The sequence below is a fragment of the Haliaeetus leucocephalus genome, unplaced genomic scaffold (genome assembly GCF_000737465.1).
Source record: "Haliaeetus leucocephalus isolate CR32 unplaced genomic scaffold, Haliaeetus_leucocephalus-4.0 Scaffold13, whole genome shotgun sequence".
NCBI classification, from domain to species: Eukaryota; Metazoa; Chordata; class Aves; order Accipitriformes; family Accipitridae; genus Haliaeetus; species Haliaeetus leucocephalus.
Genome location: NW_010972449.1, coordinates 2,873,432 through 2,945,520, shown reverse-complemented (window position 1 = coordinate 2,945,520; position 72,089 = coordinate 2,873,432). Strand labels below are relative to the sequence as shown.

The window sequence follows — 72,089 nt, the reverse complement described above, 5'->3', positions numbered from 1 at the left end:
CTTGCCAGTGCTATTCATTGACCAAAAGCCAAATCCTTGCCTGTTTACTGTTGCTTTCTGTTTGGGATCAATCAAAATAGATGCATTCATACATGTTTAGTTTGAAGACAATACTGCTAAAACAGAAATGTGCTCTTAAGTGGAAAATCCCATAGGGATTTTTCTAATCAATTACCCTTTATTCTACCATGACAACATCAAAATATTTATATGCACACATGCAATGTTCTTGGTGAATGTACATCTCCAAATGATAGAGGGTAAATTGAGAGGCCACATCTGGTCTGTAATAAAAATATAATAAAAGACATTTTGTATTTCATTCAATTTTCTACCAAACACCCTCTTTTTAACAAGCAATTGTAGATCTGGGTTAGATATTTATAGATGGGTCTGTGATTCTCTCAGCATGAAGAACTGAACAGAACATTTAGAGAAGAATAAAAAGGCTGTATTTTTATTTTTAACCATTTCTCTCACATGGAAGAATTTAAAATAGCATCAAGTACAGATGACTGGGTTCTGATATTTGTAACTATCTGACATATTGTTGCTTTGTACCAGTGATTGTGACATGGCGGGGAAAAATACCCATGAATGTACCTTCCAGCAGGTGGTATCAGCCTGACCTCATTTGGCTTTATCATTTAGGATGAAAATTCACTTTCTACCAGGATTTCACCCTTCTATCTCCTGCTCACATCCTTCAAGTAACTGAGGGTTTCACTTAATATCAACTGTTTGCTCTTCCTATGAGGTCAAATCATGGAAGACATTTGAGAATGTGAATCCAGATAATGAGTTACAGCTAATACCACAATCAACCAAAGAGGACTCCTCTAGTTCTTCAACAGACAAAAAATTTAAAAAGAAAAAAACAACCAAACCCTAAAATGGTTAAGTGCCTTACATACCTTCCTTCACAGTTTTATTATGTACCTACTGTATTTGCAGCTCACAGTCATTGGCTCAACTGCTGAATCAGCAGTTGCCACTGAAGCCAAGTTTGGAAAACAAGCATTAAATCCAGCAGCTGGTAGACAGCTGCTTGGAGGTTTGCCTGGAGCCCTGGAAGATACGCTGGCTTTCCTGTGCGGTTAACTTTACGTAGCAGTCCTCACCTATCCTAAGCTTTGTGATGGATACATGGACCCCAACTCCTTCAGAGCCTCTATGAGAAGAAAGCTGCAGACAGGGATACCATGAAATAAGATAAAGGAATGGAGTTCTTTGTAAAGGACCCATCCTTCAAGGCTGCATTATTATGTTTAAAAAAAAAAGGGGGGGAGGGGGGATTAAAGTAGTCTTTCCTCATTCTTCGTTATTAAGGGCAAAGAAGTGGGAAAACCAAAACAGAATCCCCTCAAACTTTAACCCAAAAAGAAAGCGGGGATCATTTAGTAAAGTATACAACAAAAGATCTGTGAAGTGTGAGCAACTGACAAAATCACTTGAGATCAAACTATGATTCTTCGGGAATTACACCCAAGGAGATGCAATTAAACATAGCCAGGAATTTTTTTAAACCAAAGCTTTTAAAACAAAAAGTACCAGCTTCAGATCTCTTAGTAAAGTGGTCTGAGCAACAGGCTATTAGTTACTCTTGGGATACCCTCTTCCCTCCTGCAGTCTTCCTGTTTGAAGGTTTTCCACTTCATAAGAATGATTAAATATTCATCGAAGCAGTGAGTTGAAAGTAGGTCTCTCCCACTTGAGGATACAGGTAGGCATTTAGGTCTTGTTTAATTTTTGCAATAACAAACAAACAAAAAGAAGAAATGTATTGATTTCAAATATTTTTTGTTTTGCCACTGATGTTCTTGACAGCTGAAGACGTGTCAAACTGGGGCCTCAAAAGAATTATACCTATTTTAATAGGTACTTAGAAAAAAAATGTTATAATTGTATTTCACATCTCCTTGTATCCTTTACACATGATAATTCTACTTCATGTAGGAACCATGACCTATAGCTACAATTTCGGCAGGCACTATTATTTGTCCCTTTTATTACCTTGTCATGTCTGATTAACTAGAATAAGAAATTGGTAGTTTTAAAAAAAAAAAAAAGACTGAAAATTTTGTTTGAGGACACAAAGGTAATTCTGGGAAGCTATGGAAGAAGAGATGGGGACATTCAGGTAGCTTTACTATAGGGACTTTAGATGCCAGAGCAGTTCTGTAAAAGTTTGGAATACTGCAGTCAGGTCTAAGTAATTAGTTTAGATAATTGTACACCCATTTTGTACCTACATAAAGATATTACATACATACATCTACCAACCGGTGATCATTTAAGAAGTACAAAGTAGATATACAAAGTGGTAGCTTTAGGCAGTTATAACTGATCACTACCTCTTTTGTGAAGCATTTTTAGACAGAGGGGTAAAAAATTGTACAAAAGACTGTTTGGTCTATGACTACATTAGTGATAAACTAATCAAAAATTGCATAAATGTGACTGCTCGGTTTTGTGATTTAGCACTTCCCTTTTTTAAAAGTTTTTGCTCTGTCAGTGTCATGCACAAGATCAATTCAAATAACAAATGGAAGTGACTTAGGAAGCAATTCAGCCTCCAGACATAAGTCTCAAAGACCATTTTCAGCTTTCAAGAATATCCCGTCTGGACCCAGCTGCACTCTAGAAATGTCCAAGTGTCCTGTAGGTCTTAAGTCATACCTGACAGTCCCACGCAATACCTCAGATACTAAAATGACATTAGAAACCTACATTTAGCCATCTGAATCACTGTTACTAACTGGGTGATGGAATCAATGAAACAGGCAAAGCACATTATGCTAACTTTACCTGCCAAATTAACTGATTAAATTAATAAACATTTTATCAAATCTTTCAATAAATGTAGTTTTCAGACTTACTTATAACAGTTATTTTTAAAAGCATATCAAAATAGCAGTAATTTCTATCAGCTGATGAAATAGTTTGTGGTATCTAATTGTTGCAATCTGATTCTCTGTTTGTGTTTAACCGTGTTTTGAATACTCTGTATATAATGTTCTTAAAGATAAGCACATTAGTAGCTTTCAACAGCACATTGTTGAAGTGTCTATGCTTAACCTGGCATGTTTACAGAAGCTAGACCTAATATTTTAGTCCAGGTTAAGTAACAGGTTCATTTCACTGTTGTTGTGGCTTGGGTCCTACTGCACTAGTTGTTTTCCAAATAAACAATAAAAAAGGTCTCTGCAAAACAGCTTCATTCATTCACTTAGAGACCCTCATTCAGGAACGCATCTCTAATCAGAAAATATGTATACTGTTAAGACATGTGCCTAGTTGTGATAGACTCCTTTCAGCCAACATCTGTGATTTACAGCTCACTGGAGGAATAAGGCTCTCAACCCAAGAGCAACATTTACTGGGGAGGCACTTCAAAAAACGAACCATCCTCAAAGCAGCCCACACCTTGGCAGTCTTGTATTCAATTAAGGTTTAGGAATTTTTCACTGCTGGAAATAAAATATATAGACTAAAACATACTGGGAAGCACTATTGTAGAACCTCATTCAGAACAGAATGCAATTTTCATTCGAGTAGTGTGAGTAGTTTTCCTTAAGAACATGGCTTCCCACGGAAAATGTGAGATCTGCAAAGTAGCAGCTCTGAGTGGAAAGTGGAGAGGCAGACTGACTCTCCATACAGCTCCACTCATGTCGTGCAGCCATCTGGGCCTGTGGTTCTAATCAAGATATGTTTCTTCTACTCTCATTTCAAACAAAATTGACAAGCCAGACCATCTGAAGCAGAAGAGGATTTCACCTGCCTGTAGTACTGTATTCTTCTTTTCCTAGAGGTTTTATCAGTTCTAACCATTCAATTGTGCTCGTCTTGGCACAGTGTAAGCAGTGTGAACTGTAGGATAAAACTGACTTACTGTAGCTTTGCCAGCATGCTAGATCAGCAAATATAAGCAGTGGATTTGTCAACACTACAATTTCACCAGTTTCTTCTTCCTTGGAATTTCTATCAGGTCATTTTTTAAAGTAGCAAAAAAATAAACCTCGCACCCTTCTAACAACGAAGAAAATGTGAAAAAGAAGTGCTTATACAATGAGACTGAATTAATGTTCCCTTTAACCTCCTCCCGTTGTCTTCTACCCCTATTTGCAGTCTTTCAGTCTGTGCAATGATTCATATATTCAAAGCAAGTTTATGTTCATTTTCAAGATTAAATTCCTCAGTATCTGACACAATTAATTCTAGATATTTTGTTCCTCTGAGCCTGTCATTTGTATTTATTGTTTGACTGTAGTATAATCAAATTATACAGGAAACTTTCATATACCTCTGTTTCTGATTGATTGTGATTCAGTTATACTATAGAAGTTCAGAGAATATTTTCACCGTCTTAATTATATATTTCTCCTACGGAACAAAACTGAAAAAATGACTGCTCTTTTACGTCTGAGCATGTGTGATGTTAATTCACTAGGTGCAAAAGGTGAATGTTAAAGATAACCAAAACATATAATGGTCATTTTGCTATGTAATGCCATTTTGTAATGCAGAATTCCAGTTGCACAGATATAGCTTCCAGATACAGAAATTTAAGATATTTAATAAAACTATTTCTTGAACTTCATTCATGCTGCTTTAATTTTTTGGCCTTCTGCCCCAAAAGAGGAAAAGATTTTTTTTTAAATCCAGTCTCTCAGCAGAAGTTCTGAGAACTGAAAACTTGCAATTGCGCATTTGTCTCACATTAAGGGCTTGTAAGGCAGTTGGACTTAAAAGTTTAAAACTATTTTTATTAGTGTAAAACATTGCCTCAGTCCCCTGAAGGGTATCTCTCCAAATGGTCAGGCATTTTTAGACACCGCAATAAAATGATTAATACCAAGACTTATCCGTGGCTCTGCGGAAGCTGTCTGCTCTCGTACAGCTTCCCACAGAGGAAGCTTCCCTAGTCCCACCGAGTCTCCAGCTGTGCCCACCTCCCTGTTCACGTCTCCCATGAAATCAGGGGAGAGGCCAGGGGTCTGCAGCGGGCAGGAGAGTTAGCAGCCTGCAGCCGTCCCCTCTGAGCATGGTACTCTTGCTGGTGAGCTATGGCGGCCAGCTGAGCAACAGCACCCAGGGAACCTGGTAGTAAACCGGCTCTTAATGATTTCTCAACTGTTCAGCTGACCTGAAGAATTACTTTAAGCTACTTTTTGCCTCTTTCCTTCCCATGCACTCCCTTTGCCCTGTCCAGCTAGACAATAATCTGTGTAGGAAGTGAGCTGTCTCTCATGCATCTTTACAACGAGCCTCTGTGACAGAGCAGACCATCTTTCTCCATAGGAATCTCTAAAATTTACTGCAGTGTAAGTAATAGTCATAGAACATTTGTCAAACTGATAATGTCGCATCCACCTTACCGCATCAATTTCTCTGTGACTGAAACTTGCTATAGTAATTGTTAACACTTTCTACACTCTTGATGTACCTGCTTGGTATAAAGTATAAAATCCAACATTTAAGTTAGTGTTTGTGAATGTGCCAGTCCAGGTTCTCTGCTGAACATATTCTCTGTGTTACACACACTAAATTCACTGTTTTCTTGTGAATGCTGTATTTCACAACAGCTACTTGTGGAAGCAGAATGTCAGCAGAGTCTCTTATGGTTAAGGGCTGCACTGGTCCCTTTTAGTCTCATAGCTACATGTCTCCATTACTGACCAGCAGAAAAAAAAGGACAAATTTTGACCTGGAAAATCTGAAGTGGGGTAGCAACTCAGTGGCTGAGGCTCAGCTTTTTGGGAGTAGTTACCTCAAGGCTTTAATTTTGTCTACAGTAATTGATCCGAAGACTTTGGCGCAAGTAATATGTATGTCAGATTGTTTTCCTGCCTTCGTGCATTTTGGCAAAGTCTTCCCTGTAGAGGAAATTAATAAATTTCAGGATGACATTTCCTTCTCCATCCAAGAGAACACGAAGGAAAAAAAAAAAACTTTCTGGGTTATTTTCAGTCATTAATTTTTACAGTTTTTAAAAAACTTTCTCTGAATAAAGGAAAGGTACTTCGTTGGAAAAATAAAAGCCAAGAAATTTCCTAATTTGTGTGATTAATATGCATACAAGATCAGCTGAATGCATGTTATATGTATGCACATGCATTCACACATTTAGGTATATGGGATGATCACAAGTATATCTCTTTGTTAAGTTACAAATTTAGAAAACTTAAAGAAGATTAATTATATGAGAGATGCAAGCAGCTAGAGTTCTGAAGGGCAAAATGAAAAGACTGCAAAAGATATCAATGTTTATACTTCAATGTGCAAGCAGACTATCAACAATTAGAGCTAAGAAAAAAATTATAAGCCAGCATTACTTTGTTACTTCTATTTCACCTTTATTTTGAATGTTTGCTTTCTTGTATACAATAATGTATGAATATAGTTTTATTAAAAGCAGGAAAAGTTGCTTTCATTTTGGAGACTACCTTCTGATGCCGTATGAATGACCAGCAATCCACAGTCCACAGATTATGCACTACCACAACGGAAAGCATATTTCATTATTTCCACGATAGTGTTTTTGGTGATTTTACATTAGAGGATCTGACACTGACATCGGTCAGAAGTAGGGTACTTGTCTTGGGCAATTATTGATCTTACTCTGTAGATAATTCTTGTACAAAAACAGAATCCAAGATTTATTTTCCAGGTTGGAAACTGTCTCTATGTGAAACACAATTCTACTCTAATTCATCCCCAGGGTTTCTAGAGATGCTGTGATAAAAGACATTCTGTAGACCAGAATTTTTAAGTTCTTTAGATACTACTCCTCTTTCCAAAGGGCATAAATGATTTAGATGGTTAAACCCATTGCTTTCAAGCAGAAGGTCACAGGCAGTCTTACTTACTACCAAAATGACAATATTTTTTTTTTAAAGTTAATCTGTTTCTTGGATTTTAACAGAGAAGCTAATGCAGATATATTAGTTGTAGTTTCTATGTTAATTATTTTCAGCAGTGCTTTGATATTATGATTTCACACACACTAAAGCAAAGTTTCTAAAAACAAAAACAAGCTATGCAGGAGTCTCTTTCATTCTTTACTGAGAATTAGGAACCTCTTGTTTATCAGAGCAATCTTTCCTGTTCCTTGTTAATGCTGGAAACATTTTGGATTTTTAAAGGACCCCAGAGGCAACCACATTATGTGCTTCTCCAGTGTACCGCTGACTTTTTACTATTTTTATAACCTTAATTTCTATTATGTCTTTCATTCAGATAACATCCCAAAATCCTTAGTATTGGAAAAATTCTCAGTGGCTTTGAAAGCAGATCCCATAACGCTTTTATAAAGTTTACAGCTATTGTATTTTTAGTGAGACTATGACAGACAATACTATTGAGGTTGTGATTTTATACCTGGCAAATCCCTAGGGCTGTCATAAGCCAATGCACAGTTTTGAAATGGTTTGAAATATAATTGTTTGCTATTTCTGGTCCAATACCAATATCTGCAGTGTTTTCCTCAGTTCTCTTAATATCCTAGTAGCTCTTTGGTTCTTTTAAACAGGGACTTTCCACCTCTGTCTTCTAAGATAAGAAATAACTCTTTGTCTCTAGGCATAGGCATCCTTTGGGACACCACTGTTTACTCCTGCTAAATTATCATTGAAAGACAGAATTATTGTGGCAAAGAGGAAAATGTTTTGACTTTCAAAGATGCCAACAGAATTTTCCTCTTCAGTTAGAAGACTTGATAAAGCTGATGAGGTCTAGGCAGGCGAGTTCTATTTCATTTAATGCAGTCTACCTCCTGCTCCAAGCTTACCAGAAAGAAATTTCAGCCCAGTTTTATAGTAGCATTATATTTAACCTACTCCCTGACACAGCTTTAATGCTGGAAGCAATGAGACTCAAAATGCTGAATCTTAACATTAAATTAGCTAGTACAGGGTTCTCAGACTATGCTCTTGTGACTGATGACTCAGAAATCTTCTCAGGGAGTCTAAAGAATTTTTTTTTTTTTTTTCAATTTAAACAGTAGTGAGCAAGGAGTTATTAAGGAAGGTGTGCTGGGGAAGGATCTTCTGCGGTCTTCTTGTCACTCAGAAAGGAAACATTATACAAACACTGCATTTTTAAACATATATAATAAATGCTAGCACTTACTAGTTTAATAAACACTTTGTTACCTCTAAAATGCTGCTAAACTATTGCAGTGCTAGCAAGAGAGCTTCTAGATCTAGAAATTTCATCAGGATCATTTGGCTACTCACAGGTAGTGAGCTCCCACCCTGGGATTTCACAGCCGCTGTGTACTGGATGTGTTGATAGCACACCATGATGATAGGCAGCATTTTTCCTTCCGATTGTGTCTGGCTCTGCTTTTCTTTTCCTTGTGTGCCCCTTCCTAAGTAGAAATGCTGGTACTGAGCATTTCAAAGAGTTGCGTGAACATCACAAAGAGACATCTGAGGTGTTAACAAAACATTCATATAATAGAGAATCTGTGTTTACACGTTATTTTACTACATTATACTACACTGTATGTCACTTTGTGGCTATGCACGAGGCACATGCTTTGTACTAAAACAAACATTTAAATGGCTTTGAGTTGAAAACTGACATTTGTAAGGAAAAGGATTTGTAATGTGATTTAATTGATTTATGTAATTGAAAACCATAACAAAACACCACTGTTACATACTACAAATGACTCCTTTGTCTTCTACAAAATTTAATTTGTTTACATGCCCTGCAGCCATACTGAGAGAACAGAATAAATGGCAACTCCTCTTTGGGCCTATTTGAAAAAAAGAGTCAGGAAAGGGAGGATGAGAGTGGCCAGAGGGTTATGAGAAGGAAGAGACGAGCGCTCAGATAAAAAGCAGCCCAAGGGAAGATTACAAGTTCTCAGAAAAACAGATCAATAACGATGTTAACTATGCAGCTGCAAATGCAACTATTTGCATTTTGAAAACATTTTTCCCTACTACTTCATTATGCCCAGGGTGTCTAGAACACTCTCTGCAACAGATAAATCACCTTTGAAATGGCAGTATTTTAATGAAAAGTCAAGATCCTGAGGATGCCGCCACATTTTTCAGTATAGGACTACTAGAAACACCAGCTTACCTTCCCCTCCTATTGCTTGCTCAGTAAGATGCAAAGATCTGAGACTGCTCTAATTTACAAGTAACTCTCCAACAACTTTCCACTGCTTTTGTCTCCTCCCTTTTCCCTTTTACCTCCCTAGACCTTTCACCCTTTGGGTCCCTTGGGAAAACCATGACGAATTTCCACCTGGAAATTTCAGCCTCAGTGTTAGGTAGTCTCTTTTTGTTGTTGTTGATGGCCTTTCCTCTCCACCCTCTTTCTCTTCACCACATTGAGACTTTTGACAAGGTCAAACAATTCATCTTTGTTTCTATATTTATATCTGGGAAGCTCCCTTTAGTAGCATGATAGCATTTCAGATAGGACAGCTTGACAAAAACAGTAGATAAGAAAGCTCTTGGTACAGAGACCTGGCTTGGTAAAATAAAACATATTTTAAAAAAAATGAAAACAGCCTGAGTGTTCACACAAAATAAGCACCCACTAGCTACATGGAGATTTCTCACCACAGAATAAATACTTCTTAATGGCTCCACAAAAGAAAAGCTATCCTAAACAACACTCTGTACATTACCTTGCCAGCTTATTGAAACAGAAAGACATAAAAGTGGCTTTGTTGTATATTTTGCACTCAGGACTGCTGTACAATAGTAAAGGCTAGCACCAAAAGAAGACATGAAGTGCAAATGCAATGAATGAGGGATGACTGAGTCAAAGAAAGCCAATAAATGTTAACTGGAAGCAATAAACTCAAGGGCCAATGAAAGTAGTCCTGCCTACTTGAATGTATTGGTCAAATATATTAGAAGATAAGTGAAAGACACAGACACAAAGAATTTGAAACCTGAATGCTGGTAGTACTTACTGGCAATATGATGACAAAGGATCAAGAGAATTGAAATAAGTTAGGAAGAAAGTTCTGAAAAAGAAGGAATTGCAGGAAACTAAAAATGGAAATGAAGATGATGGTTTAAAAAAGGGCTATTAAGTATTTGAAAGCAAGTGCAAAAAATAGTGATAGAAACCTGTCTGGGAAAGAAAAAAGTATATCTACCAGCATAAGAAAGGTAGACAGAATGCTATAGCAATAGTTGTTACAGAAAGATGGAAAGTCAAATTAAAGCAAGCAATGGCTTCTCTGGCTCAAGCCAGAATGCTGAATACTCTGTGCAAGAACAAGCGTTGGCTTATGAAATGATATGAGGAAATGCTTATGGTGTGACACTATCCCAAGGAAGATTAGTATCAATGTGAATTAAAACTACACAAAGGCTCTGGAGGAGTGTGGAGTTTAAACTTCAGTTCTTTGCTACTCTTTATGTTTACATTCAGTGTGTTACCTTATCTAGAAAGAATGAAATTACTTTAAGGTCAAGTAGTCCAGATGTGGTTTTCATTCAAAAATATCACAGATCATCTGGTAAAACAACTGTACAATAAATAGGTGCTTGCTACAGGGAATGTCAGCTTGTAAGTCTATCACCTCAAATTCATTAGTCTTCCTTTGAAACTGTACCTCCCAAATTTTGATTTTATACTGATTTCCACAGCATCCCAGAATTTAGAAGTGTACATGGTGACTGTGTGAGCAGTCTGGGTATCCCAATTTCATGCACACAGACCATATAGTTTCTTTTCATTAAAAACTTTGGGAGAAGTTTTAAAAGTTAACTTTGAAAAATCTTGTCTTTCATAGGCTATTTCAAAAGACCATTGGGAAGTGTGGCTAAAGCAGTCTGGATATGATTTATAGTCATTTCAGACTGCTTTAAGCTACTTCCATGGGAGCAGTTCGCTAGTGGATTCCCTAGTGCCTGGGACTCCATAAGGCATGGAGTATTCCCAGCCATATCCTTACTGTTGTCTAACCCACCCATAACTCTTCTAGACCTATAACCTATGATCTAAACACCTGTAATCCTTGTCAAGGGAGTTAATGCTGAGTGATGGAGTCAGCTGTGCAAGCTCTGCCTCATTCTCAGGAACCTCTCCAAGAGAGTCTTTTGCCAGACCAATAGTGCAGGTTTGCTTTATCACATCCTTCTGTGGGGACAGTATGGATGGGCTGGAGCTGATCCTTGAGAATTTTCTTCTTTTTGTTCCTCCAGGGGACATAAATATAGGGTTGGTCGGGGGTTTTTTAACTATGAAAATGCCAAAACCCCCATCTAATGATACAGAGCCACAGCTTCAAAGGTAACTTTTTTTTTTTTCCTCTGCACTTTCCTTTCCTGCTTTGCCTTTCTGGCACAAGGAGAAATCCTTGTTTTTAAAACATAGTTAGCCTTCAAAAGTGATTTGTTTGAATCTGTTTTTCCTTATTATTTATTTGAATTCTCACAGCAACTGACCTCCAAATGTAGCACAGGTAGTAAAAGCTGTAATATCACCCTTAGGTGTTTCCTTGCATTCGCATTAGTAAAGCGGATCCTAATAAGTTAGTAACATAAGAAGTAATTCAATGTCAGCAAAACCTCAGGAATATGTATAACAGAATAACCTCTAGATTAGAATCATGTGTTTCACCTGATTGTCAAGTTGAGGTATTTCTTCCGTGCACTACCAAGGGCCATGAAAATTGCTTTCCCGCTTGCCCTTTTATCCCTGACTGTGGAGAATCATTTGAAAATACCTTGGTGACTCTTATCCACAAAACTTCCTTATCTAACCATATATGAATCACTTTGAAAGGAGCCACGTTTCTCTTAGCAACCAAAGAATCAGTCTTAGCAACAAGACAACTCGAGAATTTTGCTTTCACATAGTTACTCGTGGACAGTACGTTCTGCTTTCTGCTTTCCCATGACATTGCTGTTTCACTGTTGACTTAGTAAAGTGTAGGAAATGGTACAAATCAGACACTTGCTCATAGCAAAGACATCACTTGCAGGGCAAATGATGATCTTTCTACCTTTGATGCTATTTCCTTCAGGAGATAGTGCAAGAGTACTGACTGCTGGAAAGCTCAAAATTTAAATTTTCCCCATGACAGAATTACTACAAAGAAATGTGTGAGGAAGCTGACAGTTTCCAAAACCTTGACTTCCCCCACAGAAACCATAGTGGAGAATCAAAGCATTAGTTCTAAAGGCTCACATCTCAGCCTCTCTTAGCATCTGTTCACGCTGAGAAGAGTTAGAAAGGCTGGATGTAAGGTGACTTATACACACACTATATATATATTTCCTGTGTTTTCTTAGCAAGAATAATTTGGGGAGAAATATTATAGTGGGGGAAACTAGGAACATCAGAGCAATTGCCATTTTGCTTATTACCTGGACTGATGTCTTTACAGGACTGTTGGGGAAGCTTCCTAAGGAAGCAATGCTAAGATGGCATTTACGAACAGAGCAGTGTTGTAGTAGTTTCCATCTCTCAGTCCCACATCTGTGTAAGGAAATGAGTAACCATATGTATTTTGATCCTCTTAAGAAAGTCAAAGTGCAGGTAGAAATAGTAAATGCACTCACACCTCACCCATGTTCCTTCTCTGTCTCCTTCTGTAGGGGCTGTTGGCATATTGCATGCCGGTTTGATTCCCTTACTTGTATTCAAATTGAAGACTGAGTTAGATGAAATCCAGGAGCTAATCCTTGATACACTCTCCAACTGTCTACGTGTGGAAGCTTCTGAAGCTTTAGCAACTGGTGCCATTACTATCCTGAAGGAAAAGCTCAAACACTCATCAGCAGCCATCAGAAGCAAAGCAGCTTGGGTCCTGTTAGAGATTGGGTAAAGGAAAAGAAATCTTTCTTAATACTTCAGCCTAAGAAAATATTCCTTTCATGAGTGAATCAATGTCATTAGTTTACAGTTGTGTTCCACTACACATTGAAACTGTCACATTTCACATGTAAAGCAGTATTAGCCTGAATGCACACATAGGTAGAAGACTTCTAAAAATCATAACTGCTATAAATCACCCAAGAAAGCAGGTGCTGATCAGGAAATGTCATTCCTTCTCCTTCTATTTGTCTTCAGTATTGGCAGTGAAATCAGGATTTCTTTTTCTGGTACAGCACTGCTGAGAAAAAAATTCTTGCATGAGAAATCATGTGAAAACAGGATTCTGACCACCACAGAGGTAGGGAGAAGCTCCCTTATTGTTTTGAACAACCGCTTTCTCAAAAAATTAAAGGTCCTTTCCATGTGATTGAGGACAGAAATAGTTTTCTGACACAGGCTGCTACATACGTCAGTGATGGATCAAAAAAAGCAATCTTTATATTAAATTTGTGTATCAAACACTGGATGAAAGGAACAACCTAAGTCTACTGTCCTGCAATCACAAAATAGAAAATGCTCAGTAGATGTCTAGTTTAAAAAGGTCTGCAGATCATGTAGTTTACATACCAATTGGCACAAAACACTTCCTAATGTCCTATAAAAAAAGCAAGGTCTCACAGGAAACGAAAGAGAGTATAGGTAACATGAGTCATAGAAAGAATGCAGCAATGCAGCTAGAGTATGGACATTAGCTATGCTCTAGGTCCCTGCAGTAGCTGGGCCATGTTAAATATTCCCCGCGATAGGCTGGAAAGAAAGAGAGAAAATTGACCTGGGAGAAGAATTAATTGCAGACCCCTAATTTAGCAGGTTTTAAAACCTGTACAGGCTTCAACAGCCAGGTTTCTAACTGAATTGCCATTAGGACCACCAGCACACTTAATCCTACATCCTGTTACTTGCTGCTGCCCATCAATCTCCAGTGTATCATAGAAAGTAAAAAAAAAAAAATCCAAACATCACCTAAAAATAGCCTAAAAAATTGTTAAGCCCACACACATAGGGTAATATGATATCATCAGTATTGTATCAGCAAGTAGATTTAATAGACACCAGGCACAAACAGATAGCCCCTTTCTTTTCTTTGTGGCTGGGTAGTGGTACTTGCCATCTGTCTAACAGTCAGAACATTGTGACTCCAAAGAGAACAGAGAGGAGGACTGTGTCTGCGCTGTTGTCATGAAACAAAGGAGGGCTGCAGGGGTCCAGGCATGGGGAGAAGCTGTGGGTAGCTGCACGGTTAGCAGACACAGTTCAGGAAAGCAACTTAACCATCTTTTCTGCACAGCACTCACCCAGAAGGAAAAAGCATGGTATGTGAAGAAGTTATTCCTGTGCTGGTGAGCCTGTTGGAAGATACAGATCCTGAAGTCCAAGCTAGTGCAACAGGAGCACTGATGTTTGCTACTATTAAACCTCAGGGTGAGAGAGAGAGACAGTTCTGTTGGGATGCTTTCCAGAAATCCAATTCTAAGGCCACTTAATAACAAAGCTTTTGACCTCCCCCGCCCCCCAAGTCCTCAGTTTCTGATAAGTCTTCAAGAAACTACAAGATTAGGACATTTCTTTAGATCTGTCTTGAGCAACTACTGTTGGTCCCCCATAGTGTCTAGTGGGGACAGTATATTTCACATTTCATTCACCTGAAGTAGGTCAGGAAGTTATTTATCTGCCCCATCTGCATCATTTCCCTCCAGAGAGGGAACATTTTCTGTGCAAGTCCAGACCACACAGAGATCCACATACCTGAAGCCACTCTGAATCACCAGTCCTCAACAGAGGAGCACTACTTTCTGGAAAACCTTTTTGGGGTTAGAGGCAGTTTCTTTCTCACAGCTGGGAGAGAAATGAATATTAATAAGGTCTGTAGTTCTCCCAAGTAACTTACATGACACTGAAAATAATAACTGCTAAATTTTCAGTGTGATGAATGAGTAATTAGACATAAAAGACTCTTAATAACAGCAGTTGTGTTCCAGTCCTCCTCTGCAGCCATCCCTCTGGCTTCCAAAGACAACACAGGAGTGGATCGCAGTGTTTGAAGTGTCTTTGAAAATAAAAGAATGAAGGATGTTAAGGGCATCTAACTGTGCCCCCCCCAAATAGTTTATCCTATCATTCGGTGCCTCATATATTCTTAGATAAGTTGTTGCAAATGAAATAATAATGTGCGAGGCAGATAAAGTTAACTAAGAAAGATCTTTTTTCTTAAAAATAAACAGCTGGCAGCTAGCTTTGGTCTTCAAAAGAAAAGCATGTCCTACCTCTTCGCACTGCACTCTCTGGGGTGTTCAGAGCTGTAGCTGGGCAGGGAGTAGAAAGCAGCAATTCAAAAGCATGTTGATTATATGTAATAACACATTTTAAAGCCAGTTTATTTCTCTACAGGGAGATTCTCAGCCCTAGGTGCTGAAGCCATTCCACCTTTACTGAAGCTGGTTGCTGAGGAAACCAGCAAAGCCCGTCTGAGCGCAATCAAAACCCTCACCATGCTGGCTGAGCTACCAGAGGGCCGCAAGACACTCCTAGATCATACAGATACATTTCAGCAGTGTCTGAATGATCCCTGTGAGGCAGTGAAAAGAGCTGCCAAAATTGCCATCAGTGTCATCAAATGGAAACCTTTCTGAAGACGTGATGTTTCATAGAGATCTATTGCCCTCTGTTGTTGTCTGGCTGTAAAAGTTGCATGATTATGAGACACCTTCAAAAACAAAACTCTTCCTTGGTTACTCTGGATCAGTTCCTCCTGAAAAGTCATTTGTCAACAGTTTCACATTGATATTGCAGGTCATGAGCAGAATAATGGGGAAAAAGAAAAGTTAGGAAGTCTAGAATTCTCCACTAGGAGTTATTTCCTGAGTTATCAAGATTTTCCTGTGATACAAGAAACCGATCCTTTTTGTTTTCCTCGTAATGTTCTCTCCTTTTTTTTTTTATTTTAAACTCTGAAGAGTTTTGCCATTGTGGCTCACTTCTGGGGGAGATGGAGGGGGTGAGAGGAAAGCTGATCCTCATGTTACGATCTAGTCCAACAGGAGTTGGACAAGACAATCTCCAGAGGTCCCTTCTGACCTCGTGTATTCTATGGTAAACAGCTGTCTAAACAGAGAGATCAGGAGATAAACAGAACAGAGAACTGAAAATGTCAATTCCCTATTTTGGAAAAATGTGGTTTGCTTTTTTCCTTTAAAAAAATCAACTTTTTTTTTTTTTTTAAACCCCTTTTACTTCACAGAATTGAGAATAACATAGAAAGTTCAAGCTGTTTGTAGAAGCAAGCCTATCCGACAAGACTTAAATTGCCTGAAGGAAATAAGGTAGTTCCTGTGGTTAGAGCTGACGGGCAGTTGAAGTGGTGGGAAGTTCAGTAGTATTTCACTCACTGTGTAGTCAGGGCAGGTCACTACAGAGATGTTGCAAATTTCTCAGTCTGCAGCGGCAAGTGTGTAATTAAGGGGCATTAACAGAAGGCCCGGGCAAAGAAATAAAGCAAGCTAGCAGGACAAATCCTGGCCATTCTTATCGACCAAGAACGGTGTGATAGTGCAGCTGACACAGCTTCACAGGAAGTCCCATTTGTTTTCACTCAGGTTTTGCTCTCACATGGTATTTTTATACCTAGCAGTTACCAAGTTGTAGCTACAAAGAAGCTGCATCATCTGTATAAAGGGGTTATTTGTCAGGGCTCCTTTTTCTATTGCAGAAACCCACTGTCACACTGCAAACTGCATTACCCTTATACAAAACATAAACTTACTCTGTAGAAGTGATTAAAGTTAAAATGTTTCTCTTCCATAACCTAACCAAAGGGTGAATTTCCTCTCCTATAAAAATGTGATTTAACAGTATTGAGTCAGTTGGATTCATTCCCTCTGGGCAGGATCTTGGAGAAACTCTGCCTTTTAAACACACTTTACATACATAAGGCACTCATACGTAATACATATTGACGCCAGAGTGCATCCAATTCAATAAAAGAGAGCCAGGCAGCTTAATAACATGCCAAATGTTCAGTAAAGGACCAGGGAACAACAGAGAACAGTAGGCTCATCTAGACTGTCGTGCTTTAACCCCAGCCAGCAACTAAGCACCACGCAGCCGCTCGCTCACTCCCCCCCATCCAGTGGGATGGGGGAGAAAATCGGGGAAAAAAGAAGTAAAACTCGTGGGTTGAGATAAGAACGGTTTAATAGAACAGAAAAGAAGAAACTAATAATGATAATGATAACACTAATAAAATGACAACAGTAGTAAAAAAAGGATTGAAATGTACAAAATGATGCGCAGGGCAATTGCTCACCACCCGCCGACCGACACCCAGCCAGTCCCCGAGTAGTGATTCCCCGCCCCCCACTTCCCAGTTCCTAAACTAGATGGGACGTCCCATGGTGTGGAATACACTGTTGGCCAGTTTGGGTCAGGTGCCCTGGCTGTGTCCTGTGCCAACTTCTCGTGCTCCTCCAGCTTTCTCGCTGGCTGGGCATGAGAAGCTGAAAAATCCTTGACTCTAGTCTAAACACTACTGAGCAACAACTGAAAACATCAGTGTTATCAACATTCTTCGCATACTGAACTCAAAACATAGCACTGTACCAGCTACTAGGAAGACAACTAACTCTATCCCAGCTGAAACCAGGACATACACTTAGAAAACTGCTGCAGGAAAATGCAGTAACAATGATAATTTGAGCTCAGTTCCAAACTTCTCTCACAGCCTTCCCCGATAATTCAGGTATCACACTTCAACGAGTTCGCAAAATAATTAGCTTGTTCAGATGTAGAAATAAGACCATCCGGACTGAACTGCTCTGACTAGAAGAAATTTGGCTGACTGGGACCTTAAGCACTGCATTCTGAGCATCTGCCTGATCGTGTCTGTTAAGACAACATAAACTGTTTTCAAATAAGGCTCTATATGGTATCCATGTTCTTGTCCTACATACACGCACAACACAAAAATGGAACAAAGCCTTAACTGAATTCTGAAATATGGATGCTAGTAGTACCCCTTCCACATGTCAGCTTTTGTCTCAGCAATTCTTTGGCACTATAGTATCTGACAACATAAAATACAATATTACAATCGCAACAGTAATTCCATTGGGCTATATTGACCACGTACTGCCTATATAAACACCGGAATTCAAAGCCTGCATACAGAACAGCCATGAACGATTATTAATTTTTTATTTTTTTAACTTATAAAGCTATATTTACTGACAAAAAGGTTGCAGATACTATAATTCAAAATCACATGCTCCAGTGTGGTGCAGCTTGCTGTAATTTATTGGAAGGACTGCAGATGATAAATGTTTGCAGGAGCACAGCTCAATATATGACAATGTTGGCAGAGTTAAACAGCCTATGTGAAGCAAAGGATGCTGCAGAGAACACAAGCTAATGCAGAAATAATCCTATTTATCGCAGAACACTGTTTTGTAATCTGTGGTGTTTCTAGAGCTGTATTATCTTGGTGTCCAAACATTTGTCCAGTGCAGGAGTGTGTACAGCACAGGCACAGTGCAGCAAACCCCGTCACAGCGTGGGAGGCAAGGGAAAAATGCACAGATCTACCTGATATAGCAGAGAAATATCACACTAACACCTTTGTAATCCTGACTATACGGAACCTGAATTAAGAGGTAAGTTTTTATTCTACAAAATCATTTTTCAGGGTATATTAAAATGTAACAAACAATTGCTCCCATAGGAATATGCTGATTCCTAAATCTCCTTCCTAAAATGAGTTTCTCAGCCACAATTCGACATCTGAAATGTCCCTTTACATTCTCCATAAAGACCTTCGACATCTCAAATGTAATTGAAATTAGTCAAATAGGTAAAACTCCTAACTAAATGTCCCAATGTGGGGTTTTTTCCCTGGGAAAATGTAGACATGCTTTCTTTTTATGTTATTTGGCAGGAAATAACATACCCTGTTTTATTAGAAGATATAACAAAAAAAGAAGAAATATAATTTTATAGGGCTTATACTATAGGCCACCCGTATATTTAGTAACAAGGCATAAAATCAGCATGCAGATACCAAGACCATCCACCAATATTAACAGTACTAAGATGTCCAATAATTTGGGGGGATATGTTTCAGTGTATTTCTGAATCTCCTTGTTCGAGCAGTGACTAGAAGATGGGAGATGAGATTACAGCTCTGAAACAGTAGTTGGGAAATCAAACCAATCAAGAGAATAAGTCCTTGAAAAAGTTTACACAAATAGAGAAAGTGATGGTGAAAGAAGGAAATACCCAAGTTGACCCAAAACATATTTGGAAGAGAGACAAAAAACAACCCAGTGGCGTGAAGAGAAATTATAGGGCAGAAAGAATTGAGTAGAAAATACACAGCATAAGCCTGGATTTTTAGGTTTGGAATTCTCAGTACTCTTATTCATTGTTAAACTAACTTTGATTCTATAATTTAGCAAATAATCATTTAATGAATTTTCATATCTAAAAAAAAATCCTTATGATAAAGGATTTTCTTTTTCTTCTGACGTACACTAAGTCTTGAAACAAATGAGAACAAGATGTACTGAAGTTACAGTAACACTGATTTATAAATCAGGTTGGAGTTAACCCAAGTTATCCTTTGGCCCTAGCAGTATTTTGACTTCTGTCAGTTATTACTTAACTGCCGAGTACAGTGTTGCCCTTAAGACAGTGCACAAAATGAAAAATGCATCCTAAAATTCTTCTCATACTGACATTCTGATAAAACAAAAAGGTCACCTGTCCTAGCAAGTCCAAGGGCGGGAACAGTTTGGGTCATGTTCCCCATGAGTTTCACCAACAAGATGATGACACTGATGTTACATGGGCAACCTGTAGTACTGATAGTTTTCTATGGGCAGTCTCTCCTTTCCCAAATTAGGACATGTTTTCTGATCCAGTTCACAGATTTAGTCCTAAAGACGTGCTTGCTGGCTTTGCAGTTGTCTTGGTGTTGAACATTCATTCAACACACAGCTAAGTACTAAGGACCAGAGAAGGTACTGAAATATAATGCATGTGGGGAGGGCCATGGCTGTCTATAGCTTTGGAATGAGAGACAACAGTCCCCAATTTGTGAGGCTGGGCAATTAATTAGCACTCTAGGTGTCAGTAAAACAATTAGCTGGATCAAAAAAACCACAGCTGATGAATGCTTCCCCTTGGACTGACTTAGCTTTCAGTTGAGTATACTCCATAATAAAGCTGCCACAGACTTGGTCACAAAAATGCTCAAGATCCTTTTGAATTGCTTTGTACACATATAAATACTTAAATTAACATGTCAGGATCTGGCACTCATACACTGTAATTAAACTCATTGTTTCAAAAGAAATGCTGTGTATACAGCAAATCTTTGTTTTTAGCTCTATATGCTCCACAGCACTCTGTGCTACAATGACATTAGCACCTAGGCAGATTTTTAACATCAATGAAAAATGATTTGTCTTTTTAGCTTGAAGCCAACAATGATTAAGGCCATGATATAATTAACGTGGTCCTGGGTCAATACTGGAATTAATTCAGTTACACTCTACACAGACCAAGTTTTCAAATCAGCAGCCTAACAATTCTCAGTGATACTGGGAGAATACACGACAGCTGCATTCATGGCAAACAAGCCCGTCTTGTATAAGCCTTGTCTCCCACCCAGGCAAGGCTCATTTTGAATGCATGAAGGTTTATATTGGTTTTTTCTAACAGTTTCCAGAAAGTTAAGAATATTATGGCTCTTTGTTCTTGCAACTACAGACTCATTTCCCTGCCCCCATTTGCTTTCAGAAATCCAGGAGTTGGAAACCATTCTGTACTGCTCTGGAAAATGGCAGCTTTTAATTCTGCTTCTTCATGTTCCAAAGCAGGGAGTATTTTTGCTTTCCACCGCTACATTTTCCATTAAAAAAAAAAAAAAGTCAAAATAATATTAAAAATGCATAGAAGCAAGAGATTTGTCTAAGGACAAAACAAAGAGTCTGGGAAAGTCAGATCTAGCTAATTACATTAAAGGAGAAGGGCAGAATGTCTTTTCTGTAGCTACACACAGAACTGAGATGTTGAAAAATTCAAGCCCAGGACCTATTTTTAGCAAGACAAAATTTGCAATTTGAATGAATTAAAACCATTGTAATAATTTGCTTTAAGATCCTTTGACTATAAGCTAAGTTTTTTAAGTTATAGGCTCTGATACTGTAAATAAAAATGCCGCACAGAGTAAGAATGAGCTCACACTTACCTCAGCTTGAGGTTCTTCCAGGTACCTTAAGAAGAGCAGGGGAGCTGCTAGTACGGCGCCCGCAGGGCTGCTCTAGCCTTAAGCACTACCAGGTGAGGAGGGGGTGGGCACAGGAGCTCCAGGGAAAATCTTTTTCACAGCTTCCTGTGGTAGATGGCAAGATGGAGTGTTCTTCAGGGGGGACAAAAAGGCAACCTATTTTATTAACTATAAGGGTGATAACCTCAGGCACTAGTTATACTGTCTTTCATCAGAACAACTAGTAGATATTGGAGTGAGTGCAGTTTTACTCCATCCTTTAAGTTCTCTAGCACAGGCCTGCAATACACACTCCATGAAAAAATGCCAGGAATCACCAAGTAAGAACTGGAGGGGCTTTTTGCATTTCTCCTCTTTTTCAGTGATGTATCGCCCTCTGTTGTTAAATCTGTGATACTGTATTTTAAGTTAAATGGAAGGTGCTGCCACAGAGTAATACTGCAGGTGCAGGACACAGAGACTTGCAGCTACGGCAAAAAGTCATTAAATAATTTTTTAAAAAAACAGTGGCCTTCCTCAGAACAGCTTTGCTATGACCCCATAGCCTGTGAACAACCTTTCTCTGCAGTGTGCCGGTCTGTCCCCAGGAATATCAGCTTTAATTCCCCTCCAGCTCAATGCTTCAAACCAATGAATTCAAGTGTTCTTCAAAGACAATGACCAAGGCTCTATAGCTTTTCTCCCAAATGCCAGTAACTGCTGGTAATGCATATATTTATCATTACTCTTTGCTTCTCATTTTTCTGCCAGCTTTTGCTTCATATAAACATTCCTAATTTTGCCAGTTAAGAAAGTGATCTGAGCAGGAGTTGAGCTAATTAGCAATCACAGCTGCTGATGGTGCTCTGAACATGATGATCACTTGCACCTGAAGAACTCAGCTTTGTGCTATGTCCCAATTCACCATGGACAGACATTTTGGTTGAAACTAAACCATGGTTACTGCAGATGTATTCCAAATTAAGCCACAGACCTTCCCTCCCCCAGCATTTCAGTGCATGAGCTTTTTCAATAACAAAATAGGAATAAAACCAAATTCTGAGTTCTAAGAACAGAGTGTTCTCATGATCATTAATAATTAACATTTGTGAGATACTTGGATACATCTGAGTGATACAGAAAAATGAAAACATAAATGAAGTGTGGTTACGCTTTTTCAGGACTTCGCCTGAAAATTATGTAGTAATTCTTAAATGGAAAATCTGATTTGTTTACTGTGTGTTCTTTATGTATCAGTGTTGCAACTGGCTTACAGTGCTACTATGTGAATATTTTATTTTATTTTGTGCAGTTCATTTAAAATAATTCTGTATATCTAACTAAAGTCCACTAAAATAAGCTGTAACCATACATCTTACCTGACAGGATAAGCTGGGATGTCTCAGGATCACCTGAAACAGAGTTGTATTATGCCGTACATGCCATGCATGTATATTGTGCTATTAGCCAGAGGTATATCTGGAGTCTCTCCATTAACTAGAAGTATTGCAAATTTAGTCAAACATGGGGAACAATCACGTGCTCACTGTTCCCATCTCTAAAGCATGAGAATGCCCAGGAAAGTGTAAGCTACTTTTTGGGTTTTGTCCGAGAGTATTCCACAACAACAGCTGTAACATGGACAGAGTTCCCCTGAGAAGTGAAGAAAAGTCACTTTCTTTCTCAAAATCATGAAACTGCCTTTGAATGCAATAGCTACCAACCTGAGGTGGCATTGAACAATCAATCCAAATATAAAAAGTTTTATCAGCTGCCCACAATATCAGGCAATTTTTCTATGAAATTCTACAAAATTACAGGAGTACTCTAAGTAGCAGTCAAACTTCATGTAAACATTTGAACTCTGCCCTCTACAACATCCAGTTTTCAGACCAGAACAAAAAATTGGTGGCTGAGGATGTACAGTGAATGTCCCTGGGAAACTGAGAGTTAGTTTTTCAAAATTCTTTAATCCTGGGGAGGAAAATGAACTAATGGTGCCTGATTAACCAGGAGGTCATCTAAAGGCTGCTCAGCCTGCCAGGAAATCACTTGCGTTATTTGTCTGTATCCAAATGGCTGTATAAATTTCACCACATTTTTCATTTTGTAACAAAGCATGACAAAGAGGGATCTGGGCAATCCTCATTAAAGTCTTTCTTGTTTGTTTGTCATCCAATACTATTACCCAGAGCCAAAATCTAGACACCAAATGAAGTTTCTCTGTCTTCCATCATATTATGTAAAAATCCCATCATTTTGTGGACACCAAATACTTCAAAATATACAAATACTTTAATACATACAAGTCTTCATAGTCCATTAAATATAATTAATTCCATGGTCTTTAAAATACTCTATCACTGCATTACCTGTAAGAAAAAGGTTTGCACTGTTATCTATATAGTATTGATTTGATCTGGCCTATGCAAAACCTTTCAGTATACTGCAGGGATTATACTGAAGAGCAGCAATTCTACTAGAATCCAGTGCGTTTTGGTTTAGATCCAAATGAAGAAAAGATACTGTCAGAAGATTATGAAGTGAGAGTGATTAAAGCTGCAGGAGTTAGCAGCAGTGTGGTGTGGCACATACAGACGGCCTACACTGGCTTCCTATTCAGATGCACTTATTGCAAGTCCGGTGCATCCTGCTGTAGAATCGCACTGAAATGCTTTGAGGCAACACAGCATCCCACGATACGTGCGCAACAGGAACAAGGAATTGTGGCGCAGCTTGACTACAGCAACCAATGTCTTCTTTTTACACTTGATTCCCCAGGAAGCTGTATTAGATGATAAGAAGATCTATTGCTTTTTGCTTTGAAGTGTTAAATCTATCTTTTCCTGTCTCTCCAGCTGGTATGAAACTTACCAAGTGGAGACAATCAGACTGGTTTAGCTAATATCCCACAGCTGTGAATATTTTCCTTCATGAACTGTTAACTCGTCCTGTCATACCACAGGAATTCTATTTCTCAATGAAATCTTCAGAAGAAAGAATTATAGCTTTGCAGAAAAGCAGTACAGAGCCCTCAAATGTACTTGAAAGAAGAATGCAAACCCAGCATTTTGATGGTTTGGACTTTTAACCACGTTCATGGACTGTTTTGTAGTACAGTCCATAGAAAGAGGCAATACATTAACACCAACCCCACAATAAAGAGGTCCTAGTAATTGTGGGTAGAGATTAATTTTGACATACCAAGATGGGAATTGATCAGTAAGAAATAAATATATATACACACACACACATTTTAAATATATATAATATATATAGTGCATATATATAATGTATTGCATGTGTATATATATGTATTTTGTATAAAAAAGCTTCACATTCAGGTAAAGATACATATTAAAATATAAAGAGAGGAGGACCTTTTGAAGTTAACCTTAAACAGACAATCTATCATAAGCAGAATTCTTATTAAGATCATTGAGACATGTTTTCCTTAATTTCAAAATGCGATCAATTCAGACAGTTTGTGTTCCACTGATTACTGAGAAACACAACACAATGAAAAGTGAGAAAAGCGGGGAAAAAGTTATAATCGAAAGTTAGTTATAGTGTCAAATACATCAATCCTTTACTTAAGATATCCCATGCTTGGAGGGAACAAAAAATGATTTTTTAATTTGAATTCATAATACAGTCCCTCAGTTGTGGGGTTTTTTGTAATCAAATTATCACAGCCAAAGGAAAAAAGAAATTTGAATGATCAAAAGAAGAAGGGTTGAAAATCAACCCTAAAAGGTACTTCACAAACCGTGATATGAAATATGGCTCATGCAGGCTTGTTCTTCACCTAAAATATGAAATGTATCATGAGCAGAGAGAATACTGGATGGAAGTTCTGAACCTCTATGAGCCCTAGATTGATTCAATGTCTAAACAGAAATTCTCTCTCTTGAAATCCCAGTGGCCTTCATCTTTAGATTTTTGAAATTATGATCACAAAAATCAGTGAGTAAATTACCCCGAATTTTACAAATGTAGACAGTGAAAATACTAATTCTATCTAACTCTGTAAATCTACAACTCATTGGTTTTGCTTGACAATACAGTACAATTTCAGAACTGTAATCAGAGGTTTATGCAAAGAAGGCATGACAAAATACAGCCACAGTCAATAGGATGATGCCATTGATATTCACAACGTTTCTCCAAAGCGGCACTTCGCTTGTGTCAGTCAGTTTCTTCTTCAATGCTTCCTCTTCCTCCTTGCTCAGTTTGGGTCCTTTTTGTTGATCTAAGCCACAGAACCAGTTGTACGCTTTCTTAAAGCATCCCGGTTCTTCTTCACTTTCCTTATTAACTGGAAGGAATAACACACTGGTCATGAAATGTAAGCATGGATCACTGCATGGACTGGAAGATCTCTGTGACTGAGGACATTCCTATATTTAATGCAGAAGCTCTGATTTATTGTCATAGTTACATGGAAACATTTTAGTACAAGGCAGTACAAGAATCAAGTTAATACTGTGTTTTCACAGCTCACCTGGAAAAAGAGTGATTTTCTACATGTTGCAAGTGAGCCTTTTGCAGAAGACACTTGTGCCTTTTGCAGCCTAGAGACTTGGTCCGGTATTGGAGAAGCAAACCATGCTGCAAAGCTTAAACTCCATTTTTTTCAATAGCTTTTACACTTTTAATTAAAAGACAAATAAATGAATTTGAGGATACTTTTGAAAGCAGCAGAACCAGAAAGCCAGCAAAGAGAGCAGATGGTTTTGGCCAGAGGGATATCTGGCAATTCGCTTTGATAGTGCCTTACACCAGATCCTTGCTCCTTCAATCCTGGCTACTACTCCCTATTTCCAAGTGAATTCTCATTGTTTCATTCCAAGGGCTAGAGTTGCACACAGTTCTGCCAATGCACACCACCTCTGACCTAAAGCATCTCCGTTGTTTTAGTCCTAGAACTGCCACCTAGCTACCTAGAGAACAAGATTTTCTCCCATCAAATCCACTTCACTTCTGATTTACACTAAGCTTGATAGTTTGGTAAAAAGCAGCTTACTAGCCATTTAAATATGTGGGGTTTGAGGTTTTGTTGTTGGGGGGGAGTGGGACTGTCTTTGAATATCAAGCATGTCAATGTTTCTCCAGGAATGAAATAGGGATACTCAAATACTTTGATAGAATCTATAGATACTCAAGTTACCTGATTCTTCATCTCTTTCATCAGCTTTGTCCTGCTCCTCATCTGCATCAAGATCAATACGTTCTTCTTTACTGTTCCGCAAAGACCAGCACAAGCGGTAAAGCTGCCATGAAACAAAATAAGTTTATAAATCTACAGCCTTACTACATAGAGACAAATCAGTCTGGCCAGCACACGAACAAGCTGTAAGACCATCACATCCCAAATGTCTGTTAAGTCAATGTCTAAGATTATTAGGAGTCACTGAAGATTTGTGACAGATAAATGAAAATTATTTCCTTTGCTTTCTTACAAGGACTATATGATGCGGGTAGGTGAAATGTCAGGAGGTAATATAGCGAGTAGCAGTGTTTAAAATTAGTGGTTTCATTGAGTTCCATTTCTGGAGGAGCAGGACTGCAATAATACTCACATGTACATCAGGAATGGGCTTAGTCATGAAGGAGACTGCCAGGATGACGATGGTGGAAACCCCAAAAAGAATCATTGCAAAATAAAGGTAGTGAATCCCACAGATGATGAATGGGCAGTTGGAAGGGGTCACACAGTTGCCAGTTCCATAGGCAAACTCTGCAATCATTCTGCTAAGTCCAGTTAGCAGTCCAACCATCAGGCCCCAGAAGGCACCCTGCAGACAAAATGACAGAAGGTATCAAAATGAGTAATTTCAGGCATGGAAATAAGCTCTAAGCCCTGAATAGTTGCTGGAGGAAACACAGAGGTAATTAGTTATGTGTTACGTTGCCTTTGGCACATGGGTTTTAACTCAGATACTTTCAGTGACCGTATTTACAGCTCACTGTACTAATATAACTGAAAGCAGCAATGACCAGCAGCTCAGAGAAAGAATATGGGAAACACCTCATCCAGCTCATTTCTCAAAGTTCATCCGTCTCCACACAATGCTCTCCTTACACAGGACAGGCTCTAGCCACAGACTACACATCCCAAGGGTTGTTCTCGTACCTTTTTATCTTTGAGGGCTAAATCTCTGACAGTTTTAGCATGATGGAACCAGCTAGCAACTGTGTGTCGTTCCTCCTGAAACATACGTCTGGTTTATCTCCTGATGACCTTGTTAGTAATTAGTTAAAAGTTAATTCTCGATATTTTTGGTGGATGTTTTGCTGGTAGGTATACATTACTCTAGCCCAAAGTATAAAAGACACACAGGTATGTCTGGGCACAAATTGAAATATGGGAAATTCTGTTTAAACATATTTTTTTTGTTGTTATACTGTAAGGGTGATTGAACATTGGGACAGGGTGCCTCGAGACATTGTGGTGTGTCCACCCCTAGAGATACTCAAAACCCAGCTGGACAGGACATGAGCATCCTGCTCTTGTTAGCCCTACATTTGAGTAGCAGGGGTTGGACTACTCCAGAGGTGCCCTCCAATCTCAACTATTCTCTGAGTTTGTGAAGTAAAAAAAATAATAATGGTAACACAAATCTACAAATCCTGATTAAAAAATATTCTAGGTTTAATGCTGCATTTAAGAACAAAACAGTTTTAATTATTAGTGGTCAAAGTTACAAAAAGGTTTTGGAGTAGGACAAGATAGTTCATTCCATTTCTGGCAGAAAGAAGAATGATTCTGAGCAAGAAATGTTGATAAATCTTACAAATAATTACAATATTGGAGTTTATCTTATGCAAGCCTCCAATTCTCAGAAGTTTTGATGCTTGTATCCCCTATTTACCCAAATTTAAAGTGTGCAGTGTACACAAACCCCCGAGGATTACACTGAATTCTTGCTCAAGTAAAATTCCAGCTAAAGTCAATGACAGATTTCCACAAAGGGCACAAAGATTTAATCCATTTGTGAGGTTTAGCCATATTGGGATAGGAAATGGAACATTCCTTGTATGTAAAACAGGCTTTTCTTGGATATACACACAAATAACTGCTGAACTGGTCTCGAGAGAAAATAGTAAGAAAAAAGTTCGAGCCATATTAAAAAACTTTCTCTCTCTAGGCTTTCTCCTTGAACTAATCCTCCTTGGAGCAAATCTGAGTGATAGGCAAGTATTGTTATTTCTAGTATTATAGAAAAGAAACTGAATTCCCGAGTATTGAGTTTTCAGAATGTCTGAGACCCCAGTTACCATGACTGGCCTATGGTCCCACCGAAGCATGTGACAGACCTCATGCCTTCTGAGTTACTTACAAAGGCTTAAGTACAATATTTCTCAGTTCACTGCTCTATGAATCAAAGTTAGTGATTCCCAGACTAGGTCCTAAAAACAACGGGAAACAATGCATGAAACTACAGCACATTTGTTTAAAAGGCTGTTGACAAAATATATGGCAGTCAAGAAGAAGGTGAACGGTGATATGTTTGGTAAAGCAGTTCGGTGACCAATATCCTAAAAGATTACTTTCAAATATGTCTCCATAAATTCTCCATTTGACACACTTCTTGGCAAAGTGATAGATAACCAAAGTTTTAGAGCTATCTAGGAATTCCTAGGTGACTGTTTATTTATCAGATTAGCAAAGAACTTTTTCAAACTCATCTCTGAAACCTCAGGTCCTGGGGTACAGAAACACAGAATCCCTGGGCTATAACAGGATTAAACTGAATAGGAAGAAGTTGCTAACAGAAGACACCAGAACAAAAAAGCAGTTCTCCCAATGCCTAAAGGACCATGCAGCATACCTGTTTCCTAATTTGTACGTACCTGCTCATTGACCCGCTTGCAGAAGATGGCAAGCAGGAAGACAGCAGCAATGGGAGGTCCCAGGTAGCTGGTAATTGACTGAATATAATCGAAGAGCTGCCCACTTTGAGCTGACTGCACCACAGGAACCCAGGCAATGCTGATGCCAATTAAAAGTAACATAAATGCCCTGTAAACACAGCCAGATATTCAATTAGCCACCTGCTTAGAAGCATCTATCAGAAAGAAAAAAACAGCAATTAATCAATAATTTGAATGTCCATTTTGTATTTCAACCAGCAAAATCAATTATAATGGCCAATTACCATTGAATAAACAAAAGAAATCAAGTTGGATATTGTGTCTGTCAAATATCTGTCAGCATACAGCTAAACATGCAATCAAAACATAGAAAATCACTTTTTTCCTTTGTTTGTTACGTCTAGAGACAAATCAATAGCAGATCAACTAGAAGAACTAGTTCATTCATGCTGTAGTATGGTGTAGCACAAAGTCTATGAAGATATTTTAAAATGGTTCCCTTTGAATAGCAGTAGGAAGTGTTGAGAATTAGTTTAGCTACTTCATGCACCACTGTCAATTAAATTGGAAGCAAGGGTGGGTTTGTTTGCCAAAAGGGAAGTGTAGGGTGGGACAGCCTGTCTGGCCACAGGAGGCCACTGCTGCACTGCCCGCACGCTGCGAAAGCAGGTTTTCACCAAGGCACTTAGTGCATTTTTTGGAGGCTGACGACTGTAAAGCTTCTGGGACTGGCTGTGTTTGTACAGCTCGGCTGCACTTACCTTCCAGCTAACATAAGCTCTTTCTCAGATGGTCGTGATCGAATTTTGGTGTAAATATCCATAGTGAACAAAGTACTAGCGCTGTTAAAAATGGAAGTCAAGGAGCTCATAAGGGAGGCCAACATGACTGACAACATCAGACCCCGCAGACCTGAAATACAAAGATATGTGAACCAGGATGAGCGTTCAGTGAAGAGTCTCGGTACGTGGCACCATCCATACTGCTTGCCTGACCCTTTCAAGTCAGCCAGCTATGAGTGTGTCTGGCATATTTATGTGCTGATGCTTGCAATGCAAGTGACATCTGCTGAGCTTTGGAAAAGCTATTTACAGCAGTGATAGGGCAACTCTTGAGCTTTTAGAACATAGGTACTTCTTTTGTGAATGCTGTCTGATTAAATGCTGAAATAAAAAGGAAAGACTTTCCCCAACAGTTACAAAATTAATTGCTCTTGTTTGCAGGCAGGTGCTCACTTGCTTGCGGTACATTTGTAAACCAGTTGTTTGGAAAAAAAGAAAGTTTCTTTTACTGTTTGAAAATCAGAGTAAGCCACTTTTCCAGATGGTATGATCTAGTCAACACAGTATGAGGAAGTACTGTAGTATTTTAATAATACTATTTACAACAGTTATAATATGATGGGCAAGTACTAAAGATACCAGGGAAGTACCATGGTCTGTATAATATCATAATCTATCTATCTAGCCTTATGAACAAGCTCTGTGGTTTTCTGCAGAAATTTATCTTCTATGTGTATGTAGTCTTCTCCAGAGTGGTGCCTTATTCTCTCATTGAACAGGTGTCCTGTGGGACAATGTGTACATAGAATATTTTCTCCTCCCACCTCAGCGGGTTTAGCAGAAGGGCTGCAGATGTATGCCTCCAACTCAGAAATCCTAGCAGAGACAGTCTTTTATAAATCATTGGCAAAGTAGGTTATTTTTTACCTTCACAGAAAGGGAGATCAATTACCATTTCATCACCCAGTATTTGCCAGCTGAGAGCTGACACTGTCAGCGTGTAGCTATTCTGCACCTACAGCTACAGCTACCCCTCTGATTAATACTACATAGTTCTGGCAAGAATTTTTGAACTAAATCTGGGACTTGGGCTCCCTCTATCACCTCTATCACCTCTTTTTACAGTCTGGCAGCCTCACCTTTCTTAAAACAAACAAACAAACAAATACAGACAGTGTCTTACCATTTGGCATAAGCTCCACTACCATTTTTGGGTAAGCAATATTTGTACAGCCAACTGCAGTACCACAGTACTGCTGGCAGACTTCAGGCACAACACAAGCCACCACATCTGAGGAGAGGATAACAAGACAGGGTTAGACAAGGTCATATAAACAACAGATTGCTCCCAAATTAGTAGAGCTTTGAAAATTTATCTCTGTGTTGAACCACTGGACTGGCAAGCTTGATATCATCCTTGGTCTGCTGGCAGGGAGGAAGGTGATTCTAAGCCTCTATCCTTCCTTTCCTCTCTAAAAGAATACTGTAAAGTGCTGGAGGCCCCCCCCCCAAAAAAAAATCAGCTTTAATTGTCAGACCAGAACTGAACAGCACAAGGAGAACATGTAGAAAAACAAGGAGACGAACACAAAGACCCTTCCCTCCAACCTGAACATCTCTCTTCCACCTGCTGTTAAACACACTGATGGTTAGAGAGGAGGGAGATTGGCATTTCCCCCACACTGCACTTGGGACTGTCCATGGCCCAGAATATTACTGTGACTGATGACCCTCTTCCTCTGATTGCCAGCAGAGTATCCGTCCTGGGCAGCATTTTCCACTCATTCAGCCAGAGTGGGGCTGTAACAAACAGACAACTAGGGAGGGACACTGTGGAATTTCTCTCTCCTAAAATGAACAGCAATAGCATTAGCAGAAACCTGGGATCAGGGAAAAGAGGAAGACCCGTGGCTTCTTACAGTGAAGTTAGGTTTTGTGCATACATGTGCCCGGACAATTTGGATGACAAGATGACAATCTAACAGGTATTTTGGAAGGGACAGAGAATAGGAAATTGAGAGAGACGGGCAGTGAAAGATAGATGGCAAGAAGAAATTTGCATTTCTGTATACATATGCATACCTGTATACAAAATTCGGCTGATCATTCCAGGCATCACTATAATAAACATGGGCAACAGTTTTAGGTATCCACACATGATACAACCAGCCTTCACATGGGACATGTTCTTGCCAGAGAGACATCTTTGGACAATAACCTGTCAATGAGACATGGCAAGCATGCATGACTCAACCAAGAATAGCATTTCCAGGAACGCACCATGTCAGGTTCCAGATACAAGATACTTCTTAACCACTGTGATAGTGAAAGAACCTATTTACCATTTCTGTCACTAGGAAAAATAAAAACTACATGAAAATCAAAGGATATATTTGAAATAAGTAAAGTAAAATATCATTTATCCACTGTATGTTTAAGAGGTAAGCCTCTTTCTCACAAGATGTTCTTAAAGCAGATAGGCTAAAAAGCCAAAAAGGAATAAAATATTTACATGAGCAATAGATACAGTTACATTGGGGTTTTTTTTCATGTGTTTACAAATTGTGAAGATTATCTTTCTTACAATTCAGAATGCAGACAGATTGCAGCAGACTTGCTAGAGATTGGACACATTCTCATGTAGTAGTTGCAGGAGCACACTTTCCTCTATTCATGTCAGTGTGATCTCTCGGGGAAACTGGACGGTAGGTTTTAGGCAGAAGAAAGGAGGACTGGGGAAGAGTCTCCAGACTGAAAGACCTGACATATAAAGAACATCCTCCCAAGACTGTGCATGCAAAGATGAAAGCCACACAAATAGGAAACAAACTCAGACTACTGAATGGGGAATCATATCTAGACGCAGTCTAACCAGGATCATTTGATACATGGTTTCCTAAGTGAATGTTCACATTACAACCTCTCTGTGTTTTTACACATGGTCACACACAAAAAAATGAGAAAGGAATTATACATGGTGTCTGCTGGGCACAGTGCATAAGAAGAATTGAAAGAACACCCGTTCCATTTTCTCACATGTGGGAGGGGTCTAGAAACCAGAAACTGAAAGGTCACTGACCAGTCTTGAAATAACTGCCATTTCTGTGACCCAGCTTTGAATTGCAGTGGGACAAGAGTACCCCTAGATCACGCCAGACTGCAGAGTTTTGTGTTTGGCATTTCTGAGGCATCTGGCTTCCACATTACCTGATCTGTGCACCAGTACCACAAAGCAATGATGCTCAAACCAAAGACAAGCCCTGGCCATGGCAGATCTCCAGTGACGGCATCTCGGAAGATGTGAAAGGAATCCCTCCGAGGAGTGTAGCATTCTGCATCAATCGTAGTATTCCCATAGGAGATATTGGATGGAATTGCTTCCATGTACTTTCGCATGAAATCATCATACCCTCCTACTTCAGCAAATGCTGAAAAAATAGAAAGTAAAAATAGCAATGAAGTATTTAATACTGAAATCTCCAACAGAGATAGAGAATGTGAGAAAAACCTCCTTAATATGGATGTAAAAAAATCCTAGCCAGTATACATCAACATTTTCAGAAAACTGTATACAGTGTTTTGTAAGGATTCACACAATCTAAGTACCAAAGTGACCTTTCTATTTAGGTTTCTGTCATGTAGCTCGCAAACATTATTTTAGGCTCCACATCTCTTATACATGCCTTGCCAAGAAGTGAAATGAAGATACGTTGTTTCCACACACTGTTAACCCAGGGAGAACCTAAGGCAGGGTCTTACCAGGTTAGGTCAGTCTGAAGTTAATTCTGTTGTAACAGTGGTGGAATAATTTCACTTCAGTGAAAGACCTAGCTAGAGGAAAACCAAGTGCTGAGTAACTAGAAGGATAAGGAAGGGACACTACAAATTCACAGAATCTTATCACTATTCCTTTCTTTCTTATGATCCCTTCCTATTAATTCTGTTTAACAGCATGATTTCTGATTTTAAATTTTTTTTTAAAATTTTTTTTTTTTTTTAAGACTATAGTCTTCCGGACACACACATTGTCCTATTCATAAACATTCAGTTCATATCATTTGTCCAGCTGGCAATATCTTGACCTCCACAGATCAACTATAAGGCTTACTTAAAATGTTAATATGTTTGGGTTGTTTTAACACAAGCTAGCACCTAGAAACAAGGAAAAAACGTGTAACGTGACCAACAGCTCTTCACTTTGAATCCAAAATTTTATGCTTCAGCATTTGAATATCTATGAAATTACAATCTTGAAACAAGATGCTCTCTGAACTTCTCAAGAGTATCATTATCACCTGCAAACAGCTCAGCTTTTACCTCACTAGCCATCACAAGTGCTGTTCTGTCATGAGATGCTATATACTACCTTACACATTCACCTGTGCTTTAGAGATGGAGTGGTCTCAATGACTGAAGGGCTTGGCAGCATGCCGATTTTCATCCCTGGTAAATAGGGTATATGAACTGAAATCTTCTGGTTAATATAACAGGGTTCCACACTGCAGGACCCATTTCCATAGCCACTGTGGGATTTGTGGTTGAACATTCCAGTTTAATTCATCTGATTTACTTACCAAATCCCATGAGAATAAAGGATCCCACTACCATGATAAATGTTTGTAAGGTGTCTGTGTAAATCACAGCTGCAAGGCCACCTAATGGCAAAGAAAAGTCAAGACAAACAGGTTAGCCCCCATGCAAATCCTCCCCCCCCCCCTTTTCTCATAACCTCTTTCTTTCAAACAAAGACCACTGTAAATCACTCCCCTTTCAGGTTTTCATTTCTCCCCTCTTACCCACCTCCCCTCTTCTCTTTTTTCTGGCTCCCCTAACTTCTTTAATTTATCAGATTGCTCTGCAAACTCACCTGTGATGGTGTAAAGAGCAGTAATAGCAAGCAGGATAATTATGGCCAAATAAAGATTCAGCCCTATGGCCAGCTGTATAAATACAGCTCCAGAGAATATGTCTGCCTGTAAAAGAAAAAATGATAGATCAACCAATGTTTAAATTCATGATGATGGCATATTATACATTCATGATGCAGGTACTGAAATACACAACTCCCCCCTTATAGTACTGCACACACACACACAAAAAAAAAAAATCAAAAAGAAAACAGAGGCCATTTTAGTACAACTGCTAGTCTCCTCTCAGTGCCGTGCTGCTTTCAGTACAAGAGTTGTAACACTTCTCAAAGAACATCCAGGTCTTTTGCAATGGATCTTTTTAGCTAGGAACAGTCACCTCACTACTCTGTGCTTAAATACTGAGAGACAGCTTAATAACAAATTACTTAAAGTTCAGGTTACACTTGCTGCTATGTGCAGGGATGGACTCTGTGACACGTCCAAGATACGGCATGGTTCTCTTCATTAAATGCTGCTCTATAAATCCCTTACTTTTTCTTTACTGCTTGCATACATGTGGTATAGCTAGTCTTGCTGGTTCAGGACAAATGGTGATTAAAGGCAAACATCTTATATAACCTCTGTTTTTAAGTCCTGTCAGAATACTTGACATCAGTTGGCTAACAGAAGAGACCTTTAGCTCTTGTGTAAGAAAGAAATTGTTCAGATTTCAGAGTAACACTCTGAGATTTTAATCACATTAAATCAGTTCCTGATTTAGAGATAATTTGCATCAACGTTATTTATCCAAGTTTGCAATCAGAATAATCTACCCCAGTGCACTTGTAATGCATTATGCTTTCATTAGGGATTTGCATCTGTACCTATCCTTGCTCCTGAGCATCCAGTTCCTGGGCTCATCTCCAATCCCACCTGCATGCCTTCCTTCTGTATACCACACCACCTATACAAGGGCTCTATACAGGGAGTCCTATCCTCCTTTAACAGTACAAGTCCTAGTGGCATCCAGCAAATGCAGGAGCTGCAAAATACTGCAGGAACTGCCCGTATGCAGGGTCTGAGAAACAAAGGTAAACAACATTACATGTGCCCTGGGGTAAAGCCTGCACACACAATTAATTACTGCAGGGCAGCTGCTAGGTGGCAGCTTGCTGGAGGAGCAGGAGGTTCCACAGGCCAGGCTGTGGGGCAACCAGAGCCTGTCATCACAGAACAGGCACTCGCACCCCTTTTGTCCATGGGTAGGCTGAGGTAAGGCAGGGCAGATATACTAATAAGCAGTTATGTAGTCTGGCTAGCTGGGAGATGCCGGATGAAGAAACCCTCTTCATTCCAGAGACACTGAAACCGAGACTGCAGGGTATGATCTCACCCTTAGTTCACTCTGGAGAATGAGGAAGTGGTACGGACATCTGCAGCATGAGGTCCTCCAACCCTACAGCCCTGATGTGCAAAAACCAACTGTGAAGCAGAGTGTGAATCACAACAGAAGTCCCACTCCCAAAATTCTGCCTCTGGAGCAGCTTGAGACGATTTGGTTTCTTATAAGTTTTAGTTTGGAACTGGGAACCAGAACATTTAGCTCTTAACCCCAGTGGCTGTTAGACCATATCCTTTGTCCCTTCTCTCTATGGGAATATTTTTTTCCTATCTTTTCACAGCACTGACCAGCTTATGTCCCAGGTCTTTCTTTTACTGTTCTTGACTTTAGTTTAGCCTACATAACATTAAATATTAATGATCCTAAAACGACCCCCAGAAAGAAATTTATAGTTAATTATTGAGCATCCTGAGCAATATATCAGCTTCTTTGAATTGCTGAGTTACCTTCCAACTTCACTGCTCCTCCCTCCAAATTAGATTATTTCCTTCCACTATTTCCTTGTTTCTCCATTAATACTCTTTTATGGACACTATTTAATCCTTATCTTATCTCTGAATAGAGTAAATCTCTCCCTTCCATTACACGCTATCTCTCCAAAGCCATGCACAGATCATGCAGGAACCACTCGCAGAACACATGCCAATTGAGTGAATCCAGCTGCAATGTTAATGTAGGAGTCAGGGTGGTGGCACATACTCTTTACACCCTACACCATACAGTCCTAAGAGGAGGTTATCCTTCTACCTCCTCTTCCCCCTGGTAAGCCTATACCCGTATATTTACTACTGAAATTATGCACAATGAACGTAAAGAAAATGCTGTGATACGTTTAGAAATTCTGATTTACGATTTATGATTTCTTCAAAAGCATTCAGGTCTTAATTCCTTTTTGTCTTACCATAATCTAGTCAATTACTCTCCATCAAGATTTTATTTTTACTAGGCCATTTTCTTTGGCATAATGACCAACATCAGCAACACTAGTGGCTAGCAAGTCCCTGAAAGCTGCTATGGGCATTACTCAAAAAGTACTGCATGCTTAGGAAGCATGTACATGTGACGCACCTGTCCAACAGAAATCCTTTGGGCTCAAAGATCACGTGTGTCCTGATCCCAAAGATAACACCTTGCAGTGTGGCCTTGTCTGGTGAGTGGTTCATTAGCCACAAAACAAGGTGAGAAATCAATAAAAAATACACAGAAATGTGCAGGGAGAGAAATGGTAACAACCTTGTACAGAGGTGTGCAAAGGGAATCTGATCATCGCATGGTGGTGGGCACTGTGCCAGAAAGAGCATGCCAGCAGTTACACGACATGATGTATTATACTGTTCATTGAAAAGCACCGCAATAATTATATTATTAAGAACATTAGATAATACTTTAACACATCAAGGAAGCAGCCCATGAAATAACTACCCCAGAAACGAGATGCCACTCTTCTACAAGGATAAGTGGCAGTATCACTGCCAAACTGATAGGTGTGACTGCCCGTTAAGGGCAGGGTAGAAACTCATCCTTCTATATCAAATCTCAATAAGCCCCGAAGATCACAAGGGAATGTTTGCAAAAGTAGCAGTCAAGGAAGTAAAATGCAAATCTCCAAGCTGGCTATGGCATGGATTGTCAACACATGGGTATGTTTGGATATACAACGTGCCTCTGGGAACAGAGACCTGTGCTAGCTTCACATAATATGCATATCTCTGCACAGCACAAAGAAGTCAGCTATGGTTCAGGGTGGAACAGCCTTTCCCTTTCTGCTTCTGGAGCTGGTTCATCTGGAGACAATTTGGCCATGGTGTTACATAGCATGGTATAGAAAAACATACTCTGACATCCTCTGACAGTACCTGAAACCTCCAAGGACTTTGACTGTTCTGCCTGTTCTGAATAAGATATGGCAAGTAAATCAGACCTGGGCAAATCCTGCCCTACCAAATATAGTGACATAAGACAACAATGCAGAAGACATGTTTGTATACTACAGAAATCTGAGCCATATTTGTGTGGGACAGACAATGTCAGAGTTGTTCTGGGCAGATGGGGGAAACGAGAAATGGTTAGAGGAACTTGTACACCAGACTTTTCCCCTGCATGGCTCAGAGACCCAGCTCCATAGCAATTGCCCACACACATCTGGAATAATTGGGTTGATGAGAAGCTGGGATGGGCCACTGGTAGAGTGGGGCCCAGGTAATCTGCTGCTGTATGGATCTCTTGACTATTGCTTTGCTCCCTAATAAGACAGGACCACAAGAGCTGGAGAGGCTGCTTCAGCCTCATGACCACACTGGAAGCTTAAATGGAGAACCTGTCTTGCCTAGAAGCAAGACACTCCAACTGAAACAGAGTGAAATCCCATGACCAGATCCTTAGGCGTGATAGAGGCTGGAAATAAAAGATAGATAGTAAATTCAGGACCTACGTAACACCTTGATGGGCTCATTACAAACATGTGTTGCAGAATAGGTCTGTGAGTCATGCAACTGGAGAACTTGCTCAGCTGCTAGAGCTGCCAGAACTCTCTCATACCTGGGATTTCTTATTATGGTAGTTAAGCACAACAACAGCAAATTAACTAATCTTTTTGAAATATATAGAAATCCAACTCTGAGGCCAGCTCCACAGTACCAACCTGTTTAATTTATAACCTTTCTAAGGATCAGTTATCGTGAAGACGTGAGAATGAGAGCAAAAGGCCAATCTTTTAGCTTAAATTGCACTATTATCACTCAGCTCCCATTCAGAGGGCAAAGAGTAATCTGCCATGGCAACTTCTGCAAAACAACAGATTGAGGTATGCCTGAACTGTGGACTTCTTTAGAGGCTTGTTAGTTTCAAGATATAGGGAAAATACCAGCTCCCTTCACTACTTCACAGCAACACAACCACTTCATACACTTGCCCATTAAAAGAATCTCTCCTCTTCCCTCCTTCCACCTCAGCTGTTATAATTTCCCTCCTTTGAATTTCCCCACTCCCTTATTTTCTAATTCCTATTATTCTCTTTTTCTCCATACCCCTCTGGCTTTTTTCCCCTCATCTATATTACTGATGGCATGTTCACCAGAGGATGCTAAAACAGATAAATATGAAGTCTGGGGACAAAAATTCCTGCCACATGTTTCACAGATCCTTAGGATAATAGACTGTAATGTAATACAAGTTTCCCTCCACCCTGACTTGTTCTAGAGGAGAGCATAAGTAGAAGTAAACCTTAAAACCTAAAAAAGAAAGCACAACAAGCATTAAGAGACATTGCCAGGAAGGAAAAAACTTGGATTGCAGAACAGACCTGGATCTCACTAGACAGAATGAAGAGAACACAAATCATATTTTCACAGTCCTTAATTCAACCAAGGGCTCCAAGTCAGAAAGAATTGACCAATTGTGTCAGAAATACTGTAAATGGGAGTTTCTTTTCTTCAGATCAATGTAGGCTGGAAGAAATGCTGTAAAAGTTTTACTTACTGAGATCTTTGTGAAAATATACAGGATCAGAGAAAGGACTGACAAGTAGACCTGAATCCGTTTCCCACCAAAACGCTTCTTCAGATACTCTGGCATTGTCACCACCTGCAGGGAGGGTAGATAAGGTTTCAGATAATGGGGAACAGGTACAAAGTAAATTAGAGAAAGTTTTTTGCTAGTCAGATACTGTAAGAGTGGAGGGCAAAGGGAGGGATGCTGCAAATGCAGTTGCAAGGAAGAGCAGCTCCAGGAATCAAAGAACAAGGAGAGAGTACCAAGTACTTCTCATCTCAGATCAGAGAATCCTCACTTTTCAAATACATACAGACATAACATAGTACAGTTCTAGCACACTCAGATCACATGCCATTCATAATGGCTTTGCAATATTCAAGACCTGATCCACAAACATAAGCAGCAAAGAAAAGCATAACGTACTGTTTTGACTTACCCCAGCTTTGACATAGATGGGTACAAACAGCCATCCTAGAACAACCACAAATATCAGAGCCTGCAGCCAAGACAAGATCAGCAGAATTAGCCTCCTCTCTCTAGATAGCACTCCCAAAGACCATTTATCAGACTCAATAGCAGCCAGAGACCATTGAAACCACATAAACCTGGGTATTGTGGGGGTCCAGTGGAAGAGGAACTGCTCTGTCCTTTGATTTACAGTTGAAAATTTGGGAATGAAATCTTGGCCAAAAAATTTGTCAGGCATTATGCAGCCTGGAGTTCATGCTAGATGTCTCAGAGAAGCACACAAGATAATAATACATTTTCTAGAAAAACAGCCGATTTCTGCTCACAGGATTGCCCTCTAGGATCAAAGCACCACTCCACTAGCAACACCAGGCTAACCTAGCCCTCTTCAGAGCAGACCCAGGGAGCCTGGTTTAACAATGCTTAAAATGCAACCAGCCCATAAGACTACCATTTCTGGGAAATATTAAGGAAGGTGAAGTCTGCTACCTGAGACCTATTTGCTAGTATCTTGATCCCAGAGCCACTAATGCAGGGTACTTTCCCACTCAGAATCAGGTATGTTGCAATGGTATGTTGTGACATCCACAAATCTAGGTACTGGGGAGAGTAGCACTCCTTTTGATTATTATTTTGATCATTAACTGCCTCCTGCACTGGGTCTCTCTGAGATGGCCATATGTTTCACAACAATCCCACATACTGTACAGGATGTACCACATGCACTTAGTAAAATATTTTGTATTTCCACACTACCATTTCATAATATATTTTGTGTTACCATGTGTATTTTGTGAACTATAGGTCCTACTGTACTGCAGTGTCACAGTTTTCTGACTTAAATGGCTAGCAAATGCTGTCTGATACACAGTTGTACATATTCAAGTCGATAAATGTAAAATAAAATCCTGCTCTCTGCATTTATTCTGTCCACAGGTCTTAGAGGACTTTTTCAACCATATCTTTTAAGTTCTGCCCTTAGATCAAAACCATAAGAAGGACAAGAAATACTGGCTCAGCTTCTGCTGTCATACTAATACTAATTAGAAATAATTTCTGTGGAATAATAGAGATACACAAGCATGATAACAGCCAAACTTAGGATTTCTTTCAAGAGGAGAATCAGATTATACAGTCAAGGGCAATATATCCACCATGTCTATTAACCTGTACACCAGTCCCACTATGTTGTAAGTAGTGAACTATGTAATGTATCTGCTCAAATACACACATGCATCATTGCTTCTTCCTAAACAACAATTCTTCTACACTGTGTATTGATAGCAGTCCACAGAGAATCTCCTAGGAGATGAAGTGTTAGAGGTGGATATGTTTGAAGAAGGATATGGGTCCTAGAGATCTGAATACCATGAAATTTCAAGCAACGCATGTTCTGTTTTGTTTTGCTTAGTTTTGGTACAAAGAGAAGCAAAATCAGTTTTGCTACAGGACTAGTGTAAGCAAATAGAGAAAGATGACAGATTAACTGTGCACATCTCAGAGTTCATTTTAGCCTTTATCCTTCTTCTTAAATATTTATATCATATGAGTACTTGACTATTTGCAGCAATCATCTACTCGTTAAGGAAAAAAGCGAAATCCCTCAGGGTGGTACGCTTCTTTCACTGCGCAGAATTAAATGCAAGGAAAGTATCGACCTATGTACGCTCATTAAGTCCTTTGTGTCATGGTATAATCCTTTCCATGAAGGTGAATTAAGCAGAACAAGGGCATTATTATTCACACCCACAGAGCCTGAGAATACGAGGAGATGGACTGAATTAGCTCATGTGAATCTCTGTGCTGTTGCAGTTAACATTACTCTTGGTACCCCAAGTAGTTCATTTGAAGTCAGCTTGGATATCTCTACCCTATACAGCAACCATAAGCAAAACACACACATATTTAGAGGAAGGATAAAGTAAAGAGGAAAAGATTCTTGGAATGTAGGTTGTTGTGAAGGATGTCCAAAATTTCTTATAGCCTGTGAAGAAATCAAAGCCCCTTCAACAATTCCTACATTGCAAAATGCTGTAAACAATACTATGGATTACAAAACTGATAAATTCTTCCCAACATCCTGCAGTCTAAAAGTGCTCTTTATAAATACTTCAAAGGTAATCAAAAGATATGTATAGAGAAGAGAATCAACCAACTTATTTGGCTCAAATGCTCTCTAAAAAGCCTCATTCAACAGGAAAGGGTCATCTTCTCCCAGTGGCTTGGACAAGGACCAAGGAGGATGAGCTAAATAGTAGATTACATTGGCACTTACTGGTCTGTACAGAAAACAAGTGTTGCCAAGCACAAAGTTTGACAGTCCTAAATTATTAGGAAATGTTATTTTGACTAACTTCTGCAGATAATCCTGATGTCACAAATATGTTCACTTAAATGCATGCCACTTACATTCCATTCATATCCTCCAATGGCAATTCCTCCAGCTGCTGCCGTTCCTGCTATTCCCACAAAATGTCCACTGCCAATGTTACTGGCAAACAGAGAAGCACCAATCTGGAAACAGAAAGAACAATATTTGGCTTTTAGGTCCTGTTCATGGTAACTTGAAAAAATCATGTTCACTTGGCATTTTGAACTCATGCCTATCTATCATCAGATGGTGATGGTGAGAATGGTTGACAACCAACATCCTTGAAAACTTTCAAGACTCCCTCTTTTCGTTCCCCTTTAAAGCTGAGACTTCAGCCATCGTATCTACAACAGTGAGAATGAATAAGGTGTTACATAGATCTTCTTCCAGTTGAGGCAAACAGTTTATGACACCAACACAGATATTAAAATATTTGCAAAATTTTACTAACTTAGGGAAAACGACTGTGATCTGTCTTGCTCAAGGAGGAAACAATAAGTGCATACCCACTTGTCGAAATGGCACTCCCTATTTCATATTCCACAGTCTGTGGAACTAAACGTGTCATTGGTGAGAGCTGGACAGACTCTGTACTTGGTTCACTTCTAGTCAAAAGATATTCAATTACTAAATTAAATTCTGAAATCTGTGTGGCAGAAATATCTGCTGAGAAACTGCTTCTGGAAGATACAAACAATAGCATATCAAGGAGTTATATTTAAGAAGTGCTGGATCACTAAGACTCCCAAATATTGCACTGACCATACAAAGAGAACAGTGAGGAGAACATAGGAATTGATGAACAGGGAGAGATTAAAAAAGAATGAAAGGTTTATGTTGGATTACAGACAGGCAGGAGTTGTTCACAAAAGAGAGATTGTGCCAAAAGATCTAGTTCTTCATCAAATAGCTCAGACTATAGAAAAGATGAAGAGAAAAGGTATAAGCTTGATTTCCTCAAAATGAAATCATTAAAGGCAGCAGAAATGCCTAATGATAATTTACATGGTCAGACATTGAAGGATGCAGGGTGAGAACTTCAGCATGAAAAAAAGGTTGGATTTGGTATTGTAGGCAGAAAACATGTCAGCTGAAGTAGTTCTAAGATGAAAAGAGGTGAGTGAACATTTTTTTTTATTCACTTCCATTTTTTCTTTATGTCCTCTGAAAGCTACAAAGAAAAAGAGGAAACACAGTTAAAAATAAAAGAAAAGCATATAGAAAGTAGGCAAAAGAACCTCTGCTGACCAGCTTCTAATGCTCTCATTTGAGGTAGACCTTTCATGTTGAAAGATCCCAAGGTGCTTAAAAATAGCTTTTTAGACATATGAACACAGGACCTGCATCCAGCACATTCTCCTTATGTAGTTCCCAAGTACAGGTGGTTGGAATATGTACGGAGTCACCTTACAAAAGGGAGAAATATTCCTTGTCTGCAACTCACTGGGAGATTTTCAGGGTCCTAAAGTGTATATAAAGGGAATAGTTACAAATTTCCAGGTCTGCAGTCACTGCAGTGAGTTCTTTGAGTAGCAGTAAAAATTTAGTCAATCTTTCTGAGAGCACAGGGACAAATGCCTGAGATTTGGGAGGATAAAAGGGGTTTCATTATAGAAATCCACTTTTGAAGATCAGATTTATTCTGTAGAGCTATGCCATAGCCAGGAATAGCAACCATGCTCTTCATCTCACAATCATAAAATAGATTTTCCTCCCCCATTTTTTATCTGCAACATACAAATAAAATTCAGCAGAGGATTCCACTCTGTCTTTTCCAAGCTTACTTTTTCCTCCTTTTCTCAGTTTGATCTTCTGATTTCTTCTAGTCATTTTGCAGACAAATTGTTCTTTTGCTATGGCAGGAAATTTATGTCTCTAAGTTCCCTCAGTTTTTTTTTTTTTTTTTTTTTTAAAACACATTTCTAGAAGTCAGTTGTGCCCTACAGAAATGTAACCAGTTTGTCATATGACAGATATTTCTACAGGAATGATAAGTGTTGCAACAAGCATTAGCAAATAAGCCGCAGAGATCACTGGTACTAAAGAGAACTTTTTCTTTTAACCTCTTTATGACAGCAACAGTGTTTTCCCAGCAATGATCGTGAAGAAACAAATACCATTTATACCAGGCATTAGCACTGTTGTCCAGTGCTTTCCCTGAGGATGAATAATTAAACTTAAATCTAGGTTACTAGAAATGTAATCACCAGAAAAGATTAACCACATTGATCTCTGATTTTATTTAATGTGTTCCCTTTCCTGTTTCAAAAGCTTAAAATGTACTGCACGCAGATCCAAGTAACAAAAGCAGCTAATGAAGAACTTTAAGAACTGACAGCTGTAGTAAGCTTTGGCTCAGTGCCTGAAACCCTGGGCCATATCGTAGCACTCATTGACAATGCTGTGTTCCCAACTTTACCCAGAGTACAACTGTATTGTAAGAAAAGTACAAACCCAGACCAAAACAATGCAAAATTACCCACATATTTAGGGCCAGCACAAAGACAAAACTATGTGAATGCAGATACCACCTTCACTTTCTAAATTTTCTTCTGTCAATTAGGGAACATCCAGTGCAGCAGAACTGTAAGATCAATACATACTAATAATGGATGCAATTTTAGAAGTGTTTCCTATTGTTATGTATACATGGAAAGGTAGAACATGGCTCCATAGCTGAGAAAATGAATATTAACCTTAAAACTGCAGCACAGTTAAACCAAAAGGAGTGTTTACCAAGCATGCTTGCATCCTGTTAGCTGCTGGTACTAGTGGGAAAAGAGAAATTTCCAATCTGCCACAGCAGTACTTTAACGATGAGGGAAGAAGGCAGATGGGCTCTGGGCCCATGCCCAGAATTCTGAAGAACTTACTGCTGTGGTATTTTTGTACTGAAAAGGCTGATTACTGGAATTGGTTGATTTGCCATTGGTAGATGCTGCACTACACCTATGCATGACCTAAAGAACGCTGGGCTGAAACTGGGGGATGACAGAGGGAAACAATTTTCTAGAAGTGTTAACTGTTCTCAGTGCATGTGTTAGTGAATTAATTTTAAAAACAGATCTAGGAGGAAAAGTAGAGAAGAAAGTTTATTGAAAGGAACAAAAGCTGTTAAGAGGGAAAGAGAGGACAAAAAACTGAACTAACCTGGCGTAAATGTGGAACATTAACTCTTTTAAAATCTTTTAAGAGGTCAGATTTCAACAAGAGTTCTCTGTTCAGGAAAAGTACCACTATACTGCAGACAGATTATGATCACTCTGTTTTTACCATGTTATTCATTAACCGTTTCACCTTGCTCTTTTCATTAACTTGAGGATGCACTGACATCCCAGCACTTGCTGTTCCAAATCATATATGATGTACTTTGCAAATCAGTGACCACTGCAGCAACAGTGTGCAGACTTTACAGCTTATGGCTTTTCTCCCTCCCAGAACCTGCTAATACATATCCTATGCTCCTAATGCTTGCTCTCCTGTTTAAAAGTGTTAGCTTGGTATCAAACTCTTTTCTGCAATCCCACACACACTTTGCCTGTGGCCTTTATCCCCTTTACAGAGAACAGCAGAGGCTCCCTCACATCAGCATGAGATCATGAGCCTTGCCCTGAAGTATCCCTCCTCCCACGGGTCACCTGCAGAAACTGCTTCTCAAACCCCTTTTCCCTGGACAAATTTCTCATTCCCTTGTTTGAGAACTACTCCTTGACACTGTCCATGTTTTCTTTAACTCACAACTCTTCCCTGCTACATCTGACTTTACCCTGATGGGAGGACATCTTTTTTTCTACCTGAGTTTTTTGGGATCACCCTTAGTCACTTCGGAAAAATCAGTACACTGCTTACAATGAAATATTACTGCCACACTTTCAAGGCTCTGACACCCAAAGAAAGAATTGTAGGGTTTTATTCTGCTTTCCCAATTACTCTGCAAATTCTATGTATTGCATTACTGCCCAGTTAAACCACATTTATACACTTCACAATTCACTAAGCGAAAGAGATGGATATACAATACACATCAAATGTGTCTCTGTCTTCTGACAAGCCCAACACCTGTTGGAACAGCACAGTCATAAGCAGGCTGATCTGATATCTTTCCACCTTTGTCCTCTGAGACAGAAACAACAGCTCCTGGCTGGATGGAAACTTCGGATGGATTCTGTAGAGATCTGTTTCACTGAACTTTTCCTTTTCTACTAGTACTTTGCTTTGATTACTTTATTATCATCTTTACTCTGAAAACTATTCATTTCACACTATTTTTTGTATGGAACTTGACAAAATAAGTTTACTTTTTATTCCACTTTATTTAAGAAAAGGAAATACAAATCTTATTCATACCAGAGTTGTCTTTCCTGGCTCTGCACAGCAGTGTCAGATTCAGCAAGCTGGGAGAATTCTGAGAAAATGTAGAACTTAACTGGATGCAGAGATCAGAGAAATCATGCCAGTCGTCAGTTCTGATGGCCATGAAAATAAGCCATCCAGAACTGAAGCAAAAATATGTTGGGTTTTTTTCCCTTAATTCTTTCCTGTCTCACAAAGATCAACACATAAGTGACAACAAAAGAGCTGAGTTACATTTCTGTTTAAAGCATAGTATGTCCTTGACTCTGCATGCTTCCTACTTACTCTTCAGTAAATCTTCCTAACCGTAGCTGGACTTCAGATGCCCAGCAGATACTCTTTGTCCTATTAGCATGTATGCCTCAGGAACTGAAGTATATAAAGGTAACCCATAATTTTATGCAGACAGCTCTGTCTGCAAAACTACAGAACCTGAAGAACAAAATTCAAAAGCAGGAAAGCTTCAAAATGGAAGTTGTTTTTTTTTTTAACTGTGCATGAAACCCTGTTAATCCTGTGAGATTGGCTGCCACCTAAGATGACTGTTCTCCAGGAACAGATACTTCATTTCCTACAATGGTAGAAAGTATTTGGCTGAACCTAACTCCTTCATCTAACAAAAGAAGCTAAAGTTCAGTTTGCAAGGCCCACTGTTACAAAGCTGTCACTTTCCTTGAGGTTCTCTGTGTCTTTTTGGAAAAAGCAGAGCTGGTTATGAGTATTTAAAGAGCCATATGTGTCTTTCCTGAAGACACTTCCCTTAAAGTCCAAGAGACCAGTTTCTGTAAAAAGGGCACAGCATTTCATACCATTGTGATTAACCAACGATGGATTTAAATTTCTGGCAATTGGTGAGAATGTAATTATATACCTTGATCCCTAATCAACTACTGGAACTACTGAGTTGGCTCATCCACTGCACAAGGCCAGAGATTTCAGTGAACTAACACGGAAGTGACCTATTACCTCAGCAGAGCAGCCAGAAAAGACTAACTGTGGGCTTGGCTCTGCAAAATACTAAGCAACCTTCACGGATCCTGCTGGAGCCAACAATCAGAGCCAAAGTTGGACAGATTTGGCCCAGGATAACTGTCTTGCTCCTACTTTATACATTGAGAAATTGAATCACAATCAGGCAAAGTGACTGACAAACACGCAAAATCCATATGAAAAGTGGGACTAACCTCCAGCCCTTGATTACCAGCGTCTCCTCTAGTCTACTAAAGCACAGCTATTAAATCATTTAAGTGAACAGAATCCCTTTCCCAGGCTTGTCAGTAAGAGATCCTGATAACACTGCTAATGAGCCTCTTTCCCTGTGGGGTCAGAAAAGCCACTTATGGCTGCCCTGTAGAGCATAGAACATAGCACAACCACTGAAAAATACAGTTAGTTTAAGGGAATTAAGTTTATAACAAGTCTGTGGAAGGACTTTTTTTTTTTCTTTCTTTCATTTTTCTCTGTTCCAGAAAGCAATTACACAGCAAGGGTCATTATCCTGAAGTTGCAGGGAAGAAATCTGATAAACAAGAGTCCACTTACAAAACAACTTCCCCGACTCTGCCTCTCATCTACAGTCTGTGGAAGTGTACATGGGCTTTCCAGAACCATGCCAGGTTAGTCCTGACGTGGCACAAAAGAAAAGTCAAAGCACAGAAGAAATAAAAAAATACACACAGCATTAGCTGTTGCAGAACTGAGATCACATCTTTGACTGAACTTTCTATACTTTCATTGGTTTCCTAGTCATTTTGGCCCAGTTTGCACTGGGTGATGGACATCCTATCTACCTGCTAAACTGTGGGAATAGGTGTTTTGGAATCTCTTTTTATCCAAGGCAAACTTTCCAAGGTGGTGCTGCTGACATGGTATTTAGTTTGTGGCTCGAGTGCTTGCTGTTTGTTTATTTTGAGTGATACCAAGAAGAATAGCAAGAAGGGTTTATTTTTATGGTGCAGAAAGACACTCCTGGCATTCCAAAGGGAAAGATCGAAGGGGTGGTCTAGGACTCCACTGATGACTAGCACTTCATCCATGCTGAGCTCGCAGAGTTAGGGAAGGAGAGAGAGAGATGATCCTAGCAGCAACCACTGCACTGTGGGGTCATCCCTTTTGTTTTCCCACTGGAGGAAGGGAGCTTGCTGAATCTGTTGGTTTTGTGTTGGCAGAGAACTCAGCATTAGATAATCTTCCCTGGATCTTAGGGGACTCATTAGGAGTTCTCAGTGCCACTGAAGCAAGACAGAAGTTTTTTATGGTGAGTCTTTCCTGCCTTGCTTCTTCCACCTTCATTTACTTCTGCACAAAAGGGTATTCATATTCACCTCTGACAGGCATACAGAATTGCACGAGGTTAAAACCAGCCCACTGATTAAATTGACATTTAAGCAAAGTAATCTGTTTGGTTTTTTCCTCTCCCCCTAGAATTATGGCATTTATCTTAAAATAACTTGGAAACTTTCTCCTTCCTCAATCTTCCAATGGAACCTGAATTTTCTTAGATCTACTATACCAAAGGAGGAAACCTTTTACTGTCATTGGCCTTTAATCTTTTTATGTCATTAAAGAGGCAGTGCCAATCCCTTCTAAAGGCAGAGAGCAGCTCCCTGAAGCACAAAAAGACTGAAAGACTGTGTAGGTATTTCTGCAGCCTACTTTAAGAAAATTCCTAAATTTTTAGACAACAAATACTTATTCTCACTCTCTCTGATCCTGTAACTGAATCCACATGGGTGGAATCTTGAATCAAAAGTCACACTAAACAGACCATATGGTCTGGAAGAAATAGATAATTGTTTCTAATATCATTTCTTCCAGAGGCCTGATGGATGGCTATGAACATGTTTTGCATCTGTGGCTCCTTTTCTCCACCTTGGAAGAGAATAGAGATCCACAGAAGACAAACAATATAAGTCACAGATAATCTTTAAATAAAATTACAACTATATTTTACCAATAACTTTTCATAATATTTCCAGGATTTTCTCCTTGTACAGACCAGAACTTATTACCAAACGTGGAAACAATAGAGCAATATGAGGGAAAATTGCAGTAAATTAATGCTTCTCTGTGATAACCTCAAAGTGAGCCAGCTTCTTTGAGTGCAGTGAAAGTTATAAATTCATAATATTAAAAAGTTTTAAAGTGCGCTGAAAGGCAAAGCACTGGATTTGTCTACACTGACATTACCAATGTATCTAGGTTCAAAAAAGTTGGTCACATAATCAAGACAGCTCAGAGCACAACACTGACAACTTCCCCAACACTTTTCCCTGCCTATCAGGTGGCTTTTGTTGTGCAGTTTGCCTTGTGTCACTGTGGCTAGAGAAAGTTTGAAGTGTGTCTACATGACATAGCCATCCCAGGCTAAACAGTATTATAGAGACACTTAATATTTAAGGACTAGACATAGTCATATGGATGTACATACACATACATATGTTTTATATACACACACAATATATAGCACTCACCGGCCACCAAACCATGCTTCGTCCAGCCAGAAAAAATCCACCTACTGTCCCTCGGTTGGTTGAGTACATAGCCTGGAAAACAAAAAAAAAAAAAAAAAAAAAAGGAAGACTGAATCATATTTTAAGTAGAATAGGTAAGCTATACGCAGACTAAGAACAAACAGCTAGAATGAAGGGATAAAACATATGGGGAGGGTAAAGTGGAAAAAATAAAGAGAGTGGCTAAAAGGAACAAGCTTATGATGAAGAAAATAATACAACTCAACAATGATTCTTGTATCTAGGTTTACATTAACCATTCAAGCTTCATTGCTTCACTTTTCATTACAGTGCAAAATATTAAAACAAAATTAAATTTAACCAAAAAAAAGAAGATCACTCAGATAAAAGCTCATATGAACACTTCATCAGGTGTGCAATGCCTTTGATTTCAGACATCAAAAAAGGCTGTAAGTTGCAAGTTCACTAACAGAAAGTGTGCAGCTTTTTTACTCAATACTATCCAGCCCCAGCAGATACCTACAAAAATCTGTTTTCTTGTTGCGATATCGGCATTGTACCCGCTTGTCTCTGAAGTTCAAAAAAAGAACCCAACTAAAATTTCCTTTTCACAGTCATTTTGTATTTGTCAAGGGATGGGCTTTAGAGGGAAGCTTCCTCCAATTTTTGTTAGTGACCCTGATCCAAATATTGGATTCCCATTGTCTCCTCTGATGGACTTTGAACAGGCAAATAAGAAAGAAGACTTGGGAAAATTAGCCAGGTCTTTTCTTCTGATACAGAAGAAAGGAAGTAAATACAATAGATTTACATTTAACTACACACAGCAACTGAAAAAGTATTTGTCCAATAAACAGGATGTTGTTGCTGGAAAGAAACGGTTCCAGGAATCAGCCAGCACACAATTGCCTGACAAGCCACAGATCAGCCCATTTTTTTCACAGACCTTTAATGCAAAGTTCAACTACAGCAACAGCCAGACTTCTGTGGCAAAGACCCAGCTCCCTCCCGCAAGACAGCAAGGTATACTGGCGGCTTCAGATTTTTTACTACAATTTTGGCATGTACGATACAAAGAGGTAAAGAAAAGGTTGTGTCCATTTTGTGTATGCCCTAAATTTTTGGTGCTCTTCAAAACATTGCCAGGCTGTTAGAAAGGGACGTTTGTTTTGCAGCTGACTTCTCTGCCCTGTGAAATGGATCCCTGTGGTGCTCCTGGCAAGCAGAGGATTACTGAGGGACAATGCCTCCTCTCCGCTTGTTAATGGCCAGGTGTTCAGGTGACCAGGAGAGCTTGCCCCAAGGAAACAGAAATTCAGTGACATTCCACTGTTTACAGCTTTGTAGCTCACAGTATTGGCCTATTATCTTCAAACACTTCAGCACTGAAGTTACACCAATAGGATAGTATCTGCCTTTCTCCATCAGCTGTGAAAGCACTGTGCTTTGTTTTCGGATTAGGCACTGGGTTTTGCCTTGCAGTCCTCAGCACACTCAGCATTTGCTGGGGTGAGGGCAGTAGGCACCGCTGTGCTTAGATGACAAACAGAAAGTCATTGCCACCACTTGCCACCCCTGAAACTGTTCCTTCCTCATAGTTTCAATGGTACTGCACTCTTTAGTCGAGGTGCTGCTGGCAAAAAAAGGCACGATAATGCTGCCCTCAAATGGCACCTACAATCTTGACCCATCTCACTCCTTCGCTGAGAGTGATCTGCAGTCCCCAGTCTGTCACACAGTCACAGGGGCAGTTTTTCTGATACACCATCATACTGCCCTCCCCGCATATGGACTTCACCTCTGTTGTCCCTGCAGCTCCCTCTTCTCACTATTTCTTATGGCATCACCTTACACCACTGATTCACACTGCAGTCCCTGCGCTCCCTGGTCCTAAACCCCATCTATTCACAACTAGCCTGCTTTCTAATAGGGACCCTTGCCAGCCTGATCTTTACTGATCAGATGTCTCAGCCCCTCCACACACAAACCTCATTACTCCATCTTCCCCACTAGTTCCATTCATCCACCTAAACAGATGCCTCCCTGGGTCACCATCCCCTCTGCAGTAAATACCCACATTTTCCCCATCATGCACTTATTAACTATCTATCTCAATTAAGCACCAAAATCTTTATACAATTATACATTTTCATTTACGGAGCCATTTTCCCAAGAGCCTATAGACTACCTGCTCATTACATAAATAAATAAATAAATAAAATCCCAACCTACCCATAGTCCCACTGCCAGGACTACCAAAAAATAGATGACAATAACAGAAATGTCCGCAGGATTGTTGATCCTTATGTTGGATTCCATCCTCGCTGCTTCTCTGGCTTTCTTCTTCTTTCTCTCCTTATGTGCTTCTTGCAGAGTTCAGGTTAATGATAAACTGCTGTCATCCCCTACGTCTTATATAATATATAACTTCAGATTCACTTGTCTCCCATGGGACACAAGTTGAAGCTGCTGCTTTTCCTGGGACAACAATTCCTTCCCAAGTGTTGCTCCTCTGTTACAGATGCTGCAGATTTCAGAGTTCAATCCCGCTGCCAAAGGTGCTCAGGTTTTTAACATCTACGAGTAGATGTCTGAGAAGGAATGAGCATGGAAAGGAGTGGCTTGGCTGCAATAAACCCACATATTTACCTCACTGTTTGTGAATACTTTTTTTTTTTTTTTAAGTGGTTGTACCTGTAAATCTAGTCATGGAAGATACAGTTCTTTTAGATGATGATGGTAAGCAATTATCTGTGAGGTGGAGTGACCTGACACCTGGGGAAAACCCAGGGGTCCAGGAGCTGGGACATCCTCTGTGTCATCTCTTAACTCAGCAGCATTACTTAATGGAGAAACAGCCCTGTATTTCTGGGGAGGAGGCAACTTGAAGCTGCTTACCTCTCTCACATGGATACACATGAAGATGCATGTGAACCACAAGACTTAGATCCAGGAGGTTACTGTGCTGAATTTCAGCGTGTTTAGACCATGGTGTTGGTTCTCCCTATTGTAGCTAATCAGCTTCACATCCAAGTAAGTTCATCAAAGCTTGGGCCTGCTCTCCATTATTTTGTTCCTCTGACTTCACAATCAAGCTAAGCAAAGTAACTGGTCACAAAGATGTGGAACATGCTGATTAGACAGATCTTCACAGCTCTTAATAAGGAAGCTTCCCCAAATGATGCCTGTGATCCTCTGCTTGAGCTAGAAGAGGTCAGAAAAATCCAGGATATTTAGAACAAGAGACACAGGTGCCAGCCACATTTCTTGGCTCTGAGGATATCTGAAAGTTCTAGTCTCTGCTTGATTCTAGGGAATCATTATTCATTTACAGCTGACTAGGCTGCCTTTTGGGAGTAAAATGTTACCTTGAAGTTACACTGAGCAGAACAAGCAGTACAGTACATAGAAAGTACAGCGGGTTTGACTGATCTTGCAGTGGTTATTTCCTCAGGAGTTGAAATTGAGGTCTGGCACTCTGTTCATTGGCAACGAATCTTTCTTAGGTAAACTACCCTTCAGTAATTGTGGCTAATAAAAAGCATCAAAGTCTAAGAAGCTATAATGAAGTGTGATTACTTATAAGAATAAAATAAATATCTCACTATTGTTTGAGCACCTGTACTCTCATAAAACAGTCCTATCCTCTGATAGTTTAGGCATCTCTCCCAAAACACATTCTTCAGTTTATCCTACAGGACGGTGAAATGTTAGCTTTAAATCCAACAGAGAAAAAATTAACCCCGGAAGCTGCTGAGCATCCAAAATTCCCATTAGCTGCAAACGTCCCTGCTGTGTATTTCAGAGGAAAATAAAAGACTTATTTACTAACCTTAATTATCAGGAAACAGTTTGCCTAAGATAGGCTGTAGATGGCACTTCTTTACAAAGATTGACATAGATTCCTACGGGTCCTTGCAACTAACAAAAAGGTTGGTTTTCATTAATTCCATTTCTGCATCAGTCTACAGAGGTAAAGCAAAGAAAATATTAGACAGGAACTTATCTACTATAACATATCTTGTGTTCTCATCCAGACCTCTGCAAAAAAGAGCTCAGAGACTAAGAATCACTACAGCCTCCTGTCCACAGCTCCTAGTGTGGCCACATCAAGACTCCAAGGTTTGAAACAGTAACGGAGAACCAGTGTCTAAAAAATAATAATCATGCAATTCCTGTCTTTATACACAGTGGAAACAAACTTAATTCTGTTTTCTCTCTGAACGCCACAAATCCAAACCAAACATTCTCTACAAGACTGTCAAAAGGGGAAGCAGCTTTGTCGAGGCTCTTAATCTTAAGATCTCTCCACATCTTCATACCTGCTGTCTAAAGAGAAACCTAGAAGCATTATACTCAGCAGATTGTTGCTGTGCTAAATGAATCACTTCATTAATTGAATGCATACAAATCGTCTCTGAAAGGTCAGCCAAGTTTCCAGATTTGAAAAAGGCTGTACCCACCTTTGTATTAAAGCTTTCGAAGATAAGCATGAGTAAACCTCCTGATGCGAAGAGTGAACTTCACAATGATACAATGAGACAATGATAACCTCTTTTTCTCACACTCAGCTAGCAATGTGCTTCAGTGGGTGTTCTCATCATCTTGAAGTGTCTGGTCAAGCAAGTGTAGGGCTCCAATACTAGAGAAAATGACAAATAATTTGATATATTGAGGAAATTTCTCTACTTTTTCCTATGAGCCAGGCCAATTCATTGAAGTAACAGAGATTTTAATGGGAGTGAGAAAAACAATTAGTCTAAGTAGCATAGCACGGTGACTGTGATCCATATCTATAGTGATTGCTCCCCTCTGGATCAAGTCTTATGACATTTAGCTTATCATGTATATGTCTGTTCATACCTGAATAGACAAAACAGACAGTGGACGAGAGCACAAACAGCTACAGAATGGCATAGTAATTTGTGCAAAACCACACACCAAATTACTGATAGAGACCAAACAGAATTATGTCATGGATTTGCATACCCAACTATAACTGCGAGGGCTGACAGAGGCACCACTGTCTTATGGGGCACAGGACAGGCACATGAACTATGTAGAAGCTGCAATTGCTCTGTTGTCATTAGAAAATGAGGCTGTAGCATAGAAAATTTGAGAATTATAGCCCTTGCTGCCACTTAGCCTAGGCCCTTAAAAACTTGTAAGTCTTCCTCCTGAAGATGGCAAGTGATAAAACAAACAGTAAACCAAACAAACTACAAAGAGAAAGATGCATTAGTATGCAAAGTACCTCCCACAGGGGAACTCCTCTAATCTTTTCTCTGACATTCCTCCAAATTTCTTTATAAAGCAAGCAGGTTTCTTTTGGGGACGCTCTTCACAAATGTTAATTGATACACAGGTTCCTTTGTACAATTAATATAAGACAAGATAAAAATTGGCAGTTATTTTACTTGCAGAAGGCTATATACTACGTTAGTAAAGTCTATATACTACATCAGTAAAGTCTCTACCCTCCTTTGCTGGTTTCCTAGCCACATAGTATGAAATTAGTGAGAAAAAAGATCATATTTGCAAGTGGACAAAATATAAATTCAAAGGCTCTCAGCAAAGTTTTCCTACGATGGTCCTAATAATAGAGGATGGCAGTTAGAGTAGGAGACAGGAGGATTATTTAGCACCTTTTGTTTGATGCCACAAGTCCTTTTTCTCTTTGTGCAGTCTTGCTTAAGTGAGCAAAACTTGGATCTAGTTAGAAGACTTAGTCACAGAAGGATGACAAAAATGTTATAAACTAAAAAGTGGAATCCATAGAAGAGGAATTACTAAAAGGAAAAAAGATCCAAACTCCAGTAGGTATGATGTAGATAGAAGAAAAAAATCAGTAGGAAAACCGGTGCCTCCTAAAAGGTTATCAGAAAGAAAGCAAGGTCATTCTATTCTTATTCACTTAGAGGATCAGGTCAAGAAACATGGAAAAAACCCACATATTTATCAACACACAAAAAAGATAACAAAAATAAAATGAACACTTTCTAGAGTAATTTTCTAATTAGTATCTCTATGGAGGAGAAATATCAGAGGACAGAAAAATAGGTTTATATGCAGATAGACCAACAGAACTGAAGCAAGGAAATATATTCAGTTCTACAGCAACTGATTAAATTATCTCACTAAGTACACGAAGCCCTGCAGTATCTAAGCACTGCCAGTGTTATAAAAACAACAGTCCAAGGATTGCACTCTTCCTACAACGTAGGCTAAGACAGCAAATAAGGTAACTTGAATTTATTTTTGTTTTATTAATTTTTTTATTCATTCTTATAATTCAGGAGATTAATAGGGGACGATTAATGGCAAGAGATGGGTTTGAAATTTCTATTGGGACTAATAAAGTTGAATAGCAGATTAAAAAATACTCCCCAAAACCAATGCATACTGTCACCAGATTTAGCCACCTGACAGCGGGGCAGATTGTTGCCCACAAGCAACTTCTTAACTGAGTAGCATTCTCATTAAAACAGAAGTATAATTATTATCTCATAGACTATATAACACAACATATTTATTATCCTCATGATCTAATCCATCCTATTTTGTGCATGTTAGAGGCTTGCTAATCCTTCTTGGGAGCTTCCTACCTTTCCCCTAAAACACTTCCAGAAAAATATTTTTTAAAGATTGGTACATGCTGATTTGCCACTTTTACTACAGATAAAATTAAATAATAGAAGGAATTATCCAGAGTGTCTGCATAATCATGATCACAACTCTCACAAATATTTTTGCCACTCAGAGATGCTTTAGGGAAAATAATATCTCCACTGCATAAAATACAGGAGAGAAATGAACAGGAGGTGAGCTCCTGATGCCCCTTCCACTGAAATAAATCTCCAGTTTTTCAGGTGACCTAATGAAAACCATAGCTGCTCATACACTATTTTGCTCAAAATAAACATAATCACTCTTGAACAACAGATAGCCTCAGCCCTTGTGAATATGTTTTGATTGTCCTACAGCAATAAGCATTATTATTATTATTATTTCAGCAATAAGCATTATTATTATTATTATTTACTGTATTTGACAAGTTAATTTGATTAAAGAAATCTAAGTGGAGGAGGGAAAAGATCATAACCTACTAATGTAACAGCATAATATATGTGTCCAATTTGCTCTACAGGGTCCCAGGGGCTCTTCAGTTAAGCCTCTTGTTTGCATGGTGTTTGGTTGGAAAATTAAATGAGGAAAAATTCTAAATAATACTGTTCAAAATACAATATGAAGCTTCTGGAAAACAAGTAAGAACAGAAAACATTGTTGAAGAGAATGCAGGGGAAATATTCTTTAAGGGATCTGGGCTGAAAGAGATAGTATTCGCACTTGGCACAAACACTTTTTTGCTATTGGAGCAATAAATTGATCAGAAACTCACTGTTCCCTGGTCAGGATAAAAATGAAAAAAGAATTGCCTGGAAACACTTCTCTACTGGGGGGGAAAAAAAGCTAACAAACAAACAAAAAACCCAAGCAACAACAAAAAATATCACACACAGATTATCATTGAAAAAAAAAAGAGAAAAATGGAAATAATGAATGTGAAGAGTCTAAAAAATATACTAATATTATCTGAAAATGAAAAATACTGATAAATTACTAGAAACATTTGTGCAGAGGTATCTTCTGGTCAGACTTTGACTTCTAACAGAATCTAGAGCAGACCAAAGGACGCAAGTGTTATTTTGGCATGAAATGGAGATCCCTTCTAAAGTGAGATCCTATTGATCTGCCAATTTATAAAATCCCCAAACCAAAAATACTTGTTCTATACTTTCAATCTTTTTAATCAATGCTAACTATTGAAGTTATTACAAAACTACTACTTTTGACATTAAGGCAGCAGCCTGTATCTATTTCCAGGAAAAACGCTAGCGTAGTCTGGTATCTAAAAATGTCTGTAAACTTTCCTAGCAGATATGAAAAGTAATCTAGTCATGAGCTATGTATCCTGAACTAAAAGAACACGTCATATAAACTAATGCCATATTTTCTTATCTTAGTAATCACTGAGGGCAAGACACGGACAGAACTTGAAAACTTCATAAAACACTATGATCACAGGAATCATTGTAACTGTATATCAGATCTCAAGATTCTTGTACCTCTAATTGAAGTCCTAGGACAACGTGAATGGAAGGAACATTGTGTCAACTGCTAGAGTGAAGCAATAGAACAATTTCAAGGCAGCCATGCCCTTCCTTTTAAAAGACTCATCCCTCAGTTTCTAAGTTCTGTGGAAATCAGAGCTTTAAAAGTTAATTAAACTATAATCCAGAATGACACAAGAGGCTTATGGCTAAGCACAGCAAAAGTTAAATAGCTCAGTAGCTGTGACAAAGTTATCACTCATTCACATTCAAGGCTTTGATTTAGACTATTGCTTTACAATATGTGTTTTTGCTAGTATACTCTTTTTATTCCAATCATAATTGTAATGACTGCGCATATCTGATTAAGGCTACATCTGGTTGTGAGTTTTAGAGCTAATCTGGTGAACTATCAAATTCAAGTAGCTACAGACATTCTGTTTAAAGTACTTCATGAAGCCTTCTGATATTGTGTGAGGTGTCAGCCACAGCATAACTTTGTTACTACTAAAACTGAAACCTCAATATACATGGATTTTATTATTTTATTTGCACTGCCAAAATAGATGTGAAGATTTATAGAATGAATTTAATAATAGACATTCATCATTTAAATCTCCCCCATAATCAGTGTGATGCAGTCTTTGGATAGATATTAATTGTTATTTTGTAGAAAGCTGAACGTTTGTAGAAGGAATTTTAGTTCATGGACCTCACAAATTAATAGTTTCATACATCAGATCTATGTTATTTCAGTCTGTGGTATACATGTTTACCAGTACACGTAACGTGTGTATTTATGTGAGGATTTTTCCATGTATATCACAATGTCAGTGCATGATGAAAAGACGACATACTGATGAGTGTGGATATTTCCAGGATTTTGACTGAGGCATAAGCTGATCGCTTACATTTTTAGATGAGTCTTTGATGACACCAGTACATTAGAAAGAAAAAAAAACAACACCAAACCTCTTGATCTTTACAGGTGCTGTGAAATTTCTTTCCTCACATTGTGATATAAGGAGCTAAACTAGAGAGACAAACAAACTGATAATTAAACATGATAGTCTCTTTACAGTAAGGAATCGCTTCAAAACGTCTATAGCTCTTGCTAAAACAAATCAGCTCTCCCAATTTTGGCACTGCTAAATTGCTCAGGTAGACAGGTTGCTGATGTTTCACACATCAAATTTAAAACTGTGCTGAGAGCGCTTTTAATTTGAAACTGTGCTTAAAGCAGAGGCAACAGTCAAGAAGACATTATCATTCTCCATGTTATCGACACTTGCCACCGCCTTTGTTAAAGGCACACAGAGGCCGATTACCACCTAAGAATGCACTACTCAGACACAAGAAGGAAAATATTTAGGAATACACTGGCTTCAAAAGCCCTATCTTTCCTGTTATCTGACAACCCAAAACACCAGAAAGCCTGACTAACTGGATGAGCAGGTGTTCCCCAAACCGCTACAGAACGTAGAGAATATAGAGGATGGAAGTGATACTTGGTTATGGATGTTCTCCATCAGAAGAAATGTTCTTCAGGGAGAAAAACTGGAGCTGTTCCATGCATTCCTGAAACAGCCGTCCCAGGATTAGCATAATGTAACTAAAACCCCAGTATTGTACCCTTCTTTCTTTCTCTTCAATGGTGTCACAGGCTCTTGCTCCAAGATTTGATAAAAAATTAACGTTTCTACCAAAAAAAGTCATTAGAGTAATATTTTTCATTCATCCAATCCATTGCACAAGCTGTAGTTGAAATCTAGAATACACATTTAGTACCATATACCAAATTATCCAGTTCAACAGTGTTAAATGGAACCACTAACACATCCATGTACAAGATAATTATGCCAATACTGAAAGGAGGGGAGAAAAGCTCCTGGAATGCTTTTCCTTTCCCCCCCCCACCCCCTCATTAAAAAAACCCATAAAAGTTGTCATATTGGTTCCATGGGGATTCAGCATCTCATTTTCTTTTTTAAAGCCAGAGAAGAATATTACTAGCAATTAGGAGCGGGAAATCAATAAGAGCCTAATAAAGAACATTTTTAGCAGCAAGACATATCAACTTCGCCTATTTTTCAACTGAAAGAAAAAACTCCTATGGGCTTTGGTATCTTTTGACAGCCCATTTAACTGCCAGAAAGCTCAGGGCTCAGCATGGTCTGTAATGGATACATAGAATAGGTAATAACTAAATCCAACTTAGTCAGCAGCTATACTTATTCTATTACTTATACTTGCAGTAATTATTTCTATGCTTTTTTCCCTACAACCTTGCTACACTAATGCAATATGTGAAATCCACATATGGTAACCTATCAGAAATAAGGACCATTGAATAAAGCTTTTGATAGCCTAGGACATACTAAAGATTGTTAATGTGGACTGGGTGGTAACTGGGCAAGGAAGCTGAGCATTGATGACAGGTTCTCTATACATGCTTACAGCAAGAGAAGGCGGTTAGCTTTAAATTACACTTTACTTTCACAATACTTCAGGTGTGGAACTTTCATGATTCAGGTGCAATTGCAAAGTGTAGTACACTATGTTTAAGAAGGGTGTGTAAAATTTGGAACATATTTTTCAGTATCAGTTAAGAAGTTTCGTATCATCAGGACACTGCTTACTAGAAACTGTGTTGAGGACTGTAAAACTTACCTATGTAGACCAGGTTGAGTATTGAAGTCACCCCAGATAAGAATGTAGCTTCCATTGCCATCCAAACAGATCACATCCAGAGGGACTACATAATACTGGAATACAAGCTCACAATCTACTCTCAGAGATTAGTCCCAGAATAGCAAAAATCTCTTCTAACTCCTCAAATGTCGGTGATCCTCCTTTAAGCTCATGCATAAGAAGTGTAAATGTTTTGGGAACATCATGCAAAGATCACCGATAGAATGAGAGATTCACATTCCAGGACATTCTGGGTGTAGCCCAGAGGGACAATTTGAGTTTCCATTTGTGCTCACAGATAAAATTTGATCTGAATACTTTAGACAATAAGCAAACCACACATTTATAAAAAAAAAAGATTTCAAAGACTACACAAATTAGGCCCTTTGGTTGTCAGGAGAAACAGCATGTGTGTGAACAAACATGTATGTTTGCTGGAAAACTAGATTTGTAACTTCTTGGAATTCTTTCCACATGTAGAAACATTTATTTTTACACTATATTGCCACTTGGAAAAATTCTAAGAGATTTCCTGCATATCAGTAATAAGAGTTTCTATAAGAAAGCTGAGTCTCCAAACTAGGAAATACATAAAAAGCTATTTTTACATGTTCATTCATTAGAAATCACTTCACTTGACTGAAATAGTACTTAAAATGTACCCTTCTTTTCAGAGATCATGAAGGGTAGAGAATACTAACTGTTCTTGTACAATCATAGGATACCAAACTGATTAAGGGTGGCTATTATTTTACCGCTTGTTAATGATTCCTTGAGTCCAGAACAACTGGCAATAATAGAAAGGAGACTCATTTTACCATGTAAGACTCTTTTCATCATGATCAGATGCTTCAGTGAATCTGAACACAGGGTGCCTCAGACCATATCAGAACTGAGGTAACCCTTATGAGCAAATCACTATTAAATAAAATCCATCAAGACATACTTGTTCAACATTTTGGGGACAGAAGAGGACAACTTTCATTGTCAGAGGTGACAACAGTAAAACTAACTCCCTACAGCAACACAAAGGAAGCCTGCTACTAATATCTTTGCACCCATAACAACGGGCCAAGAAATTTCCACATGGCTGGTGTCACCTCCCAAATTGTGATTGCAGGTTTTAAGTCCCAAACTGCCTGAAAACAGAGCAATGGCAGTCCCAGGTTCCAAGGCTTCTCCTCTCACTGCTCAGTGCCTGCTCCGTGATGGTTACTGCTTTGCCAAATAAGCACTGGGCTTCCCACTCAATAACATAAATGTTGTCTCTCCCATTCCAAAACCCCGCTTCCAGTGGTAGTTTCTGTACACTTGCAGAACAATCCTGTACTCTGGATGCTCCTGTCAGACCAAGACACTGTTTAGATTGACAAATTAAAGCCCTTCAGGCTTGATTCGCTTGTCTTCTCAGCATCTGAAAAAAGGTCTAGTAGTGCTGCCTTTTCCATCTGTTGCACCTCCCCTTCTGCCTTTTTTTCACTGGATGTATTCCGTGATGAGCAGGAACTTGCACTCTCAGCAAAGGCAGTCTGCATGCATCTCTGTTGCTAGCTTTAAAAGGAAAAAAAACAGTTTGTAGGACAGCTGCTAGGCAGTTTCAGGCTGCTTTTTGCTACAGCCTGGTAAATTGTGTTTGAATGGTAGATCAAAAATGGCACAGTATCCAGGCACTCATGAAGCACAAGTGTCCTCACAGTAGCCCAGTTTTTTCCCTGACACTGAACCTGGAAGAAGCTAATCTCAAAAAATAAACTTCTCCACAAATTTCCACATTATATAATGTGTCCTGATTTCTTACTTTATAGAGGAAAACACATGGATATCAGGACACAGCACATTTGAGGACATCCTTTTGTATACTGTGCTAACAGCTAGCACAAATACTGCACCTGTGCACTGTCAGACATGTACAGCTGTGAGATCGTGTTCACGTGCCTGAGCCACATCAGACTGGAGCTGCTAGTGATCCAGCCTGACCAGATCAAACTTACAAGAGAGGTAATTCTTTCTTAGGATACCAAGGCAAAATTTTCTACGTCTTTGACCAACTTGCTGCTGTAGTTTTAATTTCTGCTACTGAAATTGGCTAGGAGCACACTGCAAAACATAGGAATTTTCCTTACTTGAAGAGGAACAAGTCCTCCCAGAAGCCATTTCCAGACACACAAAGGACAAAAAGGTGACCAGGAACAGCTGTTGCAGATTTACCAAGGGAAAATTTTGCCTGATAAACCTGGCTGCCTTCTACAATAACATAACTGGTTCCATGGGCATGGAGTAGCAGGCTTTTCACATGGTCTCCCACAGCATCACTGTAGCCAAACTGGCCAGGTATGGACTGGACGAATTAGCTTAAAAGGTGGGTGAAAAACTGACTGCACCATCAGGCTCATCAACGGTCAATGGTTCAAAATCCAAAAGCTGGTTACAAGTTATATCAGGTTCAGTGCTGTTTAATATCTTCATCAATAACCTGGACCTAGACAATAGGACAGAATGCACCTTCATCAAGTTCACAGATGACATCAAATGCAAGAGACCAGTTCATGTGCTGGAGGTCAGGGCTGCCATTCAGAGAGACCTCAACAAGATACAGGAATGGGCCAACATGAACCTTGTGAAATTCAGCACAAACAGAAGTTCTGCACCTGGGACAGAATAAGTTCATGAAAGAGGCTAGAGGGTGCTGGTGGAAAGCAAACTCGACGTGAGTCAGCAATGGCAACGTTTCTTTGCGATGGTGAGGACTAAGTGCGTGCAGGGTTGTGTTAGCAAGAGCACAGCAAGCAAGCAGGCTGATGGAACTGAAGCCTGCTTTATACTTGTGAGGCAGCACCTTGAACACTGCATCCAGTTTGGGGCCTTTCATCACCAAAGTGATATTGATAAGCTCAAGAGGGTACAGTGAAGGGTCACTAAAATAGTTAAGTGCCTGGACCACATGACATATGAGGAGAGGGTGAGGGAGTTGGGTTTGTTTAGCCTCAGGAAGAGGTTTGGGAGAGGAATCCAATTGTCATCATCAACTATCTAAAGGGCGGTTACATGGAAGACAGAGCCGCTTTTCTCAGAGGTACACAGTGCAAGGACAAGAAGCAATGGTCACAGATTGCAGCAGGAGAAATTGTGACTGGATATAGGGGGGTGAAATTCAGTGTAAATGGTTAAGCCCTGAAATAGGTAGCCCAGAAAGGCTGAGAAATCTCTGTTCTTGGAGGTTTTCAAAACCTGACTGGACAAGGTCCTGAGCAATCTGATCTAACTTTGAAGTTAGCCCTGCCCTTCATGGTCTCTGGAGGCCCATTTCAAACTAAATTATGTTATCTGGAGATCTCTGACACTTTTCCTGTTCTTCAGAGGCCACCTTGCTACACAAGGCTGTTTGACAAGCTCATCTCTGCATTCAGGTATACTGTCACTGGCTCACAAACCAGAGTTTTGACGCACATTCTCACAATTACGCCATTAAAATATCAATGGTGTCATATACTCATTTCTTAGTACTCACTTACTACCAGATCCTTGAGGTTGCTATAAGGCAAAGTCCCACAAAACCCTGGAGAAAGCAGAGTATACTTCAGTGCCACTACTTCATTGTGACTTATCGGAACAGAAACTGCATGTGAGCTAACGGAAACTACATCAGTGCTGTGGAGGCAAAGTCTGGAAGCTCCTAATCACTATTTGTTCAGTTCTTACATAGACGTCTTTTTGGAGTTGCAGGTATGGTGCCTGAATAAAGTCTGAGCAGAGCTGACAATGGACTTCACCAATTGACTACAATTGATTTATTACACTAAACGGTAGATGACTTGGAGCCTGAGGCTACATATCCCAGTATTTCATTAGCCTTACCCCACTATAGTAAAATTAGCATTTTTTCAGACAGCAATATTAATTCTCTTCTCAAATATGGAAAGGATAGTTCAAAACCAGTGGAACAGCTGAGAATAAAGGGCAGTAATGACTTTGACTTCCCTTTGACTTCTTGATCCCAAAGCTAAACAAGGGTAACCACAAGGTATCAACATTAACATGGGCCAGCCTTGGGATCCTGACTATCTGTGGTCCTGGATAGCACTTAGGAGTGGCAACTGCTTAGACCAGTCAAAAATTGAGCCAGATTCACTTCCCTCCTTATTTTTTTTCTAGAAATATTTCCTAGAATACAAGCACAGTGGAAGTTTGGCACAGAGTGCCTGTGTAGCTGCCGTTTCCAGGTGCTTTGCAGTATCAGTATGAAAAAGGTAATGAATCCAATGTAATTACTAGAAAGAGAAGGATGAAGAGGAAGAAAACGGTTTCTAGATTTTAAGTGCAAACTGAGATTGACCAAAACACAAAAATAAAAAAATGCTACCTATAACCACATTTTGTGTTAAACTCATTGTGGGTTAGCCAGTTATAATGGAATACACATATTAAATCCAGAGAAGTCAAATGTAAAATTACTAAGATATTAAAACTTAAACTAATAGAAAATACTTCACCATTCCCTTGTCCTACTCCTAATTTTTATTTTCATATTCCAAATAGACCTCTTGGAAAATGTAGGCCTGATCTTTCTTTGCTTGGCAAAGGCTTGCCCTTACTGTGATTCATAATATACAGTAACATGAGTAGAATAAACAGGTGCCCAGTGGATTAGCAACACAAGAAAAGAAAACGTACCTAGTCCTGCATTCTCATTACTCTGGCCATACTTAGCGCTCAGTGAATTGTATTTCCTTGTTTCACCTTTTTATTCTCCAGTTATGTCATTTCCATTAGCTAGGAGACTGCAAGGCTATTTCATGTAAGTTTCATGGCACTAATGGAGAAAGTAGATGCTAATAGCTAATATTTGTTTCTTATTAATTATATTTCTGGGGCTTAATGGCTTGTTTCCTTGGCAACAAACACATCATGTGCTTTTAATAAGGTTTGCATATGAGCTGCGTACAGGGCCATGCCAGAGATCCCAGCTGTCAAGGTTTCTAAAATATTACCAATTCAGAAGAGTGGATCTACCCTTTGACAAAGCAAGGACCACACTGGTGATTTGGCAGAAGAGCGAGAGCTTTCCCTAGTCTTTATGAAATTGCTCAAACTGCAGTCTCCTGCTTTTAGTATCTGTAAGGTTCATACTGCACGTAAGTCAGTGATCAGTCCTTATTCAAGCAAAGACTTATTTTACATCAGTATAATTTCATTAATTTCCTGGTTATCCACTTAAATTTTCTATAATGAAAAAAAGCAGGATGATATTCCAGGAATAAAATTTGGCCAGTAAGGCTGCACTGTGGTTTACCCTGAAGAAATCTTGGAGAAAAACCAAGCTGTTTATTTTGTCTCATATTTTTCTACAGAACAACTTGTTACAGTCTTTTTCAGAACTTCAACATGCTTTGTGAAATCTTCTAAAGCTCACAGGAGGGTATCCCACATCCACAGAAAACAAATCTTAAACTACATAAACCATACTGATGAAAAAACAGACTTCTGATGAATATGCACAGGCACAACTAACTCTTATGACTGAGTCAGCAGAGATCATTGAAGTACCATTCTTAAGTGCCTCTAACATCCTGTTTCACAACACATATAAAAACTCTATGTACAAGTCTGAAAAAGAAAAAAATTAAGTAGGAGTTTGTCAGAAAAATATGGTTGTTGGTAAAATTTTGAATTATCCCATAATGTTATTTTGAGGCTGTAATTGTACATACTTTCAGGTTTCCCCTTCATAAAAAGAAATAATATTATGTTATGGATTTCCTATTAAAATTTTCCATAGCCGCCTTGTGTATTAAATACTGGAAAAGTTCTCTTAGTTCTAAAAAACTTACGTATTGGAGGAGTTCCATACTTCAATATATAAGCAACTACTGCTTTCTCCTTCCAATCCATTAACAGTTTCAAACCTACTTTGCAGGGTACCAGTCCTGGCAGAGAGAACAAAACTCAGGTTTCAGGACTTTCCAGCCCCAGTGAGACTTGAACTGGGATAGTTTTAGTGATGGGAGATGAAGGCTTTTGGTCACAAAAGGATGCGGATGCCTACCTCTTTAACAGGCACTGACCAGAAACACTCATTGCATGTATTGTTTACAAAATACTGATAAACCAGTCACTTCACTGATTGGGCAACGACTTTACATCTTTCTAGTATTTTCATCTTAAATCCAATGAAAGTGAAAGGCAGAGAATTCAACTTTATTATCATACACAATCCAGTGCCTTCTGATTTTGTTATACATTCCAGAAAAGTCTCATTCTACAACCAGTTCACCTCACTTGCAGATGTTCACACCAGGTTTTAGTTTTCACACAATCACTATTTGTTCACCACACAAAGTGAAGTTTGGGTTTTTTTTTATCAAGAGGATACGTGAATGTCTCTCTGTGGAACAAGGCATACGTTAGGAAAGAAAAAAGCAGGGAAGAACTGTCTGCATCCCCAGAAAACTAAACTTGCGATTATAAAGATGGAAAAAACAGCAAACAAACCTTGTGCCAGCACTGGTCTTCAGCAGAGACTGAAGGTGTTTTGAAAAGGTCCCCTTTTTTTTTTTTTTTTTTTGGTCATGTCCCTGGAAATAAGTAATGTAATTAACACCATATAAATCTTGGCTGACTCCAATCTTCATAACACTATAAAACAGCAACAGGAAAAAGGGGGTGGAACACTGAGCCTCTAACACAAAGTGGCAGATAATTAACTTGTTTATATTCTCAGACTGTCATTCACATAGTAATTGATGTAACTAATAAAGAGTACAATCATGTGATCTGTAAGCACCTTAAGACATTTATGGACAAGTAATCCACACAGCGCTCAGAGTTAAGAGAGGCTAATGTCCATTGGCATTGGTACCAAAAATAAGAGGAAAGAGAGCTCTGCAGAGTTAGAGATAGCTTCCGCATTCTGCATCTTCATGGATAGCTTCAGACACACAATAACAAGACCTTATTAACTAAGGTGAAGTTAAGTATGATTTAACAGTCAGCTTATACAGACTCCTGTGCTACTGAGTGTACTTGTGAGTCAGGGACAGAAGAAAGAAACAGAATGTTAATGATCTGCTGCGTGGTGATGTGAGAGTCAGGCTTATTCTACAGGTGTTGTCTGCAGAGCCTTTATGGAAAGCAACTAGATGAAGTTTCCAGTGCTAAGAGGTGCTCCAAAATCTACAAAATGAGGAGGGAAACACTGATGCAGTTCTAGAGACGTCCACTCACACAACATGGAGAGACTCGGTAAAATAAAAAGAAACTTCCTTTCCTGGTTTGGAAGTTAGTTTTGGTGCTATAAAACTGCAGAGAGTAAGAGAGGTTCTCTGGATGATGCTAAACACATCTCACTGACAGTCTTCGAATGTTCCTTAGAGAGGATCCCACAGATCCTTTCTTTCCCCTCCATGTCTTATCTCCTGGTTTTTGATTTATGTTACAGGTAGAGAAACTCACCTCTTCCCATTGTTACAATTGGCTTCATCTGTTCGGCTTGTTTATCTAAAGCAATTGGAAACTTCAGAAAGAAACAATTCCAAACATTGAAAAAGAGTGCTCCATTGTTCCACCTGAACCAAGAAACACAATGAAAGGATTATTAAACACAAGGAAACAAGATCTAATAGATAGGGAGGAAAAAAGAAGGTGGAAGTAGCACCAAAATATACAATGGAACAATTAGCATGAGAGACATCCCTACAAATCATATTGAACAGAATTGAAATTAGTAAATAAGGTGTGCACTGAACCACTACAGGTGGCATAGGGATGAAAAGAAGTTAGCAAAACTGTTACATCAGGCAAGCTTGTGTAAATTAAACAGAGAACCTGTTTAATTTCTCTCCTTTGTTCAGTCACATCACATCAGGCTAGATCAGTGTAATCAGGACTCCCCAACTGCTATTACACCAAGCTCAGCATAACTGAACCTCAAGAATGTTGAAATGAAATTGCCTCTGCTTGCTACTTCACAAGATGTAGTAGAATGATATTCAAAACCAATGCTGACACTGTACAACAGAGCATCACAAAAGTGTAGAGAAGGCAACTTCTATAAAGCCTGCAAACTTGTACATCAGTCACAGTTTCACCAGTGAATGTTGCCGTCATTGCATCATTCAAGCATCGGAAAGAAATCATTATTCCCAGATTAACAAAGCAGTCAACACATAGCAGCTTTCTGCTTCAGAACAGAATTGCTCTCTGCTCCATCAATGACACAAAGGTAGAAAGTATGAGGCAGTCATGAATAACTAACTGCAATGCTCATTTTCCAGGAACTGAAAAGTAAATTGATTTCCATATGACGCAACTGCTCAAATCAATAGCTACCCTCCCTTTCTCCTGTACAGACACACTTTTCTTCCTTTAAAATAACCAATATTATCTCCAAATTTAAGAAGCATCATACTGTGCTTAACATGGTATAAACATAGTTTTCAGGGGAAAACTACCCTGAAACATTTTCTGCCTCGTACTTTATCCAATGAAAAATTTGTCAGCGGTTTTTGTGAATCTGGCCACAGATAATTGTGGTGCAACAATTTTGTATACATGTTCTTCATCTGCTAGGATACTGGTTCTACAATTTGATGCCAACTTACGATTTGAATCACATCTATTAACACAACATCACAACATCCCTATGTTTACAATCCTAGAAGGTGAAGGACATACGAAAATGTCATTTCCCTGGAGTATGGCACTGTCCAAAGTTACAGTGACACCACGTAAGAGGCAGTTGAGGCCACTTTAAGTAGATTCCTAATGAAAACTAAAAATTGTCAAATGACTAAATACTAAATTATTAATAACTTTCTGAGAAAACTATTTGAAGCAGCAAGATTAAAGCCTATAGTACACAGATTTACATGTGTGAGTTACAGCCTGCTAAGGCTCTAGATGGTATGTAAGCCATAAAGATACTGACAACCAAAACACTCTGAGGATGAAAGCTCTCACATCAGCAGTGGAATGTGCTCCTGCACGGTCAGAGAAAAGCATTTCTGCATTTATTTGCATACATAATATGATGGACTGACAGCTTTTTTTTTTTTTTTAACCCCAAGAAAATCCTTTTTATTAAATGACTACCAAGCTTCAGATACTGCTGTTCCTGCGAATGAAGTAAAAACACAAGGAAAATTATAAATGCCTATGGTTTTGCCTCTGGACTCCACATAATTTCTTAAACTGCACATCCAGCTCAGTTAATCCTACTCAAAGGTAGCTTCTGATGGCTGCTAAGGTAAACAGTAGTTATTTGTCCACACAAATTATGAATTTTGGACATAGGCTGTAGTGTTTCTACCATTCACAGATACATTTCCCTACATTCTCAACACTCAGGGCAGAATATACACTGCCTAGAAGTACTGAGCTGTTTATTTTCAAAGCAGCACAGAAACAGCCACACATAAGATCAATTTACTTATAAAACATACGGTATCATCAATGGAAAGTACCTTGAACTATTTTTCCTTAACAGTAGAAGAACAACCAATGAAAATCTAAAGTCTATACTTCCTACCATTCTCGTCATTTTAAAAACATTAAACCCCTAAAATCCGTTCCTGTGCTTTGGTTTTGGAACATCGTTCCAACTCCCCGCCTTAAACCAAAGAGCACTTGGCGTGGTTACTGTATAATTAAGTTATACACCCAAACAACATAGCACCTTATCAAGCACAGGTATTTCAAGAAGCTTAACAGTAACATAAAATTCAAAAGCTGATGCGTTCTACGGAGTTAGTTATGGAAGGTCAACATGGAGAGCATGTCAAGCTTTCACGCGAACAACTGAAGATACTTAACTCACTGTAATAATGATCCCAAAGGGCACAGAATTGCGTAGACTGCAGGTAGGCAGGGGCGAGTTGCTCTGACATTAGGTCCTTTTTATAAAGGCACTGTATTAAGTATTTATTTATACAAATATAAATAAATATATTTAATAGATATATTTAAATAAAAATAAATAAATATAGCTAAATATGTTATCTTCATATAGGATAATACTATATACAAAAGTTTACCTAGTTTGTATAAACTCCTCTAAAATTATTCCTTTAACTAGTAACATCTAGTCTTACACACAAGCTTATAAATTTTACATATACTTTATAATTTACTTTATATATACATTTACAATTTATATCTAATATAAGCATGTTATATTTATTTGTAACGCCACCGTATGAAGTCCAAAGGTGCTCAGATATTATTACTTTTAACAACACTGTCATAAGTAACAGTAACACAGGACAAAACCTGTTTATTCTCTGTACATTTTACAGTTTGGGGTGGGGTTTTTTTATTTGTACACCTTTTCTATAAAACCTAACAAGAATAATAAATAACGAAAGGATAGAGCAACTATTCTGTGCTGTCCTTTCAACAGGTCAATGGATTTACAGGAAGGAATGAGAAGAATCACTCATTAAAGAGAGAAGGGCAGGCTGGAAAGTGCTATTAGGTGGGCTACAGGTACTATAGGTACGTGTCTCTAGAAACAAGTTTATTTCCAAAATTCTCTAATTGGACACTTCAAGGTGCTCAAAGATCAGGGTGATGCTAACAAGAAAAACAGAAGCCACTGTTTGTTCCATTTCTTCTCAGCGACCACTAGAAGAGTCTTTCATTCCACTAAACGGCAAATCAGTACTGATTAGGGAGCATAGGCAAAGACCCTGATGTGCTGTAGGAGTAAGTAATACTGAGTGAACTTTTCTAGTCCCAGTACTAAAATACATCGTGTCTCAATGGTTATCTGCCCCCATCCTGTTTGGTCATAAAGTGTCTTACTGAAAACCATATTTTGTGTTACAAGTCACGAAATTGCCCACTAGGAAAATGTTTTTAGATTCTGTACTTTAATTTATACTACTACTGTCTTAGGTACTATATTTTAGAATAAAACATAGAGTAATGATTCAAGATAGGCAGGCAATTACACATCTTTCAAATGTAAAGCTATAGACCACATAAAAGCATTCTGTGTTAGCTACTTAATGTCACAGAGAAACTATCTTTATTATAATAATTCATAATTAATAAATCTTTGGGGTTTTAATTAACAAGACTTTGGGTCTCTGAGTA

The 72,089-nt window shown here is 38.9% G+C and overlaps 2 protein-coding genes across 4 annotated transcripts in view; one reads left to right on the top strand and one right to left on the bottom strand.

The window, feature by feature from the left end:
- RSPH14 (radial spoke head 14 homolog (Chlamydomonas)) overlaps positions 1 to 15,497 on the top strand; it is a 104,148-nt gene extending 88,651 nt beyond the window's left edge. Inside the window, exons 4-6 of the mRNA XM_010575109.1 lie at positions 12,588 to 12,813; positions 14,156 to 14,289; positions 15,256 to 15,497. Of these exons, the coding sequence (XP_010573411.1) occupies positions 12,588 to 12,813; positions 14,156 to 14,289; positions 15,256 to 15,497 (602 nt within the window). The remainder of the gene's footprint in view (positions 1 to 12,587; positions 12,814 to 14,155; positions 14,290 to 15,255) is intronic.
- Positions 15,498 to 25,221: 9,724 nt separating this feature from the next.
- Positions 25,222 to 52,515, bottom strand: SLC5A1 (solute carrier family 5 (sodium/glucose cotransporter), member 1). 3 transcript variants are annotated; one of them, XM_010575072.1, is made up of 15 exons: positions 52,429 to 52,515; positions 50,197 to 50,268; positions 42,409 to 42,513; positions 39,968 to 40,027; positions 39,517 to 39,621; positions 34,655 to 34,760; positions 34,362 to 34,442; positions 32,995 to 33,215; positions 31,870 to 32,005; positions 30,971 to 31,078; positions 29,767 to 29,917; positions 28,985 to 29,153; positions 26,710 to 26,925; positions 26,289 to 26,400; positions 25,222 to 25,445 (listed from the first exon to the last, which is right to left on the bottom strand). In XM_010575072.1, the coding sequence occupies exons 1-15, from the start codon at positions 52,513 to 52,515 to the stop codon at positions 25,222 to 25,224; spliced, it is 1,953 nt and encodes a 650-aa protein (XP_010573374.1). The 3 variants fall into 3 exon arrangements, with proteins under 3 accessions (XP_010573374.1, XP_010573389.1, XP_010573381.1); XM_010575087.1 differs by having other exon boundaries at positions 25,222 to 25,427; XM_010575079.1 differs by having other exon boundaries at positions 26,298 to 26,400.
- Between the last annotated feature and the right edge of the window lie 19,574 nt (positions 52,516 to 72,089).

Excerpts from the sequence above, each read along its gene's own strand:
- SLC5A1 (XM_010575072.1), bottom strand. The coding sequence starts at position 52,515 with ATGGAATCCAACATAAGGATCAACAATCCTGCGGACATTTCTGTTATT. Across the intron at positions 34,761-39,516 it reads ATATTTTCACAAAGATCTCA|GCAGACATATTCTCTGGAGC; the intron begins GTAAGTAAAACT and ends TTTCTTTTACAG. Across the intron at positions 34,443-34,654 it reads TGCTCTTTACACCATCACAG|GTGGCCTTGCAGCTGTGATT; the intron begins GTGAGTTTGCAG and ends CTTTGCCATTAG.